The sequence below is a fragment of the Podarcis vaucheri genome, assembly GCF_965113315.1.
Source record: "Podarcis vaucheri genome assembly, chromosome: 4".
NCBI lineage: Eukaryota > Metazoa > Chordata > Lepidosauria > Squamata > Lacertidae > Podarcis > Podarcis vaucheri.
In genome coordinates, this window is record NC_138762.1 from 73724121 (window position 1) to 73785068 (window position 60948).

Genomic DNA, 60948 nt, shown 5'->3' on the forward strand with positions numbered 1-60948 from the left:
GAGATTCTGTTAAACCAACTGATCTACTCAGATAGTTTGGAAAGGTACCAAACTGACAGATGGGTTCCAAAACAACAGTTTTTAATTTGATTAATTGGATCACTTTTGAAAAGAAAGGAGGGGAAAGGCTGCTCAAGTTAATTTCCTGATTTCCATAATCTCCTCTCGAATAAAGGAGGACAGCTAAGGAAATAGCCTAGATGAATAGAACAACTATGATGCACTATTGTAGCAGAAGAAAGAGAGGTTAGATTTGTGGTGCATTCAGACTTTATTAGTTTTTGTTTTTTAAAGCGGTGAGCACTTAACGTTTCAGAAGAGGTGCAAATACATGTATGCATGGAAAAATTTCAGTAATATCTGAATGGCCAGGGGTTCGCCATCCCTGCTGTCATGGAAATCAAAGCATCTTTAAGAAGTTATGTCAACTAGAGGAAAAGAGTGTTTAAGTATATCCTAAGAAGGTGTGTGTGGCCAGCTAGCTTGGGGAGTAGGAAGCTGAATAAAGCTAGTTTGTTGAAAATATTGACAAGAAAATGGGACTTGAGCCAACTCACCAAATCACAACTTATTTCTCTTGATGCTGTCAAAGCTGTCTCTCAGTCTTGCCTGCAAGCAGTTGTTCAGAAGACTTAATTTGTGACCTGCGCTCTCCAGTTATAGAACTGTAATAGTCAGGAGGAAATATTCCATGTTGATAGCAGCATTTTGAGATGTTATACTCCAGGGAATTGCTGGCAAGTTCCTGTCCATGGGCGCTCCCAAGTCACACAGCTAGGGATGATTCAGTTGGCATTTTAAGGGGAACCCACTTAATTCGCACTTTGCGAAACAATAAGTGAACGAAAAAAAGTGATCTATCAAATCTGAATTTTGCAGTGCAGCTCTCCGGTCAAGCAATGTGCACAAACCAAAAGTCCAGGTTGACAAACAAAGCCAAACCATGGCTTAGCACAGAAGAGGAAGAATTACAGAAAGAATGGAGAGTCCATGAGCCTTTTCAGGAACCCTCATGCTGATCTGTTTGTCCTAAGCTAAGTGTTACATGCAAACCAGTTCTATGTATTGATGTCATTATTCATGGCATAATTGACTCAGCTGCCATTGTCAACATTTGTGATTTTTATCTGAAATCCATTCATTTCACTTCTTCTGGAGATTCAGCACTGGCTATCTTTGCTGTTAACAACTCAGCTAGAACATTTCTGTTTGAACCAGGGAGCACATATAAAACAATAACTGCATTTTCTGATGGCTCTTTAGTGGGTAAGTTTAAATGAGAAATGTGTTTGGGCTGAACCCATATTACATTTTTAAAAAATGAGTTTCTAGTAGACCCTTTTCTTTTGTGAAACATTGTTCACTAGTTGTTTCAGTATTTCAAAATTGTAGCAGTGGTTGGAATCAACATGCCTATTGGTTGGGTATACCCACTGGGATTTTTGGGTCTCCGCCTTTGAACAGCTGACTTCCCTGGCTGCCATGCCACAAACTGCTTTTCAAAGTCCCCTCATATTCAAAGGTGGTATGAGGTTGGTATTTGGGGCTGGAGTTGATATTTAAGACACAGAAACTCAAAGCCCCCTTGGCTTTGAATAACTGCCTTTCGCTCTCTCGTTCCTGCCCAGTGGCTTTTTATTTTTTTATTATTATTATTATTTAGAAATGGGAGAGTACAAATAAGGCAGGAATTTCTTTGAGGAACTAAATGAACAAAATTGAGGCTGTGCCGTAGCACCATGGGCATGAATAGAAGATATTACAGGTGAACCAGAAGCCTAATGTCAATATTTAAAAGAGGCAAACAAATCACTCCTACTCATTCAACAGCACAATTAATTCAGAAATCTGTCAACAGAGGTATAAAAGGAATGCCATTCTACATGGTTCAGGGGGCAGTTTGCCGATTAAATATTTGTTTTCCACAGAATATGGACAATAATATTTGTACAGGATTTCGCATATTAGAATCCTTAATGTTATGTTGAAATCGCCATCATAATCCAAATAGCTTAACAAACAAAAATGGGGAAATGGAGTAACTAGGGGATTCTATTGATAAAATCCACTTCGATTCACCAACAATGTTCTCACACTAGAGCATGTAAAAAATGGGATATCCTGATGGGGACAGGATCTCTCTTTCCTCCCCAGGAACCCAAAGGGTGGCAATAAAGGGAGAGAGAAAATAAATACGGTCCTTCATGAGCAATCCTTTAGTTTACACATACGAAAATAGTTTCTACAGTATTGTTAAATACAGGACATCTAATTCTTTCCCCTGTTTTATTTGTCTTCACCTCTTATGAGTTGATCTAGGAGTACTGAAATTTGCAGGCGAAGAAGTCCGCATTCATTTAAATAGGACCTAGTGTTGTACAGTTAACAACCCTACAGTTTATGAGATCATTGCTGGCGTGAAAAGTAAGGTAAATATGATTACTGGATTTGTGTATATATATCTCCTGTCTCTTTCCTTGTATTTCATAATTCCTTAGGGTCTTGTTATCCTATGATAGCTACACATGTCCTGGGGTTACTAGCACCATAAATTATCTATTTTCATTCTAACATCTGCCCTGTGGGCTTGGTTGCTGTGTTTAATACCTTCCTCAGTGCCAGATGGCTGGCCTTACTTTTTCACCATGCCACTATAAACCATCCTAAATGCAGAGATGGTTTTAGGGTAGTGTGACAGGTTTGCCTGCACTAGGCCAAGCTGAGAGGAAGTGCTGCAGGAGGTGCCACAACAATGATGAACAATAGAAGGCGAGAGGCAAGAAACTCTGGATTTTTGTGTCACACAGGGTGCCAAAGTCTGCCCCTGCTCCAAGGATCTGTGCTCCTGACTTATCTAATGCAGCAGTCTTGAAGACAATCCATGAAACTGTTTTGCTGGAATAGAAGCATGATGGAACTACTTCAGTGGTCTGTTATTTACAGCCAGGTTCAGCCCAAGTGACTTTGAACAAGTTGTTCTCTCTCAGACTCAATTACCTACATGTAAAATACATCCAATGTGAACACTAAGCTCCCATCGTATAGAGGTTTGTTAGGCTACAGGGCAGAAAGACACCAATAACTTCCATGATGAATGTGTGCTAACATAAACAACAAGCCAAATAAACGTTCTTCATGATATAGCCTCTGTGCACCACAACCCTCAATCATAGAAAGAAGCTACTGTAAGCCCTGCAGTTTTACCTTTATTGCACCTTAATTTTTAGTCTTCAATGAAGATGCTCATTACATCATTTTTACATGCTTAACTGATCCTGAATCAGTTGCCTAGATATACAATGCTGGATGGTTTAAGATTCAACGTATGTTGCATTACTTTGAAATATTCTAATGACTTGATCTTAATTTTTATTCTGTTGGCATGCATTGCCTTGCCATAATTGAGTATAAATGGAAATTAATATGCAGGCAATTATTAAAATGAGGTCTGTGTCTATTCACTTAAAGGTAAGCAAAATACAGATTGACAAGTTAAAATACAGATGGAACATTGTTTTCTTCTACTATAAATTCTCAGGTGTTAAATGGTTTGAAAAGTAGGAAAACGAATTTGTAAGGTGGGAGCTGGGGAGACGGGGATCTGGCCTTTGGAGGTGGGGACTATAAGAATTGGCTTACTGATGCTGATTCTTGCAAGTAGTGAAATAAATCCAGGAAGTGGGTTTCTCAACTTACTAGTAGTTGTCAATTCCAAATATATCAGACTGTTTTGTTTTTCTTTGTTTACCCTCTCTGCATTTCTTTTGCCATCCTTTTCATAAACAGAAAACATACATGTCAGCTCCAATTACTGCTGCTGTCGAAAAATCTCCAGTTACAGCCAGTTGTAGATTACTTTCTTATGGCTGTGGGATCAAATTGTAGATTAATAGTAATGGTGTGATATCCCAAGTCGCATGATTCCAAGGTATGTATAACAAAAGCCATCATCACACACAGTGTCCCTGTCTTTATATTCTGCTGCAAAGTTTTAGCTCCCAGTAGTAATGGCACTACCAGTAATGATGTATGGAAGTGAGAGCTGGACCATAAAGAAGGCTGATCGCCGAAGAATTAATGCTTTTGAATTATGGTGCTGGAGGAGACTCTTGAGAGTCCCATGGACTGCAAGAAGATCAAACGTATCCATTCTTAAGGAAATCAGCCCTGAGTGCTCACTGGAAGGACACATTGTGAAGCTGAGGCTCCAATACTTTGGCCACCTCATGAGAAGAGAAGACTCCCTGGAAAAGACCCAGATGTTGGGAAAGATGGAGGGCACAAGGAGACGGGGACGACAGAGGACGAGATGGTTGGATAGTGTTCTCAAAGCTACCAGCGTGAATTTGACCAAAATGCAAGAGGCAGTGGAAGACAGGAGTACCTGGCGTGCTCTGGTCCACGGGGTCACGAAGAGTCAGACACGGCTAAACAACTAAAGAACAGCAACAACAAGTAATGGTACTGCATTTCATTCAAGCATTTGTATCCTAAATGTCACAAATCTCTCTCTCTCTCTCTCTCTCTCTCTCTCTCAAGCCTGTTTCAAATTGTGATCCTTTGAAATTTGCACGTGAGTCTGAATGGACCCCAAAATGCCCGGCTCCTACCACGAGCCCTCATCATCCTGACTATCCTCTTCCTTCGACATTTATTTAGTGGTAAAGGCTAGCAAAAGATACAGTGGTGCCCCGCAAGACGAACGCCTCGGAAGATGAAAAACTCGCTAGACGAAGGAGTTTTTTGTTTTCTTAGCCGCTTCGCAAGACGCATTTCCCTATGGGCTTGCTTCGCAAAACGAAGCTTGCCCCGCAAGCTCCGGGGATAGCGGGGAAGTGCAGCGCGTCTTCCCCGCTGTCCCCGGACCTCTTTTGAAGCAAGGGGTGGCGGGGAGAAGATCGCTTCTCCCCGTTGCCAGCCCCGCAATCTCTGGGGACAGAGGGGAAGGCGTGCGCACCTTCCCCTCTCTCCCCGGACCCCTTTTGAACCAAGGGGCGGCAACGGGGAGAAGCGATTCTCCCCGCTGCCCCTTCCCTTGCTTTAAAACAGGTCCGAGGACAGAGGGGAAGGCGCGCGCGCCTTTCCCTCTGTCCCCGGAGATTGCGGGGCAGGCAACGGGGAGAAGCAATCTTCTCCCCACCGCCCCTTGCTTTAAACAGGTCCGGGGACAGAGGGGAAGGCGTGCGGCGCTTCCCCTCTGTCCCTGGACGGTCTCCATAGGAACGCATTGATTGATTTTCAATGCATTCCTATGGGAAACCGTGCTTCGCAAGACGAAAAACTCACAAGAAGAAAAAACTTGCAGAACGAATTAATTTCATCTTGCGAGGCACCACTGTACTGCTGTAGGGTCTCTGTAGAACAGCAAGTGCACAACAGCATTCAGGGGCCACTGAGAACAATGTGAAATATTGTTGGTATTGGATGCAGAGGTCTCTAGGTCACATTGCACTGCCTGTAACATCAGAAGCATGATGGGACCTTTGCTTAAAATGCAGCCAATTAAAATGACTCATAATCTGAAGATCAGTTACAAAATAAATCTTTTTAACTTTCTTCACTCCTAACCAGGCTTGGAGGGAGTCGTCAGGAGAGTTCTAGAGTTACTGCAGAATTCTGCCTTTTAAAATCAATAAAGGCTTTAAAATGCCTGAGAAACCCTACAACTTGTTAACTTGACAGTTTAACCTGAAAGTGGTCAACTGAATCTTCACACAAGTCTGCTTTCAAATTCTTCAAACGTAAATGAAGACAGAACAGTTCTATAACAGGACTATACCACCTCCAAAAAGGTTTGGCTCGCTCAGTTTCCAAATAGATAGTATTGTGATCCATGAAACAGAAATGAGACAGATCTGGTTTTCGTAACCCCCAATCCAATTCAAAGGCATCTAGCACAACACCTTTTGCACCTACCCATCTGAAATTTGACAGTATCCCTCTACATGTAAAAGGCTACTGTGCCTACAAAATCCATCAAATTATGACAAAATATTTATAATAGCATTTACTTAAAAAAAAAACAACCCTTCAAAATTCAAGGGCTACTTGCACATACACAAACAACCCCCTCTGCACCTATTTGTCTGACATTTGACATGCATCATCCACTTGGAAGGGGATATTAAGCATGCAAATTTCAGTCAGTTTTGCCACAAAGCAAAAAGTCCAAAACTATGTGCTGATTTCCTCTAATAGTCAATGGGGAGACAAGTGAGGTTCTGATTCAGACCCAATGTGAAGCTATAGTCCTCCGTATGGGTCTGAGAAGAATCAACCCACTTTTTGGAGCCCTCTAGTTTTTATTTACTTTTATTTATATATTTTAGACAGCTTTTAGAAATGTTCATGGTAACAAAGATACTTAACAAGCTGTTAAGTATCTTTGCAATATGTGGCTATTCCGTGCACAACATGGAAGGGTTTAACCTATCCAGGCTTCAAGGTGGCAACCTTAAGAACCAGCTATAGATTTCTATCTATTCAGAGAATGCATTTAGCTAGTGAAGCTGAATTCACACCAGCCCGTCATGAAGACAGATGAAAATGCTAACAGCTGTTTGAAAATTCAGGGAAGCACATGTTCAAGCTCTGAACCACAACTTGGTTTTTTTGCCCACTGTGTCCCTTTTAATTGATGAAGTGACACATTTAGAATTTAATTCCAACATCATTTCTGTAGCGAGTGTGTAAAAGTAAGAACAAGTTGTTCCATAGACGTCTGTGACATTAATAATAATGTGTTAATTCAGGAAATAGCAGAGGCAACATTACATTTCTCCAGAGGGAAACAACTTGAAAGAAAGGCATGAAGGTAGAAGAGAAGCGAAAAATCAACATTATGAATAATATGAGTTTTCTAGACTTTGAGACTCTCTTCCTCAGGATCAGGCTGCATGCACAGATCTAAGCACAACTTTCATGCTAGAGAGAAAATACTGATCATGTGTTGGAGAAGAAGGAGAGAAAGGGAAACATTTCCTCATTCCTGTATCATTGACACTGGATTAGCTCCAGAGTTGCATTTCCAAAAATGGATGGACTCATTGGATTCATGGAACGGATTGAAATCATGTAGAGGAAATTCTGGCAGATTCCCCCTCCTGGCTGCAGCATCATGCAATTCTCCAGAGCATATTTTCATGGGACTGCAAGGAGGATAGAGGAATCAATATCAGCTCCTTCCTTCTTTCCTAGCGAGAGTGCCCATGAGTTCAGCTTCACTCACAGGAATTCTGGATCCAAGCCACTGTCCCTAATACTGCCAACCATTTGTTTGGCAGAGTGTATGGTGTGCAGAAGTGTCCAATGTGTACCCCTTTGCATGCGTGGATCTAATTTAGAACAGTGGCCCATATGCAGAAGCCAGTTTCCATGCACAGATCTCTTTTGCTGCACTGAAATCTGACTCGGAAATATTTTTTTTGAAAGACAAAAATACAATTTCATCGTGATTTAAGTTAATTCAATAAGGTCCAGGATCAACATATTCAATACTTTTACACTTTGTTTCTCCTCCCCTGCCCCCAACTTCTTAAATCCAACAGTAACCATTACTTGGGAATACTATAAAATTGATCGTAAGGAAAAAATGGATTTTATTTTATTTTATTTACAAGCAAATTGAAGCTTCTTGAGTTGGCACTATAGGAAGCTGTGTAATTCCTTTGGTAGGATCAAACAAAGACAATTGCCTGCAAAATGTGTTGGTGTTGAGTGTTGTCTCTCAGCCTTTCATATGTAGTCTAAGTGGTTTGTGACAACCATAGTACCTGATTTGCCAGCCTCTTTGAGTAAAATATGAGAAGTGTGGGTGGCATGAAGTCTTCCAGGGATTTGGATAGTAGTGTCACAGAGGGGCAGCTTTTATCAGTCTCGGATCCTCATATAAATGTGAAGCATCACTTAGTATTTTATATTCCTTATCTAATCAGGACTCCAAAGTTGCTGTCTTTCAGAATATCCCGTCTGGCAGGACATCTGTACATGCTCTGAAATCTAAGACTCTGCTTAAGCAAGGAAATTGTAAGTTGCTAATTTAAAGTTACAGATACAGTGTATCTGAAGAAGTGTGCATGCACACGAAAGCTCATACCAAGAACTAACTTAGTTGGTCTTTAAGGTGCTACTGGAAGGGGGGGGAAAGTATGTTGCTAATTTAAACTGAGCTTTGTTTCTCCTTTGCAAGTCTATGCAAGTGCAATTTTGATGCCTTTCCATTTCCTTCCTTTCCCCCCTCCCTTTCTTATTCTCTAGTAAAATTCCATATGTTTTTACATTTTCCTTTATTGGTTTTTAAAAGGCTATTTTCTGGAACTTCTCACTAAAATCATCCCCACATGCTAGATTGCATGCTTGCAAATCTACCTCTTTGCATTCTAAGGATAGTTCACAAGCTTTTCTTAAATTCTGGCTTTGAGAAACTAAAGCTCTTCTCTTCTTTCTCTTCCTGCCCCCACCCCAAGCTGGACTGAGGCAAGTTATTGGCAGTAAAGACACTCTCCGAGCAACTGGATCCCTTAACTGGAAGCTGCCTATCATAATTTTGGGGGAGGGGAAACCCTTGCAACAATCTGCCCGCATAAAAAGAACCAGATCCGTCACAAATGGAGGTCCATTTGGAACAGATTTTCACTTGCAAGGAGGGAAAAAAACCCTCCTTTGCCAATGGTGATGGCATGTGTATGTGCAGAACAGTTATTTTAATCCTGTCCTCCAGATCAGTACGATAAAGTAGCCAAGCACCAACCTGAAAATATAGTTGCAGATCAAGTGACGCTTCTGCAGGAAACCGGGGGGGGGGGACATTTTGGGAGCAGACAGGAGCCTCAAAATGTGGATACCATCCAGCATTCAGAAGGACAACTCACAACTTGGATTGCAAATATGAGGCACCCCTATTATTATCTTCCAGACATTTTAATAGGATTTATTCACATTTTAAAATTAAGATTGGCTACTCTTTGTCGTGACATTTCCTGAATCAATGAGACTCCCCTTCATAAGTTTCTGTAGCTCAGCTTCTACATTTCAATGACTTTATCCTGTGCTCCTTATGTTGAAAACCACATGCTAGGTGAAACATGTGTAGATCCTTCTTATCTGATCACTACTCCCCCTTCTTAGCTGATCAACAGTTGGGTGAGAAGAACTGGACCCACCTTTCAAACTACACTGCAGCTATGTGCTGGCTGCCAGGATAGTGCTAAATGTCATTTTTTCCAGAACTACAGACTTCCCCAATATTGACCTCAGAAGAAAGCATTACAAGCTGTTACAATGTATGTATCGGAACCCATTAAAAAAGTCACCAGAATGTGTACTTCCAAACCAAGGAATATTTTTTTCTGGCAACCACTGGTGGTTCTATATTAGTGCTTTTCAAAGTGTGTTCTAGAAAACTCCGGGTTCCTTGGACATTACCGTTTACCTGGTGCTCCAGAGAAGCAGTGTTTGTTGCCTTGGTGCAGCCATGGCCCAGCTCCAAGAAGCATATTTTCTTCTCCTCACAACTGTTGGGGGCCATGCTGGCTTGATGCCAAAGGCCCTTTGGAACAGGCCAACCAGGGCACAGCTGGGGTGGGTCTGACCCAGCCGAAGCTGACTCCACCTTCATGGTATAAAAAGATGGCCACACCTGGAGGTTCTCTCCCTTACAGCAGAAATTGTTGTGGGATCTCTACTTACATCTGTAGTCAATAAAGCTGTAGCCAATTTTGACCGAATACAAATGTCCTGTGTCTTATTTCTATGGTTGGCGCCTCACCAGGCTGCAGGTATCATGCACCTGGGCATGCAGTTTACCATGGGGTGCTCAATGAGAAGACCAGAAATATAAGGCAAATCCTGATCTCCCTATCAATGTAGAGCCACAGAGCTTGCTGGGTCTATTCCAGAGTGTGTTCCCTGTTCACATGGTGTGACGATAAACCCATATGCTTTGCCAGTGCTTCATGTGATTTCTCTGCATCTTAGAAGATGTCCTAGGATCTTCTAGGAGACGCTAATGTTCCATGGTCAGCCAATGTGAACAGAGTTAATGGAAAATTGAAAAGCACTGTTCTAAGTGAATCACAATACTTTTGATTCCGTAAAAGTGAGGTTTTATACTTCTTTGAAACTTTTATTGTTTTGGGGGGGGGGGGAAGTAGATAATTCTAAGATGTCTCTCTCTCTTTTTTTTTACTTTCTTGTCTAAACAGAAATATTGGATAGTGGATTAAATCTATGAAAAATGAGACAACATTTCATTTCTTCATTCCTAGATACCTGGGGATATCTAAATATGATATAACAATGATAATGATAATTTGTTGGCTGGGTGATATATCAATCATCCTGGTAGGTGAGAGAAAGATGAGTAAAAGCTGGCAAGGGTTCGTTGATTGCATTCTTCCAATATTAAAGCACTCCAGCTACACAAAACACGAAGGAGTAAACCCTAAGAGGATAAGCAGACATGCACATCAAAAACATTGATATGCTGACAAGCTTGAACCTGTCTGTCATATCTGAGCTTTACTCCTTCCTGAGAAGCACTGTGATACAAAGCAGGGTCCGGAAGTTATTAGCACTGCTGAAGAAACCCCATGGGGAAAAGTCAGTCTACCTTCTCTGGAGACACAGGACATGCTTGCCCATATATACAGTGATACCTCAGTTTAAGTACTTAATTCGTTCTGGAGGTCCGTTCTTAACCTGAAACTGTTCTTAACCTGAAGCACTACTTTAGCTAATGGGGCCTCCTGCTGCCACCGTGCCACTGGAGCATGATTTCTGTTCTCATCCTGAAGCAAAGTTCTTAACCTGAAGCACTATTTCTGGATTAGCGGAGTCTGTAACCTGAAGCATATGTAACCTGAATCATATGTAACCCGAGGTACCGCTGTGTGTGTGTATGTATATACATATATTCTTGTGGAGAAACAACATAATGCAGACTTATAGCTGATGTACAGCACGGGATTAAATAATTAGATTCAGGCATATCCCTTGTTTCCTTGATCTGTCAGATGTGTGTTTCTCCACCCACAGCATCCAGTGATATGGAGCAGGGAAATGTTCAACACAAGGATATCTAGAAAGCAGGGCAAGTATTACTGCATGCTCCAGAGGGAAATAATATAGGAATATGGGGAGCTTCTTTTATACCGATCCAGAGACCATTGGTTTATCTCACCAGCTATCATATACAATGCGACTTTTTTGATGCATCTGCTTTATGATGTCCCAGAGCAAAGACAGCTGGCCTCCACACAAAGGGACTATACTACTCGTGTGAGCGAGAAGCCACAGCCCCCTACGGATGCAGTCTGTTCACTAGTGACGATAAACATTCATAATTCCTGTGCTCCTGTTAAGTGGATGTAGATTTTGCCCTGAATCATGATCCCTGTCCTTTACATTTTTCTAACATATTCGTTCATGCATTGGAATATTTAGTCATAGAACTGAATGTCATGGACTGGCTCGATGCAGAGGAGTGATGGAAGACACCAGCCAGGGAACCCCTAGGGAACCCCCAGGGGAAGAAGGCTCAGAGCCAGGGAATTGGTGGTAGGATGACAAAGAATTATTAGCAACATCCTCCCAGGGTTTCAGGCAGAGAGAGATTCCTAGCCCTACCTGGAGATGCTGGGGATTATTATTATTATTATTATTATTATTATTATTATTATTATTATTATTATTCCCCACTCATCTGACTGGGTTCCCCCACTCTGGGTGGCTTCCAGCACATATAAAAACATAATAAAACATCAAACATTAAAAACTTCCCAATATGGATGTCGTCCCAATAGAGTTGCCTTCAGATGCCTTTGGAATGTTGTTTAGGTTTTTTTAAAAAAATCTGTTTGACATCTGACGGAAGGGCATTCTGCAGGAAGGGTGCCACTGCTGAGAAGGCCCTCTGCTTGGTTCCCTGTAACTTCACTTCTCACAGTGAGGGAACCACCAGAAGGCCCTTGGAAGTGGACCTCAGTGTCGGGGCTCGACAATCGAGGTGGAGATTGCACACACTCACTGAGCCGCAGCTGCTCCCATAGCTTGGCATGGGAAATGCTGTCTTTAGTAGCAGTTTCACATTCATTGTGACAGGGATTTCCATTTAATTTTCTTCTAATGGGGGGGGGAGAGATGGGGATGACATTTAAAAATAAACAAAACAGCAGTGTCTCCTGTTCTTGCTTGACAGACCTATAAAAAAGCATCTTGCCATTTAACTGAGCCACAAAAGCCTACTTCGAAATTAAAACATTATGAAACAGACTCACCATAATTTCGTATTAATAAGCACATCTTCGAAGAATTAACTGTGCTATCACTTACATACACACAGAGAAAGGGGGGGCAGGCAATTCAGCACAGTGAAATGGTATGAGGACGGAAAGAATTCTTCAGTCGTGAATGGCTCATGCCATGACCCCGGGTGCAATTTTGAGAGGGGGCACAAATAGGTGCCCCCACAGCAGACTCCTTCATCGGAGCCTGCACCAGAGGGAGCTGTGCCTTGGCGGCGGCACTTGTGCCTGCCGTAACTCTGTCCCAGGTCAAGCCTGACCCTGGGGGAAAGAGCAGGCAAGTGGGAGGTAATGCTGTTGCCCATCCTCCTTGCCTGTGAAGCGTCTTACACTCGGCTACAGTAGCTCTGCCACCGGTCAGGCCTGACCCAAAGAGCAGGAGGTGAGTGGGCAGAAGCTTCCTCACCCCTCTCCTACCCTGAACTGTAGTGCACGGGAGAATGCCTCCACGCCCCTTCCCGGGCATTGCAGGCATAAGCTTCACTCTTGCCAGTCATAAAATGATTCCAGATACTATTTACCATATTTTTCGCTCTATAAGATGCACCCGACCATAAGACACACCTAGTTTTTAGAGGAGGAAAACAAGAAAAAAAAATATTCTGAATCAAATGTTGTTGAAGAGGAAGGAGGAGGGAGAATCAGCCTAAGGCATCACAACAAGGGGCAGATTTCCCTCTTGCTGTACTGGGTTCAGCGGAGCAGCGCAAAGCCTCTTCAGCGAAGCAGGAGGAACGCTCCCCCTTCACTGAAGAGGCTTTGTGTGGCTATCCCTGAAGCCAGAACAGCAAGAGGGAGAGCTGTGCAGCCTGCATTCGCTCCTGTGCTGGTCCCGGAGGAGGGGGTTACCGTGAGGCGTGGTCAGAGTCCGGTCTTGGGTCGAGGGTCTGGAGTCTGTCCACCAAGGGCAAAGCGGGGTCCAAAGCAAGAAGCCGGGCGTGGTCAGGAACTCCGGAAGAACAGGTCTGGGTGCTGGCAGAAACAGGTTTCCAACAACGTTGCTCCCACAACCCGGGACTGGGCTGACTGACCTTTATCTTCTCTGAGGCCAGGGGCGGCCCCAGCCCCCAGGAGACCTGCCTCTCCTGGCCTTAAGGCAAGCACTCCTCCTGAGAGAACCCAGTTCCCTCCGCCTCTCTGCCCTGAGCCTCTGCAGCTCAGGAGAGGCTGGAGGGTTACTGGACCCAGGGGAAGGCTCACCTTCCCCTGACAGGGCTGGGAGAGGCACACCTGCAGGCAATGGGTCCTCAACCACCTCCAGAGCCAGAGTGGATTCATCTGGTGTCTGCTCCTGAGGATCCGGCACAGGTGCAGACCCTTCAGATTCAAGCCCCTGCCCCGGCTCAGCCAGCCCTGGAGACGGGGACTCCTGTGCAGGCTGGGACTCCTCAGGTTCAGCTTCTGAATCAGATTCCCAGGCCATCACAGCTCCATAAGACGCACACACATTTCCCCTTATTTTTTAGGAGGGAAAAAAGTGTGTCTTATAGAGCAAAAAATACGGTAACAATTTGCAATGACAAAATGTGAGATTAAAAAGCTGACGGGTGGTTTTGCGCTGAGCTTTAAACATCAACACCAGTTTTGACAATACCAGTCATTTGTTCCTATTCTATACTTATTCCGTCTTTTATTCAGTGTTGAAGATAGGACTGCCAACAGCTGGGGTGAAACCTTATACTGCCCTGCTCACTATAGAGCCAAAGATTGTTCGTTATTAGATGTGTGGTTCATTGTAGAGCCGTCGCACCATGAAATATCAGCAGTGGTGGCTGATGCCCTCTGGAAATTGTGGGACAGAAGGGAAGAAGGTAAGTGGAGTCAGAGCCAATGACAGCAAGAACCAATGAATTTTCGCTTTGTCCCCATCCTCCCTCCTGCCGAGTTCTACAAGGCCAAAACTGAGACTAATGAGGAGGAAGCTGACAAGCAGTGCCACCCCCTGGACAGGAAGCAGCAAGGCAGATAGGTGGAGGCTGGCTGATGGCAGACTGAGGTAGTTGGAGCAGTGCCCCATTCGCCCAAATGACCCAGCCTCCACTGAGTATTGGAGCCCTTCAGTACTCACTCACAGCTAACGTGAATTGCTGGGCAAGACAGTTCTTTGAAAGAGGATTTAGAATACCCCTGTGGGTAGGGGAGGAGATCACCTGACATCATTGGGCAACTCCCTGTCATACTTGGCCTGCAAGGGATGGGGAAATTAATGTCCTGGCCCACCAGCCAGATTCCATTTCCTGCTTTAAACTTTAAAAACAGGTAATCCTGTTGCCTATAGTCTGGTGGAGCTAGAACATATCACACAGTTTGACCAAAATACGGAACATTTCCCCCTGGGAGCAACAGGACTTGATGTTCTCTCAAACTCAGGGGGAATTGTACAGAAAATAAAATAAAAGCATGTCTAGCCCCAGGTTTGTTTGTTTGCTTGCTTGCTTGTTTACATGGGGGAGCCATGTTTTCTTGTGGTTGCCTGTTTTCAAAAGGAAAGAAATATCTTAGGAGGACCAAAAGTAGTGCTGCAAACTTCAGACCACTTCAAAAGTACATTTATTTGTTCATTTTTACCTTAGCGCATCAGCATAGATTTTTAATAGATTTCCTCTTTAAAATCCACAGGATGGATTTGGTGCCATCCTTATGTTTAGCTAATGGTACATGATGCTGAATCTCTTTATAGTTCAATCTAACTCTGAGGGAAGCAAGGGACTGAACTTTGGGAGTGTGTAAAACTCTCCACTGACCTCACCTGTGTTGCCATAACTCCTAACAGCCACAAACAGGCTGTTGTCATTTTTCTCCCCAAAGCTCTTGTTACAAGGTATGAGTCTGAGTCCCTACATATGTGTCCAGCACTCTCCTATGCACACTCCCAAGAGGTTTAGGATCTTTTGCTGGAGTTAATACGTGTTATGCTCCACAAAGTTCACATGCAAGAGGAATAAAGCAGGCTTGGTTTATTACATGAACAGAAAGAGACAGTGTACCGGGATGCTATTTTCAATAGCAAGGTTAGAATCTAAGGGAGAAGGAAATCATACAGCATAAACACACCTTAATATGAAGAGTTAAAAAAAAAAGACCCCTAACTATCCCCAGAGCCTGGAGAGTGACAATTTGCCAAAGTACCCATGCTCACAAGAAGAAAAGAAAGGGCTCAACTCAACTTCGAAGCCTCATGGAACAAAGTGAGGGATGCAAAATCTGGACCTCCTGCAAGAGTTAAATTATTCCCTTAAAATCCCATACAAACCAGGCAACAGAGATCTCTCACCCATTCTTTTGGTCCAGGTCCTGTGGGGTATGAAGCTGGTCCTTTTTTTGCAGAGCAAACAGGGGGGCCCATTGCTGTTTTGAGCTACCTAGCCATTGAAAATCTAGGGTTTTGGTAGTCTTTTAAATCAATGCAACCTTACGGAGAAGAGAGGGGTCTTTTGGGGTGAGTGCCAAAATATATTTATTCCTTTCTTCCATTATTTCGTACAAATTCCTGTTTCCTATTTTGCTACCTCTACCTAGTTACCTTGTATGTTTCTTGAATCGTGTGTTTTACTTACAGGAGATGGTAATTAAAGTTGGCTGGTAGCGCAGGATTGCTGATCTTTCCTTTAGGCATTAGCTCAGGATATTTACTCATAACTGCCAGGACATGCAGAAGATAAGGACTAGTAGCAGATAATAGGCTCCTTATTTTATATCAGGTTATGCCAACTGCTCTATCATGATCTATGACAATAAACCATGGGGGGAAATCGTATTTGTGAACACCCTTAGACTATCTGGTTCAATGATACAGAGTTGCTTTGGCAGGGCCTTCTGTGGAGAGGGGAAATGGTGGCGGACAGCCAGGAGCACCAAGACGAGTTCTGGTGGCACATGGCAGGGGGTTGGACTAGATGACCCCCACGGTTCCCTTCCAGCTGTACCATTCTGCGATTCTATGCCCCTTGCAGGCGGCGTGGCCCACGTGGGCGCATGAATCGCAGAAAGGCGGGCGCGCTGGGAAAGGGACGGCAAGTTAAGTTGCGCTTTTGCGCGAAAGGGGATCTCCCCACGCCGCTCGCGCGCTCAGCCAATGGGCAACCGAGGGGCGCCCCTTCGACGTCTCCTCCCGCGAAGCTCAGTCCGCCGCGCGCTCCCCTCCGCCTCCCAGAGCCGCCCACCAGGCAAAGGAGAGCCGCCGCTCGCTCCTGCTTGCAAACGCGCCGCGCAAGACGCAGGAAGCAGAGAGCCAGCGCGGGGCATGCTTGGCGCGGGGCGCGCTCCTCTTGCTCGTCCCGAGACGCAGCAGCTGCGGAGGGAGCCGGAGGGGCAGAGTCCGTCCCCGGGGCAAGAGTTTGGCTGCGGAAGCGCCTCGGTGGGGAAGTAGGGGGGGGAAAAGAAAGAAAGCCCCAAGCTCGCTGGTGCTGGTGCTCTTGTTTCGAAGTGTTCAAAGAGAGAAGCGCCGAAAGGACAGAAGCGCTCCAAGTTCCCTGTTCTGTTACCCTGCTTTCCATTTCTTCGCTTTTCACTTGGCTCTTCAATAAGAGTTCCTGGATTTACTGCCTAACAGGGGTGAGGAAAACAGAGAATAGATCTTGGGAAGGATTCCTCAGCTCCCGTTTTGTTTTGTTTCCCTCCCCATATTTTTTTTTTAAATCTTAAGATGTGTATCTATTTCCCGCCCCTTCTTCTCCTCACATCCCCACTTTCCCCGGATCTCAGAACTGGGAGTTGCAGAACCAGGAAGGAAGACTGCTGAGCTCGGCTCAAAGCGCGCACCTTCGGGGTGGGGTGTGAACTACGTTTGCGCGCAGCTCTGGAGTCCACGGAAGAGGAGACCCAGAAAGGCGCTCGAGGCGGGGGCGTCGGCGGGGGTGGGGTGTTGCTCGGGCAGGCAGGCGAAGCGCCCGCCCGTGGCACTAGCTGTTCTTTGCTATTCGTCGACAGGATGGATCCTGCAAGCAACAGTGTCTGACACTCTTGGCCAACAGTAGGTAATCTCTCTCGCGCTCTCCACCTCTTGCATGGCTTGCTGCGCCTCCCGAAGGCAATCTTGCTGAAGGAGACTCCTCCTGCCCCGTAGTCAAACAGCCTCAACTGCTTTTGTCATTATATTTTGTTTGAAAGAGAGAGAATAAATTGCACAAGCTAGTGGACTTGCAGTTGTTGCTTTGGAACGATTAGAAAGGATTGGAACTTTGTCTGGCTTAGTTTGAATTTCACAATCCGCCCCTTTGTTGTTGTTGTGTTTGAAAGGTAGGGATGAAATGTGGAATAGAAACTCACTTTCTAGAGATGGAAGTGGGGCTTTCTCCCTCCCCCCTCTCTTTTTCTTTCTCTCTCTTTTTCTTTCCTCTCTCTTTCTTTCCCCAAGGGATATATCGCTGTAATGACTCAGTGAATTAAGGACATTCTTCTCTAATGAGAAGCATGTGCCCTCCAAATGAAGCTAGGAGTGGAAAGCACATCCAGCTCAGGTATCCCTTAAACAGTGTAGCTCTCAGGCACATCACCTTCAGCTGCCCTGAGAAGGGCTGGGGAAATAATCAGCCTTCCTTCCTTCACCACCTACTCGTTCTCCCGCCTCCAGGAGGAAACCTGAGGCCACCTTGGGGGATAAATCCTTGGACTTGATCCCACCACAGCCCCTGCCCAGACAAAAGGCACATGCAGGGTGGAGTGTCATGTCATGAAATCATCTGCAGAGGGATCGACACAAGACGGTCCTTTGCCCATCCAGAAGTTAAGCTCTCTCTGACTTCACCCTGTCTGGCCGCCCAGATTCAATGTGTCTTCCTCTTCATCATCAGAACTGTGTTTATATATAGCCCTTTGGAGTATTCAGAGCCTTCCTAGCACCTCATACATTATCTCAATAATCCTGCTTTCTTGACCCTTAAGGTCTCTGCCTAGGTAATAACTCTAAACAATCCCTAGGGGGCGGTGGGAAACAGTATGAATGCTGAGATGGAATGGGGCAAGCAGGATTTCAAAGCAATTTCAAAGTAGTAATTTCCCGTCCTGTGTTACGTTTCCCCTTTTTCTCACCCTTTTCCCCAACTTCTCTGTTCTAGAGAGCAAGGGAGATGTTTGGAGTTGCAGAATGTCCCCTGCAGATGCAGGGATGCTTCTAATAATCCAATTCAAGCACATCACCCACCAGTTTGTACCACTTTGCCAAAGTTTTCTACCCTCAGGGGCACACATCTAGGGCAGTGTTTACATGTGGCCCTCAGAGGGGTGGCTGTCAGTGTGGCCCTCAAGCTGAAAATGGAGGGTCGCCCCAATTTAAGCCAAGAACTCTTTATCCCTGTCACATGTTAGTGCCTTTGCACATCACCATCAATTATAGGCCACTTTTCAATAGGAGAGCTTTGGTAATTAGATCCAAGTATTATATTCATTCTGTTACTTTGGTACCCTTGGAATTGCTTGTTCATTGCTTCACTAGTTTTATAGAGTTACAGGCTTGGAAGAGATCAAAAGTCATCTAGTTCAAACCACTTTCCCTCTCCACAGAGCCTACCTCCACAGAGCTTAAATTAATATTTCAGTTATTTCATTTATTACAGTTGCCTCCCACGCTTCTGCTGACGAGCTCAGAGTAATGTATATAGATCACCAGCTTGCGAGGGCGATTGGGGGTCCAACATGATGAGGGTGACATCACATGTGATGCAACATCCTGATGTAACACATGTGACGTCGGGAGGAGCTGGGAGCAGAGCCAAATGTGGCTGCTGTGAGGCTTCAGTGGCCAGTCACTCCACCTCCTCCTGGCTCCACCACCGACAGAAGGCTCCTTCCAACCTCCTTCTCTTCCATGGCAGGAGGAGGAAGAGTTTGCCACTGGAGCTGTGCCACACTCAGCTCATCACTGGGCAGCCCTGATCCCCTCCCAAAAGATATTAGGGGGGACAAAACAGCTCAGCCCCCAGGAGCCAGCATCCCTGAGCCTCTGAGTTCCAGTGACTTGCCCACTAATTAATCTTTATAGGTCGGAGGCAAGTGTACAGTCGTACCTTGGATCCCAAATGCCATGGAACTCAGACTTTTTGGCTTCCAAACACCACAAACGCGGAAATGTTTGTTCCGGTTTGCAAATGTTCTTTTGGAACCTGAATGTCCAGCGGAGCTTCCACAGCTTCTGATTGGCTGCAAGAGCTTCCTGCAGCCAATCAGAAGCTGCGATTTGGTTTTTGAATGTTTTGGAAGTCGAAAGGACTTCCGGAATGGATTCCATTCAACTTCCAAGGTACGAATTTAAAGCTTTCTATCTAGAATGGTGGTTATTCACCGTTGATTGTATTTTACTACTTGTTTGTGCCCTTCTAACCACAACACCTCCTCTGATGTAGACTGGATCTCTGCTTGTAATGTGGTCTGCTGCTCAACCTCTCTTTACACATCCTCTGTTTTTTGCTCTCCTGTGCACCAAGCCCAGATTCCTAGACTTGACTCTATCTAGCAGGCTACTTGGCTTCCTTCTATTGATCACCACTTTTCAAAGTCAACATCAAGTTGGCTAGAAACAAAGGGGAAACGGGCTCCTGTAACTCTTAAAACAGAGCTTTCCAAATTTTTCATGTTGGTGACACATTTTTTGGACATGCCTCATTTCGCTATACAGTAATCCAGCTTTACTAGCAAACCGGAGGCTAAGCTAACCCCTTTCCAACCCTGGGAGGAGTGTGGGGAGCATTCGCGTGACACACCTACACACTGTAGCTGACACACTAACATGTCACGGCACACATTATGGAAATCTCTGCTCTAAATGCTACATAAGCTTGCAGATTTTGGCAGGGGCTCCTTTTCTTACTCATGTAACATAATAGCATGACATGCTGCCTTTGCTGAAATTCCTTCTTCTGTATGAGGGTTAAGCACCCTAGCAGTCACCAACCACCAAACTGCTAATAAAACAAGGTCCTTGGCCCTTTCAATGCTGTTTATATCCATTACAAGCTAGAGAAATTTAGGAGAAGTGTTTTTTCCTGTTAAGCACAGTGCAGGTACAGGACAGGACACAGTGCAGGTACATTCTTTCTGCCCTGTGATTATTAAAAAGTGCAAATTCACCTTCAACCTTACTAGAAACTCAATAGCAGCCTCACTGGTCACTCACATCCATGAAGCAGGTTTCACTGTATTTCCCAACTACTGAGTAGCAGATTCCCGTAGCAAATGATATCAAGTGCTGCTGTTTATTGTGGACCTGGTGGTGCTCATGAATGCATGTTTTGTGCAACGTTCACTTGGCATTGTTCCCCTCAAATTCCACCCTACATTATTTTTTTCATTTAAATCAGATTTTCCACAGAAAACTCAATGAAGTTAAAAAAAAACCCCAAACAAACCACTAAACTGGTAAATTCACATTAAATGGGGAGGGGAAGCTGAGATGGCATTTTGATGAGGACCCTGCAAAGTCTTCCATGCCTGAGCATCACCAAATCCTCAATAAACTGCTGTATGGAAGTGTCCTGTCATTTGGCTCATTTGAAGCATTTACATGTCCATTATTGGCTTTGACCCAACTTCCAGTGGACTATTCATATCCATCATCAAGGTATGTTTAAGAGGCACGGTGTTGTCTCTGCTGACCCTACACCTAACATGCACATCCCCTCCTGCTCAGTCCCCAACCTTGTTCTGTTGAGCCGTCTGAATGAGACTTGAACTAGAGTTTGCTTGAAAGTGAGTAGAAACCTCTGTGTGATTGGGCACTCTGCTTCATCAGGATCCCTGATAGCTCAAGCAAATATGAGTAAAAGAAACACCTTCAGACCTCTCCTGCTCAACAAAGGGAAGGATCACGGAATGAGCAGGTGCGTCAGAACTCACCTGGACATTGGGTCCAGGCATTGTGTGTGCATCCCTCACCACCACCACTACCAGACCCCAACTTGAGCATCTGTGTCCCTCCATGCCAATCTCTGCCATCAGAGACTGGAGTGCCACTCTTCTGGCATGGAGCTCCCCATTCTGCCTCCCAAATGTGCAGTCAGAAGAAAGTACCACCTGTGGGATCCCCACCTGCAGAAAGTCTCTAAATGAGGCATTCTGGGGGAAGGAGTGAACTGGTCTCACTGCTTTCACTCATCAGCATTGAGCCTGATCTCTGTGCAAGCTCCGGGTTGGCACAGCAGTACTCCGCCTTCCAGCCTGACTGGTGAAAGCAACAGGGGTGCAGAGGTGATGATGTCTCTGCTGCCCACCTGGGATTTGGATTGTTCTGTCTACTGGTAATTGTGTTTTTGAATGTTTGAATAAGTTGCTTCTTTTTTTTATCACACATCTTCTCGAGGAAAAGACATAGATAAGCAGCATATTATAAAGAATATTAAGAGAAGGCACCAATTAAGGAACAGAAATACCTATATGTAGTCCCTGTGTGATTCAACAATTATTCTCATTGCAATCATCTTCTAAACCCAGAACCAGTGCAAATGCCAGCATTTATACTGTGATGGGGTTAGATAACATCACACAGAACTCTCTGGTTAAATTAGTAGTTGATATCCTGCTACAATTGTTGCTCTTCATATATAGCTTCTCCATCATTCATATTTTAAATGTTCATTTCTGTGTAATAAGAAATTGTGAACTTTAAAAAGCCATTATTTCTAGTCAGTGCGTGTTTGCCATTGTGCCAAATGTAGGAAGCATAGGAACCTGCCTAATACCAGGTCAGACTATTGGTCCATCTAGCTTAGTCGTGTCTGTACTGTTTGGCAGCTGCTCTTCACGGGTTCAGACAGGAGTCTGAAGATGCCAGGGATGGAACCTGGGATATTTTTGCATACAAAGCATGTGCTCTGTCACAGAGCTACAGCTTTTCCCTAGGGTCTTCCATCTGTAGGGGTGGAAGGCATTGTGACGGCATAATGCATTTTCCATTGTTATGGATCTTCTTATTTAAAAGGAAGAAAGAAACCTTGCGGTACATCATTTTCCACTTAGAGGCCTGAGCCCAGGATTTTGAGTAGGAAGTCATCTTTTGATGTTGTAACTTCTGTCTGACTCTAAGCAGGAATTATATGAATAGAAGTAGATGTTTATTAGTCCTCTAAAGAAAAGAAAATATGTAAAATATTGATATGCATTAAAGAAACACCGTGTTAAGTACAAAGTTCTTTGACGTGCCATGGAGTTATTTTTTAAAGAAGGGGCAACTATTGTGTTAACCTGACCACAGACATTTGAGAAGCCCCTTCAGCCTCTTGAACCGCTGCTTTAGAGTTATAATGGCTTGCATATGATGCTGATAGGAAAGGAATGACAGCCTTATTGCTTGCAGATCTAAGAACTTCGGAGTATACACAAAGAAATAGCTTTTTAGAGGCTAATGGCTCAATCCCATGAGCCATTTTTCTGAGGAAGCAGCTTGTAGGGATCAGGAATGAGAATTCCAGCATGGATGTGAGACTGTAACTCACCAGTTGCTCCAGAGACTATAACTCGCCAGTTGCTCCAGAGCTTCAAACAAGCTTATGGCAAAGCCGCTCTTGTGCTACTCCTTGACTCACACACAGCCATGTAAGGATGTCTGTTGACGGAAAACAAACCAGGTCATGGATGGCATAGCAGAATCAAGGGAAGGGCAAACAGGAAGGGAACAAGTAAACAGAAACAGGCAAGAGTCATGGAGAATTAGATCAAAATGGCCTGGGGGGAGCTTACATCCAAAGAGCGGGTGGGGCTAAGTGGTGAATAGGAGGAATTTAAGAGGCACATAGGGGGTTGAGCTCTGATTTAACTCAGATTGGCTCAGAGTAAGCAAAGCCGTTGGCTTATTGTTTGAGGAAATAGGTCAGATTATTCTAAGGAAGTTCAAGGAGAATGGGGAAGATCCCCTTCCTTGCTTGACATGTCATCAGTCTTTTTCATACTTTGCACCAGCCACGGGTAGTATTAGGAGTTATCCATCCATACAGCCATGCTTCACCTGCAGCAGAGCAAGTAAATGCTTGCAGTACTTTATCTAAACCTCATTCATTGGCTCTAAATGTTTAAGATCTGCCTTTTGGTTATTTAATGGGTGTGAACTTGTGTTAAGTCTTAAGTATATGGGTGTGTTCTGCTCCCACTTGTTACTTCCTTTGTGTATGTTTATGAGAAGAGTGCTTGTGGGTGTTTTCTTCCACGTTGGGGTCAATTTGGTAGCACTGTTTTGTGATGGATCTGGGTTCTTCCTTAGCCGCCTTCACATGTTACTCCATGAAGGGATTGCACACACTTAAGGAAGTAGTGAGGTCATCAACCTGGCCACATGCAATGCAGAGTATCTAAATAGTCATGTTTGACATCTATTTAAAAATTAAACTAGTTCTCTCTCTTTTGAATTAAACAGGTATAGTGAGATGAATAAATTGGTGAAGATGCTAAAGCAAACATATTTGGGGGCACTATCCGTGGTGCTGATTCTCTCTCTCGGGCTTCCGGAAACTACACTTGCGTGTCCTCATCCATGCGCCTGTTATGTTCCCACTGAAGTTCACTGCACATTTCGGTCCTTAGCAGCTGTGCCAACGAGAATCTCTAAACATGTGGAACGAATCAATTTGGGGTTTGTATTGCAATTTTACTGCGGCATTTTACATTCTTTGAGAGTTCATCCCACTAGTTTGAAGCATTGTGCATCACATGAACTGCAATGTGATACCATTACTGTACAGATTAAAAGCCTTCCATATAGAGGAGCATTTATGGGAATTGATCTAAAACTACTGTGATCTACCTACATTTATATTTAACATTTTTGTGAGACCCAGATAAATCCTACTGATTGTCTTCAGTATATGACCAACACAATGAGCCAATGGTGAATGTGCATTAGCATTTGCTGTCTTGCTACAAACCTTTCTCCTGCCCACATCACGATCACTTCATTTTCAGAGAGGAGATAACAATTGTTGAAGCACTAATAATCACTTCTTATCCTTTTTGGAAAATAGATCTCCAGCTTCAGTTGAACTTGCTTTCTTGCTCACGTCTTACGTGCCAACCCTACCAGTCTTGTTTCTTCTAAGCTCTTAAACAAAGACCTTACCCAGCTAATTTTATATTTACCACACCTGCCTTGGTCATGGACTATTTGATAAGCTGTTCTCTCTCTGTGTCCATGTCCCAGCAATTTCCTTCCCTTGCTTTGCTCCAGAATTTCCTACTTCCTCTAGACTCTAGAGCATCTGCTCTTACTACCACCATTACTATTGCTTTTATCCTTTCTTCTGCCTCTGTTTACCTGGGTTGTGACTCTCCTCCTGCCCACATTGGGGTTCTCCCCAAATCAATTGCTTAATGTGTGCATAGACCACTTAGACAGGCAGCATCCCATTTTGCCTACAAGACTCAAAATATACAGAAATAATTGCTGTACTACTGTCTCTGATGCTGCTTCCCTAAATGATGCCATATTGTACTGGTAGCCTACAAAAACCAAGAGAATAACCACAACCCTCCACAGTGGCTGCTGTGTAGCATTCAAGGAGAGGAGCCATAGAAGTCATGAGAGCATTTTCATGTTTCTCTTCATTAGTTGTTCTGCTGTGCTACTGTGATTGGGACAGAGGTTAAAAGATCGCCTTCTAATAATGAACCATGGCTTTCTTTATTTAATATGCTCCCTTCAGTAGTTGAGACAACTGCAGTGAAACTTTAGTAAAATGCAAATGTACTGAGAGTTAATTGATTGGCCTGTCAAAGGGCAAGCAATTAATCAACTCAGCATTTTTTAATCAGTTTGCAGCCTGAGTTTCTAGATTCACAGTTTTGCAATTTCAAAACCACATATTTATCTTAGCAGTTAAATACCTAATTACATGCTATATGTGCAAATCTAGCAGTTTAGCTAGTAGCTGTGGTTTTCTGGTTCCAGAAACTGTTTGGCAGGCATCCATGTTTAAATGTCCTCTGCACAAAACTTTATTCATTTATTGTTACATGTTCTGCTGGCATCCTTGCGCGCCTACTGGTTGCCAGTCTCCATATCATCATAGGTTGGATACCTGCCACTGACAAATATATACAGCACATGGAGAACACTGTCCAGAAAAGCCTTTTCTAATTAATTGATAATTCCATTAATTTAAGCTCCAACTGAATTGTGCATATATGTGTGTGTGTATAGCAAAAGAAGCATAAAACTGACTTTTAACACATGAAATACCAGGTCTTGTTAAAATGCTTCATTAACTTTGTCAGGTTAAGTATATGATTTATGAATAACCCAAAGGTGCCTAAAAATGTCTGGTTTACTCAATGCAAAATGATGATTCAACACAGATTATATTTAAATGTGGTTCTCCCCCCTCCCCCCCTCCAGGTTTAACAGCATACAGGCAATATCTGGAAACTCATTTGCAGGCCTTGCAAAACTGGAACTGCTCATGCTTCATGGGAATGACATCCAAAACATACCTAACGGAGCCTTAAAAGATCTGACATCACTACAGGTTGAGTCAAAATGTTTCTTCTTAAAATAACAACAGTTTCAGTCTATTAGCTGTGTTCCCTCAAAGCCCAGATGTGCATACATGGGGAAGGAGTAGAGCATCTGTGTTGCATGCAGACGGCCCACAGGTTCAGTCTGTGACATCTCCACACAGGGCTGGGGGGGTCCATTGCCCGAAACCCTAGAGAGCTGCTGACTGGCAATACTGAGTTGGGTTAACTGATGGTCCAAAGGCAGCTTTGTATGCTTCTATGGAATTAGTATAAACAGTGACTGCCTGGTTGTTGGTGGCATTGGAGAAAGCTATATAAGATACATGATCTGAAGCTCCTGCATACACCCACAAACACACCCACACCCACACCTGTAGTCTATATTATTGAACTATGTTTGTTAGTGGGTACACACACACACACACACACACACACACACAGCAGCAGCAGCACACAGAGCAGACACTTTCATTCCACACATATGTAGAAGTTCCTGAATCAGACTTTCAGTTGTGTGGCTCCAATCCACATAAAGTCAATCATACTGTATGTACATCCTACTGAAATCCAGTTTGTTGTGTCTGAAGTAAATCCTGCTTATTTTGATGGGACTGAAGTGTGGCTACATTTGTCTAGTCTGGACCACTATATTCTTCTGTATTGCTTTATGTGTGCCTCTTCTGCAGTGCCATGTTACTACTAAAAAGTATTAACCTATTCATTTTACCTGGCCATTTAGGTATTCAAAATAAGCTACAACAAGCTGCAGGTTATAACTGGTCAAACCCTCCAAGGGCTTTCCAGCCTTATGAGATTGCACATGGACCACAACCGAATTGAATTCATCCACCCAAATGCTTTTAATGGATTAACTTCTCTCAGACTTCTCCATTTGGAAGGAAACTTGCTCCAACAGCTTCACCCCAACACGTTTTCTACATTTTTGGTCCTTGATTATTTCAGGCTGTCGACAATAAAGCACCTCTACTTGTCTGAAAATGCCATTAGAACACTGCCTATGGGTATTTTTCAAAAAATGCCACTCCTAGAGAATGTTTATCTTCATGGGAACCCCTGGTCTTGTGACTGCAGGTTGAAATGGTTCCTTGAATGGAATCAGAAGTTTCCAGGTAAGGGAAGATCATAGTTGTTGTTTTACTACATTAGAAATAGACTCCAGCAGAAATTATCACAGAAATATTGCCTTCCTTTGTATGCCTATACTCAGGGGCTGGGTTATTTATTTATTTATTTATTTCTAAACCTTAAAAACTGCCTTTCCATAATTCATAAGAACATAAGAAGACCCTGCAATTTCATGCCAATGGCACACATAGTCTAGGACCTGACCAACCAACCAAACCAATGGAAAGTATTAAAAATATATAAGTGAATACACCTGAACTGGTCCTAAGATATTTCTCCAAGCCAGTTGGGCACTATCTGAATAGCAAAGTACACTATAAGGGCCAAACTACACATTATGCTAAATACATAGCATGCTGTTCTGTCTTCCCTTCTGTGGGTCCCAGTTCTGCTGGTATCCCTCCCCAGATGCAGTCTAGACAAACCACATAGTTACAAGGCTTAGGGGGGAAAGTGCCAAAATTGAAGACACAGCTGCAGGCTACATACTGGGCCTTAAATGCATGATTTGGGTGTGGGGAGGCTGATTCTTTCATGTATTTCTGATGTTGTAGAGCAGTTACCTCAACAGAACCAACTTAATTGGGGAACTTTCCATTCTAAAGAAAAGGGTATTTTCTATCTCTTCTCTTTGGACAATGATAGCAGTCAGGCATACACATGTTTCAGAATGTGGTGGCCCAGTTCAGAAATGGCAGAGGGGACTGTACCATTTCAGGTGCTCAGGGAGTTCAACCCTCCTCGGAGCAGCCATATCTCTACCTGTCCCATACTGAATATCACATATGATGTCAGATGTGGGGAAAGTGGCCACAGCATGAGAAAAATGGCATCTTGGATCAAATGGAGGTGACTGGTAGGCCAAGTTTGACCCATAAACTGGAGGCTCCCTATTCCTCATTTAAATGTTTTAAACAGCATGTATCAAGCTCCCAAAGCTGCAGAATTAATGCTTGTGAAACCAATAGCTATTGCTGTTGGGCCGAATTTCTGGAAGATAGTAGTATGATAGGGCAGAAGGATATGAATAGTCAGAAGGAAAGTTCTTGCATTTCTTATTCCATATGATGATACCTTCAGTTAGAATTCTCTTCCTAGTTCTATCCTCTAAACCAAGGCATCTGAAAAAATATATATCAATAGGCTGTACAGGCCAATTGATAGAGTGTTGTATAGGCAAAACTTTCAGATAAAATATTTCTCTGTCAAAATTCCATCTGACTTTTAGATTATTATTATTTTTTGTCTTCCAGCTGTTTTAAAGTGTAAAAAAGACAAAGCCTATGAAGAAGGCCAGCTTTGCCCTAAATGCACCTTCCCTAAGCAATTTCAGAAACAAGACATTCAAAATGTAAAAAATGTTTCCTGCACAAAGCCTATCATACAGTCTCCACTGAAACAGAGCATTGGCCTCGAGGAGGTGGAGGAGATAGAGGAAGATGATGTCTCTGAGCTTCCCATGGAAGAATTTCAGCTGTCTCCATGGAACATTACTCTGAACCTGACAGATGAGCATGGCAACATAGTGAATCTGAAGTGTGAAATCAAGAAGCCAACAAACACCACCCAAATTCAGTGGAGCCAGAACTCGCCTCAAGAAATTGAAATCAACGCAACTATTTCCTTGGATCTGGAATGCCCAATGAACCGAGAAAACTATGAAAAATTGTGGAAGCTTATTGCTTATTATAGTGAAGTGCCTGTCAAGTTAGAAAGGGAGCATGTGCTCACCCATGAACCCAAATTAAGCTATCATTACAAGCAAGGTTCTGATTATGATGCTCTTTACTACACAGGTGTCAAAGGGAGAATCCTTGCTGAGCCTTCCTGGGTGATGCAGCCACTGATACATATCCAATTGAACAGGCGCCAGAGCACAGGGAATAAAGTAGTGCTCTCTTTTTCTACCCAAATTTCTCAAACAATTCAGATTCAAGAAAACAGACAGCAGAGAAGCAGCTGGGTTATGATAGAGCAAGACCAGCACACAAAGGCAGCTCAGAGTGTAGTGGAAGGTTCGGATGCTCAGCTAAGTTGCAATGTGAAAGCATCAGAAAGTCCCTCCATCGTGTGGATGCTTCCAGATGGAACTAAACTAAAAGCTCCATTCAGAATGGAAGACAGCAGGTTTTCTGTCCTCAGCAGCGGTCAGTTAGTCATCAAATCCGTGGCCTATGCTGATTCTGGTGTGTACCACTGTGTTGCTCAAGTGAGGAGTGATGCAGACACAATGGCCTACAGACTTCTGGTACAACCCGCAGTCATCCAGCCAGCTGACTCTGAGACGATGAAAATTGAAAAAAATGTGGGGGATTCCATACTTCTGCCCTGCAGTGCAGTGGCTGTACCAGAAGCGCACATAAGCTGGGTACTCCCAAGCAGCCATGTCCTTCATGATTTATCAAACTCATCCAACCAGTACCTGTTAGACAATGGCACCCTCTTAATTCCACGCAGCCATGTCAGTGACAGTGGGTACTACAGGTGTGTGGCTATAAACCAGCAAGGATCAGATCAATTTGCTGTTAAAGTCACAGTAAATAAAATGGTCTCTGACAGATCCTCAAAAAGGGTGAAACTAAAAAAACGCCTTGGTTCAAGAACCTCTGTAAAAGCAAAGGGGCGGGTCATAGGAGATGATGAGGGATCAGGTGCTGAAGAGGCTGATGATACTCGGAGCAAAAAATTACACCTGAAGGACCGTGAAGTGCCCCTTAAAGAAAAGAATGACAATGTTCCTCAGGTTCAGGTTAAGAAGAACAAAAAAGGAAGGCACAAAATGAAATTATGGAAAGGCATGGACAGGACTGAAGAGATCAATGTTGCAGAGGGCCGTAGGGTATTTGAATCCCGAAGGAGAATAAATATGGCCAACAAACAAATTAATCCGCAGCACTGGGCCAACATTTTGGCAAAAGTCCGTGGGAAAAATTTCCCTAGAACAACAATGGTACCAGGCACTTCCTTCAGGACTACAACAGAGACGCCGTCCATGCACCAAACCACCAACGCTCCGCCCATTATCAGCCCTCCACCAAACACTGCTGTTGAAGTCAGTGGAGAGGAGTCTTCTGCAGATTCATTGCAGCTGGGTGAGGGAGAAATGTTCTCAGTCACAATTCTTCCCACTGTCAACGCTCAGAATAATAACCAAGATCACACACCGTCTACACCAATGAGTACTGAGTCTTCCATAGCAAGTGGATTGTCAAACACGGGAGAAACACCTACTGGGGGAGATGCTCTGATTTCTCCAACTGTACAGACACAGGTGTGGGATCATAGTGATTTGAGGGAAAATGATCTATCAGGGGGACGAAAAGGCATCGATAGCTTCACCCAAGACTCTTCAAATGAAGAAGTAACGAGCAATTTGCCATTATCCTCTGTGGAACTATCACCTAAAGCACCTGTCCCTGCAAAAACTGAAGGTTCAGGAACAAATTTACAACACAAAAGTATGAATAAACTACATCATGCTGTAAAACATCCCACACATTCTCAAACTGAAAATTATATTAATTCAATAGCCTCTACTACTATTTTTGCTTCTGTAGCTACAGAGAGTGGTAGTATAGAGCACCAGCAAGGAATAATTTATTCTGACCTTTTCAGGGGTTCTGAAGGTATAATACTTGAAAAAACAGATGCTCAAAAACCCAAAGCCACTTTTATTGTAGAAAGTACCACTGTTCCACTTAACAAGAAAACCCAAACAATGACTGCTGCTCCCAGTAACAAATTTACCACAGCGACCATGATTACAAGCAAAACAACTACCTCTAACTCACAGGTCATCCATCATCCTAGAAGACGACCATATGGGAGAAGGAGATTAAGACCAAATAGGTTCAGAAGACCAAAACTTATCCCTCCTACTGCCTTCACCATAGAAGAGACACCTTTTATTAGAAAAATATCTAAATCGGAAGCTGCTACCCAAAGTTTGCAGGGTTCCATTTTTAAAGGTCATCATAAATCAGATGCTGAAACACAACATGGAAATGAATATAAGCCTCCTGAAGTAAGTTCTCCACTAGCTACAAGTACTGCTGCCTTAAGGAAGCCTACTGGGGCCCAAGACACAGAAGAAGCTTCATTTCTTCATCTTTCTACTTTACCACCTAAAATACCTGTAACTCTTTCCAATGCTGCCAAGGACTGGAAAAGTCACATGGTGACAACACCAACACCAGATTCTCTAACTACAGCCCCTGGTAGACAACCACATTTGCCTCAAAGCTCAGGACATATGCTTGCAACATCTGCAGGCAATGAATTCATCAAAGTCTTGGAAGATAATACTGTTTCAGCAAATAACCAAGTTAGAAACACTCATACAACAAGCATGTCAGTATCTATAGAAAGTATCACTAGACCAGTGTCACTTTCTGGGCTTAGTTTCTCAAAGATTCCAGAATTCAAAGAAGAAGCTTTTCTTACTGGCTCATCAGCTTCAAGGAATGAAGTTGACTTAAGGGTAGCTCAGTCAAGACCTTCCCAGGTACAGCGTTTAAGTACTGCTGATGGCATGGGGGAACGCTTTAAGGATCCTCCAACTGTAGATGAACAGGAGAAATTTTCAGACTCTCTAAAGATAAGTACAGTGGCAACATCTCCTCATCAAAGAGAAATACTGACTTCATCTCACCATGGTACATTGGGTGATCACATTTTCACACCTGCAAAAACTAAACAAGTGATTACTCTTTGGCATAATAAAACACTTATACCACCATCTTCAAGGCACACAAAGGAAAGTATTACTCAGTTACATGATCAGACTAATGCATACAGAACTGAAAAAAACTATCCCCCAGTATTACCCATTCCATCTGCACCATTAGCCACCACTCTTCCTCCATCAAAGCCTAGCACTCTTAATTTGTCTACAAAAGAAAATTACACATCTGGTCAAGTAGCAGTTCCAGACATCAAAAGATTCAGTCTCAGCCCACGACAGAATGAACTTTCCACTTCCCATTCAAACTACAACAGAATAACCTCACAACAAAAGCAACTGAAAGAACCATATGGTGGTAGGAGATACAATACACTGAATCCAAATATTCCCAACCAGCCAATTGGAATTATACCCATTTTTAATCAGGCACCTGCTTTTGCACCTCCAAAACAGATCCCTGCAAGAGGGACCATGAGGCCTCCATATCTCATTGCACCAGGTCTGTATCACCATTTTGTAACTCACCAAGCCCCCCTTCACTATACCAACAAGCCAGAAATTACAGCTTACGCAGCACATACCACACAGGACAAAAGAACCTCTTCTCCTCATACAGAGACCTTTCCCACCACAACTGTTGCTCCATTATACAGACCTAAGTTGCAGACCCCCAGCAGATTTGGCAACCAGGGAGAAAACAGACTCAACAGTCACTCCAGAGTTTTTGCCAATAACTACCTTCCTGACACCAGAGACAAGCCTGGAAGAACAATAAATCAAGCTGTACCCTACCTCCCCAATTCCAGAATACCATTCCTGTTGAACAGAACTAGGGTATTCCAACAATTGGGAGTAAACTCTAAACCTATAGTGCCTAATCCAGTTAGCACAACAGAGAAGAAATTTGTCTCTCCAACCAGGGTGATCACACAAAGCACTCCTCTAAGGGCTGCTGCTACCCCAGTGCCTCCTGTGCCCCTTGATACTACACTGCCATCTGAGAGTACTACTCCTAGTATTAAGCCACAAGGGACTTCCACATTGCAGTCCTCCAGAAACATCCACTACAATAATCCGAATGTGCTATTTGTGCCTAAAATTGGAGGAGAGAAGGCACTAAATTCCAGCATAATCCAGCCTTCAACACATTTCAAGATACAAGGAGAGAGGCCTAAGATTATAACAAAAGGATCTAACAGTCTATCCATCCTTGCTGAATCAGATGCTGTTATCCCATGTGACGCCACGGGAGAACCCAAGCCTTTCCTTTCTTGGACAAAAGTATCCACCGGTAAGATATTTAAACTAGTTAGATTTACTCAGAATACTTTTCTTTCTTAAAAAAACAACAACCCTGATGTTTTTCTTCTTCCCCTGCCCTTAGAAAAGGCACATTTATAGAATTTTCTTTAAATATTATGAACTATTGTTTAACTTTTTTGAGGCTGCTACTTTCCCCCCCTAAAAATGTGTTTAGGGCTACTCTCATTTTCCTACTCATATTGAAATACTGCCCCTCATTGAGGCCAAACTTAGATTCACAAAATGTTTAGGGGTCTGTGTATCCCTGTGTTCCCCCCAGAAAAAAGCACTGCTGCTACTACCCTTTCTCTTGGAATGATGCTAGAATCAGAGAATTGTGGAGGATGCAAAATGGTGACCAGGCTGCACAGTAGTTACTGCTGCTGCCACTTGTTATAGAAACAAAAAGAAATAAATAAGGAACATAAAATTTGCCCTACTCACACCCCTAATGGTGAGTCCTGCCCCTGAGAAATTGGTGAAGAATTTATCTTCCCCTCTGGAGAAATTCAGTCCCCCCCCCCACACACCCAGTTTCTCTGCCCTTAAATAGACCAGATAATTTTTAGAGGCCATTTTCCCACAGCTTGTATTAAAGCATTCAATTTTGATCCAGTCACAATAAGGCAGAGGCCACCAACCATTTTTAATTTTGAGAGCTGGGGGTGCCACTCACAATATGATTGTCATGAGGGTGTGGCAGAACACAAAATGAGCAAAGGTACATGGTGAAAAGTACAACCGTGGGGAAAAAGACTTATCCTATTGAACATCTGCCTAGAAGATTAGACGGAAACAGGAAAAGTGCATTAATGGGGAGAGAGGCGTTAGTTATTCAGGATCCCAGGGATTCCAAACAACTCACTTATCCACTGCAGCTTTGATGTCCGCCATTGGCTAAAAAACATTGACAGGAAGAAGAAGCCAGGCTTGCTCATCTCAGAGAAATCACATAGAAGAGTACCTGCATATTTTGCTTCTTAACCTTTCTTTGTAGGAGGGCTAGAGACTTACTTTTTAAATGCAAATTCAGAGTTTGGGGCTGCTGCCCACAGGTGCCAGGTTGGCAACCTCTTCAGTAAAGCATTCTCTATACTCCCCCCCATGAACAGTATGTTTTATGTACAATAAACATACATTTTCATTCCCTTTAGGAACCTATTTGGAGGGTACAGTGTCCATTTCCCCATTAATTTAGGTGTGCGCTGATTCGTTTTTTTACCTAATAATAGGGTTTGACGGTACCTGTTTTGGCACAACTGTTGCACCCATCCGGTTATACCCTCTGTGCGTCTGGCTGCCCATTCTCATCTGCACTGTGATGAATGTCTGTTGGTAGGGCCAGAAAATTCTTATGATGCAAATAAGGACATAAAACTGCATCTGGGACCATTGGGTGTTCTGACATGACTGACTAGATTGGATCTTCATACCTCTGCTTCTTATAAGGTCCTACCAGAGTACTATTGTGCAGCAAAAAAGGAATAAAGTGATGTGTCTTGGCCTTTTCTAATTTATTTAAATTAGAAATTTATTTATTTAAATTTTATCAAATATACAAGATATAATACTAATGCATAATAAAATAATAATAATCTTGAATATTGTAGTTTACTACAGTTTCTATGTTCCTTTTCAGAAAAAAAGGTATCCCCAAAAATGCTTTTCTTCTTTTTCCTTCCTGCTTTTCCTTTCAGGAGCTGTCATGACAGCCAATACAAGGATACAACGATTTGAAGTCTTGAAGAATGGTACGTTCCTCGTTCGCAATGTTCAGCTTCAGGACCGTGGACAGTATTTGTGCACTGCTCAGAACCTGCATGGTGTTGATAAAATGATAGTCTCGATGACCGTCTTAGCTCAGCAGCCCAAAATGCTGGGTTCTCGCTTCAGAGAAGTGACTGTTTATTTTGGAGAAAAAGTGATCATGGAGTGCCAAGCCAATGGTATTCCAAATCCCCATATTTCTTGGATTTTTCCCAACAGGAAAATATTACAAACTGTGAGCACTACAGAGGGAAGAGTGATGCTATATGAAAACCGAACCTTGTCCCTCAAGGACACTAACTTCTCAGATCGTGGAGTATATAAGTGTATAGCCAGCAACGCTGCAGGAACTGACAGTCTTGCCGTGAGGCTTCACATCGCTGCCTTGCCACCTATTATCCAGCAGGAGAAACAGGAAAACATTACCCTCAGCGTAGGGCAGAACATTAACATTCACTGTAGTGCCAAAGCAGCTCCTCTGCCTGGCATCCGCTGGGTGCTTTTTGATGGAACCCAGATCCGCACTTCCCAGTTTGTACGCGGCAATCTGTTTGTTTTTCCAAATGGAACTCTTTACATACGTAACGTCTCTCCCAAAGACAGTGGGAGCTACGAATGCATTGCAGCCAACATGGTTGGGGCTGCCAGGAGAACCATATGGTTGCATGTCAGAAAGCAGTCCACAAATGCCAAGATTACTGGGAGCTCTCCTCAGAGAACAGATGTGACCTATGGCAGCACCCTGAGACTGGACTGCAGCGCCTCTGGGGACCCCTGGCCACGGATACTCTGGAGGCTGCCTTCAAAAAGGATGGTGGATTCTCTACAAAGGTAAAAAAATTAAAATGACCATAGATATGTATTTAATTGTTTTTGATTAGTTTAAATATAACAACTCTTCAAATTAGCACTATAGCTGTAGTCATTTCAATGTTACTTCCTTTAGGCTGCAATCCTATACACATTTACACGGAAATAGCTCTCTCTGGGCTACTTCTGAGAAGAGTGCAGTTTAGCTCTGTATATTGCACATGGTTTCAGAATGTAAACTACCAGCAATAGTGTTATACCTTTCACAGCATTTCAATTATCTTGCATGCATAGAATCCTAAAATAGTAGAGTTGCATGGGACCCTGAGCGTCATCTAGTCCAATCCTCTGCAATGCAGGTATCTCAACTAAAGCATCCATGACAGTTGGCACTGTAATGACATGTTGGGCTTAAATGCTTGATTGTGCACCGTGGCCACTCAGAAACAAATTGCACCGAGTTCAATAACACTTCCTATGAAGGATGTATAGGATTCCAACCTAAGACCATTTGTTTAGAATACCTGTTTTATAAAGAATCCTAAGGTGGCGCTGTGGCTTAAACCACAGAGCCTAGGGCTTGCCGATCAGAAGGTCAGCAGTTTGAATCCCTGCGGTGAGGTGAGCTCCCGTTGTCCAGTCCCTGCTCCTGCCCACCTAGTAGTTCGAAAGCACATCAAGTGCAAGTAGATAAATAGGTACCGCTCTCGCAGGAAGGTAAATGGTGTTTCTGTGTGCTGCTCTGGTTCACCAGAAATGGCTTAGTCATGCTGGCCACATGACCTGGAAGCTATCTGCAGACAAACACTGGCTCCCTCGGTCTATAGAGCGAGATGAGCGCGCAACCCCAGAGTCGTCCGCAACTGGATCTAAGTCAGGGGTACCTTTACCTTTAAGGTTCCTTACAGTCTTATCAGAGTTTCCTCAATGGAAAAGTATCCCCGAAAGACAGGTGGCCCAACACTGTCAATCTTCCCTTGCCTTGCAAAGGAGTGGTAGGGTGTTTGGTGTGTTCTCAGGTACACTCTTGTTTATGCATAAAGGTAAAGGTAAAGGTACCCCTGCCCGAACGGGCCAGTCTTGACAGACTGTGGGGTTTGTGCGCCCATCTCACATCTATTGGCCGGGGGCCAGCGCTGTCCGGGGACACTTCCGGGTCACGTGGCCAGCGTGACATCGCTGCTCTGGCGAGCCAGAGCCGCACACGGAACGCCGTTTACCTTTCCCGCTGGTAAGCGGTACCTATTTATCTACTTGCCCCCGGTACCTATTTATCTACTTGCTTTCGAACTGCTAGGTGGGCAGGCGCTGGGACCGAGCAGCGGGAGCGCACCCCGCCGCGGGGATTCGAACCGCCGACCTTTCGATCGGCAAGCCCTAGGCGTTGAGGCTTTAGCCCACAGCGCCACCCGCGTCCCAGTGAAATTCAAAGTGCCATACTATGGAGCTAGATTATGCTTTTGAATGTCTTGCAGTGCACAGCATGCAGGATTCTGCAGGGAGCAAAACACTGTGGAAAAGGTATCTTAAAGGCAGAAATTTTCATTTAGACCAGTATAGGTCACAAATAAATTCCTCTGGATATGGATGGGTTAAATTAAGGTAGAATGCTTTGAAATAGTTCTAATGAAGAGGGTAGAGAAGCTAAAATTGGCCTGCATAGCTATCCACATTATTTGTCCAACTTTTCTCCATCTGAAAAAAAGGCTATAGTGTATCCAGAGTGAAGCATTCTTCAGTGCATTGACTTGAGGAGAGATAATTGTGTAGTGAACTCCTCACTTAAACCAGCAGGGCTTAATATATTTCATTTTGACCAGATTGTGGCCATGTTTGCTAGAACAGCAATATGAGATTTGATTTCGCTGTTCATGCTTGTGTATATCTAGTGAAATTCAGCGTTGATATTTATATTAAACATAAATACAATTATTTATGTTTTCCAAGAGGTTCAGGTATGGCGAAATGCTTGGGCTTGATTTATATTTATACTAATGCTACTTCACATTAGTTTGCGATTGCAATGTTGTTTTAAAATACAGTGGTACCTCTGGTTAAGTACTTAATTCGTTCTGGAGGTCCGTACTTAACCTGAAACTGTTCTTAACCTGAAGCACCACTTTAGCTAATGGGGCCTCCTGCTGCTGCCGCACCGCCGGAGCAAGATTTCTGTTCTCATCCTGAAGCAAAGTTCTTATCCTGAAGCACTATTTCTGGGTTAGCGGAGTCTGTAACCTGAAGCGTATGTAACCTGAAGCATATGTAACCTGAGGTACCACTGTACATAGTTGTGTGTGCGTATTTTTTGCATTGACCCTGCCTTACAAGAAGTTATGTAAAAATTGTTAGCCTTAAGAGAAGGGCATTAAGCATTTATGACTGTAAGGTAATTTGTTCAGGAATGTGAGTTTCATAAAGGACGCTTATTCACCCATCATATAAAATGCATTTATTATACCTGAGGTCATGGAACTATAATAGGATGAGTATGGCAAACTTTAACATTCAAAGTGTAGAACTCGTGAGGTGCCTGGTTTTTTAGATGGATTCTATAGGACTTTTCTATAAACGTACTGTGGAATTAGATATTACAGAAGACATGGGATCATCCGCCTATTCTTCCCCGTTCCCTGTAACATGTAAGGAAGTCACAATAGGACATCATACTGCGAATTTCCCCAACTTGGGCTCTACATCATGGGCTGCCACTCTCACTAGTGAGAGTGAAGACTGTCACAGTGCAATTGTATCACACCATGCACCGAATCTCATTAGTCTTTCCTAACAATAGATAAAAAGGTGTAGGGGTGTCATTTTTTATTTTTTTGCAGCAGCAGCCCTAGACCTTCCATAACATCTTGTTCCGCTTTTAGGCTCCTTGGTAGCAGGGATGAAAAAGATCCCTTAGTTTAAGAAAGTTTTGAGAGTGGTTTGCATCTGATTGGCAGTGCTGGTTTTAACATTTGAAGTGGAGCATGCATAGGATTTAGATACACCACCCACAAGTTTTCCTTTGAACTCTGCCTGAAGCTCCTTTGTTCAGTGAATGCAGAAAGGACTACACACAGTAATCGCCAAAGTAACTCAAAGAGAAAAGTTTGCAATTCTTCCATCTCTCTGATCTGAGAATAACGGGGGTAACTCCTGAATTGGTCATAGCTAGAAAGACTAGGTATTCCTGCAGAGCAGCATCCCAGGCAAACATCTTATTTATGGTATCACTGGATGTTTATAACCATTTAAAATAGATTGATCATACATTTTACTGTTGCAGAGAGGATAAATGCTCTTATGCATTAAGTAGTTAGGCTTTATAAACTTTTTAGATTGCTCCATGTAAATATTTTGTATCGTGTTAGTGAGACCCAAACAACCATTATCTTCTGCTCCCAGAGGCCCCATGGTAACTATTTGGGAATTGGCAGCACAATCCTATGCATGTCTGCTCAGCAGTAAGCCCCATTAAGTTCTGTGTGGTTGACTTCCAGGTAAATGTGCATAGGACTGCATTCTGAAGGTGGGCACTCGTATGTACAATATAATAGGTAATTTATCTATATAATAGCTATATAATAGCTAATAAATTCTCTGGTCTGTTTTATACCAAAGCAATATGGCTCTCTATGGAATAACAGTATGTATATCTTGCCATATGGAGTATATTGTCAATATCCTGTTCACTTTATAAACATATGTATCCATGCATATAAGCTTACATGGGATTTATCTGTGGTGTGTATATATACAGGAGATTCCCCCACCTCCTTTGTATTTCCATGTCTAAATGCAGCATAGAATACTGTAAATAAAATCTGGATCTTCAGAAGAAGCATAATGATGTAAAAACATCCTTCCACTAGAAGAAAGTCAGTTGCAGGGTAGAATTGTTTGATTGCAAATGAAGATAATTGTTCTTGTTTGTTTTCTGGCTCAAAATATGATGGTTTATGAACATAAACTTAAAACACATGTTTTGTTTTCTTTCCTTTTTCTAAATTAGTTTGGACAGCAGAATCAAGGTATTTGGCAATGGAACTTTGGTTGTTCATTCCATCACTGAAAGGGATGCAGGGGACTATCTGTGTGTGGCCCGCAACAAGATTGGAGATGATTACGTGGTTCTTAAAGTGAATGTGATGATGAAACCTGCCAAAATCGAACACAAGAATGAGAATAACCGCAAGGTGATGTATGGAGGGGACCTGAAAGTTGACTGTGTAGCTACAGGTCTGCCGAACCCTGAGATCTCCTGGGGCCTTCCAGATGGCAGCATGATCAATACTCTCATGCTAGCAGATGACAGTGGGAGCCGAACAAAGAGATATGTCGTATTCAACAATGGGACACTGTACTTCAATGATGTAGGGCTGAGAGAAGAGGGAGACTACACCTGCTACGCCGAAAACCAGATTGGTAAAGATGAGATGAAAGTGCGGGTCAAAGTAGTGGCTGAACCTGCAACAATTAGGAATAAAACCTACTTGGTTCTCAACATCCCATATGGAGATGTGGTATCTGTAGGATGTGAAGCAAAAGGAGAGCCCACACCCAGAGTGATGTGGTTGTCTCCAAGCAACAGACCTATCCCACTTTTGTCAGATAAATATCAGGTGTACAGGGATGGGACGCTTCTCATACAGAAGGCCCAAAGATCTGACAGTGGCAACTACACATGTGTAGCCCGGAATACTGCTGGGGAAGACCGGAAAGTTGTCTGGATCCATGTCAATGTTCAACCTCCAAAAATAAATGGGCACCCCAGTGCCATCACCTCAGTGAGAGAAATGGCCCTGAGAGACAGCCGGAAGCTCATTGACTGTAAAGCTGAAGGCATCCCAACTCCACGGGTCATGTGGGCTTTCCCAGAAGGAGTGATCCTGCCTGCTCCCTATTATGGGAATAGAATTACTGTGCACCGCAATGGCACACTAGACATCCGAGGAGTGAGACAGACAGACTCAGTGCAGTTGGTGTGCATTGGCAGGAATGAAGGGGGAGAGGGCAGGCTGATTGTGCAGCTGCAGGTCATGGACCATGTAGAAAAGCCAGCCTTTCGGGATCCAGTCACTGAAAGGATCACTGCAGCAGCAGGACACAGTATCAATCTGAACTGCTCAGTGTATGGGACTCCTCAACCTAGCACAGCCTGGATCCTTCCCAATGGCACTGAGCTGCAGAAGAGCAGCCATTTGCACCGATTCTACCACAAGAGGGATGGAATATTACACATCAGTGCCTTGTCTGCAGCAGATGCTGGGACTTACCGCTGCACAGCCAGGAACCCAGGTGGTTATGCAGAAAGGGTGGTCTTCCTCAAAGTGGGGTTGAAACCAGAAATCAGCAATCAGTATAACAACTTAGTGAGCATCATCAATGGGGAGACCCTGCAGCTTCACTGCATCACCCAGCCCAGCCAGCAAGCTCGCATAACTTGGACTCTACCCAACGGGATGGTGTTAGATGGTCCCCAGGCTGTTGGGCGATTTTCCCTGTTAGAGAATGGCTCTCTCACAGTGCGTGAAGCATCCGTGTTTGACAGAGGTACTTACCTGTGCAAGGTCACGACCGAGTATGGCTCTTCCCTTATGAATGTCCCAGTGATTGTGATAGCCTACCCACCCCGGATCACAAGCGAACCGGCTCCCATCATTTACGCAAGGCCAGGCAATACAGTGAAGCTGAACTGCATGGCCATTGGGATCCCTAAAGCAGAAATAACGTGGGATCTCCCAGACAAATCACATCTGACAACGGGAGCTCAATCCCGTCTGTATGGAAACAAATTCCTTCACCCTCAGGGCTCATTAATCATCCAGCAGGCTACACAAAAGGATGCAGGCTTCTATAAATGCACTGCTAAAAATATACTAGGCAGTGATTCAAAAGCAACCTACATACACATATTCTAAAGTTTTAAAAAAATGCCTTTGAATACACAAAAATATCTAAAGTCCCTGCCAAGTGAGCACAGCTAGGAAAATACAGTTGCTAAATGAAAACAGTTGTACTGAGAGAAGAACAGGGTTGTGCCAGAAATGGTGGATCACAGCTTTACCTTCATGAAAGGCCAAAATACTATTCAGGCAGGTAGCAGATCTGAGAAGCCGTCTACACGCTCTCTGTGATGTTAGAGGGCTTCTTGCCACTTGTCTTGAAATCTGACCTTGAGGGCTACAGATTTAATAGCCCACAATCTTTCATCTCAATGTGGTGAACTTTAAACATTTTTCAGTTTTGCTTTTGATTTAGAGGCGTGTGCTTTAATCCTGCCATATACCTATCTAGGGTATATAGTGCAATTCAGCCAAAGTTAAGTACTTTCAGGACTCACTGATTTCAGTGGAAGAGTTAACCACTGTGATCAGTGGAACCTAATAAGTGGCTGGATTGTGGAGCACAACCTTAAGGTCAGGAATGAGGAACCCCACTGTTGGACTCAACACTGCTCATTGGTCCCAGCCAACACAGTCAGAAATGATGAGAGGTGTAACTCAAGAACATCTAGGGGGCCACAAAGCAGGTGGGGAACCTGTAACACTCCACATGTTGATGGAGTGTAATTCCCATCATCCCTGACCACTGAATCCCCCTGTCAAGTTCTTCTCTCCTGGATAACTTCTCAGAACACTTACCCTAATGTGAGTTTCCTACTCAACATCATTGGGTGGTATTGGGGAAGAGGAGAATACTTGATCCAGGAATGCTATTCTCAGAAGCAGTCTTGTAGGGCATGTAACAAGTAATTCTGTCTTAAGTATAGCATTAGCTTGTCAAATTAATATTTTCACACCTTGTGCTATCTAAAAACTCCAGTGGAAGGAATGGGAAACCTCTAGCCAGTCAATCGTTGGACTCCAACTTCCATCAGCCCTGGGCAGCATGGCCAATAGTCAGGTTAATGGGAGTTGTAGTCCAGCAACACCTAAAGGGCCACATGTTCCCTTTCCATGCCCTATGGCTTTATTTTGAGGGAGAAAATAGGAACATAAATGTGCATCTTTCGCAAGAAAGCTCAGACTGAGAGAAACATGTTGATAATTCTCCTTACCCCAATCAATTTTGGTTCTGCCTATGATATAAAGTACTATGACCACTGATAGTGCAAATCTGTTCCTTTATGCAACATGCACCTTAAAGCGTACCAAAGTAGTATTAAATATAACAAAAGAGCTGATGCAAGAGAAGTTATTTCATTATTATTTTTGTTGGACACAAAATTATTTCCATAATCCCCTGCAATACTTTTGACATAGCCAAGCCTTTATAGAATATGATTACTAACTTACTCTCTAACCATTCTTCTATCAGCTCTCTGGGATCAACTCTTCAGTTAGCAACAACCCTGATTTTTTCCCACCACAGCACAGCAATAATTACTGTAACAATGCAAATGCCTCACAGCAGGGGAACCCCTAGCTGACTTCAGTCCTTCTGTATTTTGTATGGTGTTTGTTTCGGACTATGAGACTGGAAGAATACAGTGACCTGTGTCTCAGTGTATAAATTATTGGTCTTTACAAGACTCTGATACTTCTACTGTGTTTTATATAAATATTAAGATCAGTATACTGTATGTTTTATAATAAAAAAATATTTTCCACAAAGCTTTGTCACAGTGGTTTTTCCTGGTAATAAAACCACTCCATGGACCATGTCAAACAGAGTGTGGTTAAAGAGTAGACAATTCCAAAACCCCTAAAAAAGAAAATGTTTTCTTTAAGGACTCAGCCCAGGGCCAGCCCAAGGTAACGCTCTGCTGCTTGACATGAAGGAAAAGATGGCAGTTCTCCAGTCCATGTACTAAGCCTGACAGCACTGACTATCGAGTCCTCCTTCAATACTGGCAACAAAATAGCATTCAGTGAACCTGAGGGGACAGTTTAATGGGTGTATGACAACCCTGTGGCAGAAAGAGAGATGGGGGAGAAATTTGATTCAGTTTGCCTTTAAAGGCAAACTTAGTTCAATTGTACTAGCAGTGCAAGAAGAGAAATAGTCATCTTTTCTGATAATCTGATCCTGAATGTTGCAATGCAGCTCTCCAGCCAACTAGTGTGCCCCAAAGCACATCTGCTGGGGCAAAAAGTGCATTAAAATACATCTATTCATGACAGCATCATACAAATATGCATTGTATTAGGAGGGAAGTGATTTACAAAAATGTGTATTTCGGGCAAAATTGCATACAAAAAGTGCATATTGTAAGAAAGCTGTTCTAAAATGCTGGTGAATTTTCACAAGGACTTTTTAAAAAATCACAAGTTGATATGCAAATGTGGAGAACTGAGCTTAAAATTGGGAAACCGAAACAGAGTAACCAGGATTGACAGGTTCAACCATCCTTAGATACACATAGCTCTGCTCAAAGTTTGGGAATGGCTGGCGGCTCATGGAAAAATGGTTTGAAGGGACTGCTACTGTTCCCCCACTCACTCACTCACTCACCCACCCACAGTATTTGTTAGCTGAGGCCATTGACTTATTCTGTCTAATGGTAGGGCCAGCACTGACTTGTTCAAAGGTGCACAAAGCTGCCACAGCCTTAGTGTTGATGTGGTTTGGTAATCTATCCTCCTTCCCCAAGGTGCTTCAGTGATCAGGACTCGTGCCTTGTGACTTAGCAAATGCTATTAACTGCTATGGAAATGCTAGGTAAATGTGGCAGTTGTGAACTGTAGCAAGCTCCACAATGCTCACAATCCTTTTTTCATATACTGATCCTGTACAATGGGTCACTGATGATATACATCTCTTACAGATGGGGAAGAGAAGCTGAAAAATTGTGATGGTTGGTCAAAGTTACACAACGAGTCCATGTCAGGTGTACCAAAACTCCCGGGTACAATTCCATATCTGCTGTCTGATCAGCATCAGTTCAGGTGTGAAGGGTAGGGAGAGCAATGGACCTTTAATATGATATCCTGTCATGGGTTTTAAAGAACATAGCTCTCTTCCCCACCATTTGCAAGCTGGCCTAAAGTCTTCATCCATCAGCCAACTTGATTTTAAATCTCCAAAATGTATTGTTGCGGGGTCAGGGGGAACTCTCAGAAAACTTTTTGTCTGTCTAGGTCCTATTTATAACCAAATGAAGGGTATATGAAGTACTACTTTGTTCCACCACTGCTTAATTGCTTGCTCTTTGATAGCCACTTAAAGAAGATCATGCTAAAAGTTGACTCTGATTTAAAAGACATGTTTCTATTTTTAAATGATAGGGCACCAACATCTGTGAAGCATGATGCAACATCTTTTTAAAGAAAGAAAAGAAAAACAGTTTAAAGTGTCAAGCCCACTTCAGTTATTATACTGAGCAATGCATTATTTATTGTTGCTGTTGCTGCTATTATTATTATTATTATTATTATTATTATTATTAGAATTTCTATGTTGCCCTATACCCAGAGTTCTCAGGGTGGTTCACAGAACAAAATCAAAATATAAAACCACAAAATATATAATCAAAATAAAAACAAGAACCCAATAATCCCCTCCTCCAAAAAACCCCAACACATTTTAAAAGGGCAATTAGCTCTATATGGATTCTTATTCTGCAGGCTAAGAACAAAAGCATTTTAAAAGACTGCATGATGAAAGCTGGCTCGATACTTCAATACCATATTAAATTGGAGTCTCGGGTAATCTCTTACCAGAGAGTCAGGAAATCCATTAACACTGATCTTGCATTGCAAAGCAGATCTTTCAATTCAAACAGTTTTGCATAATGTGGCATCCAGAACTTGCAGTAGTCACCGGAGTACTCCACTATGTGGCATTTGCCCAATTCCACTCCCCCCACAACACAGAGATGCTAATTAATTATCATTTCAAAGTACTTGCAGAAAAATACTGCTAGGTTAGATACTGGCCTTCTTTGCACATAACAAGTTAAAAAACAACAAGAAGTTAATAAGTTGTCTCACAGAGCATCAGACAAACCACAGTTTCTTTTGCCAAAGCTTGGTTTGTTCTCCATCTGCTCTTGCCTCGTGCCTTTTTAATTTAGTGAGGATGCTCAAACAAGCCATAGTCAGGGAAGGATGATTGATTTGCAGGTAATGCCAAACCATAGTTAAACCATGGCTTATACACCAACTACAAAACACAGCTTCAGACTGGTTTGCTGGCAGTAAACAAGTCATAGTTAAGGCACTGGGCAAGGCTCACACTTAATACTAAGCCTTAGTGTAATCACTCAGCCATAGTTTAATAAAACAGTAATACCAACACGATGCCACATCCTATGATGCTACACAGGAGTTAATTTATTCATTTCAAAAACAAAGCTACCCACTTTTAATAGGAGAAACTGAAACATTTGTTGTTGTTTAGTCACTTAGTCATGTCCGACTCTTCATGACCCCATGGACCAGAGCACGCCAGGCACTCCTGTCTTCCACTGCCTCCTGCAGTTTGGTCAGACTCATGTTTGTAGCTTCGAGAACACTATCCAACCATCTCATCCTCTGTCGTCCCCTTCTCCTTGTGCCCTCAATCTTTCCCAACATCAGAGTCTTTTCCAGGGAATCTTCTCTTCTCATGAGGTGGCCAAAATATTGGAGCCTCAGCTTCAGGATCTGTCCTTCCAGTGAGCACTCAGGGCTGATTTCCTTCAGAATGGATAGGTTTGATCTTCTTGCAGTCCATGGGACTCTCAAGAGTCTCCTCCAGCACCATAATTCAAAAGCATCAATTCTTCGGCAATCAGCCTTCTTTATGGTCCAGCTCTCACTTCCATACATCACTACTGGGAAAACCACAGCTTTAACTATACGAACCTTTGTTGGCGAGGTGATCTCTCTGCTTTTTAAGATGCTGTCTAGGTTTGTCATTGCTTTTCTCCCAAAAAGCAGGTGTCTTTTAATTTCATGACTGCTGTCACCATCTGCATGATCAACTGAAACATTATGAAATAGTAAATATGTTTTGAGTACTCCATAACTCCATCAGGGCAGCTGTTTAGCAAAGCAGAAACGGCAGGGAAAACATATGCTTAATGTTGAAACATTTAGGGCTAATCTACACTTACTTTTTGCCCCGCACTTTCTAGGCACAGGCCTGCACTTTAAAGTTCCATGTGCCCCCCACCAGCCCACTCTTTAATGTTGAATCAGAGCAAATGGCAATTTGAGTTCTCTACAAATTGCCCCTTGATCCGATTCAGCAGTAAAGAATGGGTTTTTGTGGGGAAAGTGCTGGGGTGAAAAATAATAATAAATAAAAGCACTCAGATACAGAGCTTTAAAGCATGGACCTGTGCCTAGAAACACAGCATAAAAGGAAGTCTGGATGAGCCCTAAGTCATGGTCTTAAGATGGAGAGAGGACGCTTCAGTTAGGCTTTACTACATGCAACTGTTCTCTAAGAAGGTCTGGAAGATTGGAGGGGGGGGACCTCTGTCTTTCCCCACCCTCAATGAGAGGGATTCATAGAGCAGGCTTGTTCATACAGAGAAGCTGTTGTAAGTATGCAGGGACCCACCACATATAATATGAGACAATCATACAGCAAATAGCATAAATACCTGAGAGAAAGATATCTGTTTTCAATCATAAGGAACCGTTTCGCCTCCCACAGAACAAAATGGCATATCATATCTTCTTCAATCAATCGCAGTTAATTTGTAACACTTGAAGGTGAAAGCTGTCTTTGGGCTAAATTTACACAGAATTACTTGACTGCAACATGTGAGTTGCAAATCCCTGTGGAACTTGTCAAAGAGATTAATTATCTGGAGACATTGTGAAGACACAAGGTAACTTGCAGAAAGCGAAAGAAGAAAAATAAATGCCAATGTTAAGAAAAAAGGAGGGGGTTTCTTTTTCTGAAGTAGCAGGTTGAGGTTCAGTGTGACTTCAGGGTGGGGGTGGGAGGCCTTATTGAAAAGCATGAGAAACTGACCAGTTTGGGAGAAATAGTCATGCACATACATGGGAGCAAAGCAGGGAAGCATGAATCTGTGACCAGTGTACACAGATATAATTAGAAGATTTGTATAAAGGGTCATGGAGCTGTAAAGGCAAGACTTTGGGGCATAAGTCCAAGGACCCACTCAGCTGTCAGAGGGCCCCCAAACACAATAGGGCTGGCTCACCACATATTGAGGTGAAGTAATACACTTTACCATCTAAAGTGCAATGTGAGACCATAAAGTATCTGAAAATATCTAACTGCACCACTGGGATAAAGTATGTACTTGATACAATTATTGTCGTCAAAACTGCTGCTGTCAACATAACAGCTAAGAGGGGGAAAGAAAAGAAGATCAGAGCATGCAAATACAATTATGCAATTCCATACCAATATAGATCCCCTTAGAGTTTTGCTTAACGGATTCTCCAGAAATTCACAATAATGATCGGTTTCTATGGTTATAAAACAGATTTCCCTCCTGTCAGAAACTGTATGTCTATATTTAAAAAATATAAAATGAGCCTTTTCAACACAAGCAAATCTGACTTCCTATATTTTTGAGTACATGAAACATCAAAAAGGGATTATATGTTTTTAGTGTTTTTTAAACAACAACAACAAATTTGTACAGTGGTACCTCTAGTTACGAACTTAATTCATTCTGGAGGTCCGTTCTTAACTTGAAACTGTTCTTAACCTGAGGCGCACTTTCACTATTGGGGCCTCTTGCTGCCGCTGCGCTGCCGGCACACGATTTTCGTTGTCATCCTGGGGCAAAGTTCTTAACTTGAGGTAACTCTTCCAGGTTAGCGGAGTTTGTAACCTGAAGTGTTTGTAACCTGGAGCATTTATAACTCGAGGTACCACTGTATATTATTTGAATGACCCATATCAGAATACTAAATATTCTGAGTTTATGAAGATGTGAGAGACTCAGAACTACATACACAAATTCCCTCTGCAAAGAATGATTTATTTATTTTAATAGAAACCTCCAGATTTTAATTTACTAGCATTTCTGTTTCAAGAGAGAGAGAGAGATTTCTGTAAATTGAGCTGTCAACATTTTCGTACATCATTATGATTAAGACATCTCATGGGCTCTGAATGGGGAACCGTTTGAACTGCATGTTCTGCAGCTTTTGAATGGAATTATTAATCTTCTTTCCTTTGAATGGCCCGACCTCAAACCTACTGTATCCTCGTCAATTCTCATAAGCTTCCAAGACAAAAGAAACGTTAATCTAGATTCTGTACCCGGGTCATCTCGATACACTGAACACGCAATTGCATTAAATCACCACCGCAGAGCTAACAGCAATTGGAATGGCCAGCATGTAAATAAATGCTCATTTCCCTCATTACTGGAAGCACCGAGTGCCTTGGGAAGTACTGTAAAGTGCCACATACAACAAAGGAGCACTTGGCCTCGTGAACTTATGCTGTATGTCCTGCTGTTACATTACTCATTGTATTTTGATTCAGATAAAGCGGTTCTCGCTGAGCAGAGGGCTTGTGTACAATAAAAGGTTGAACCGTGAGGCAGGAATGCTCGCGTTGGCCTGTGCTTGTGTGTTGATCTGCCACCCATGTACCATCTGTAAGGTAATTGTACAGATTTAAGAGGCATAAGCGGTCTTGCAAAGCATTTAAAAGTTTCTATGTGACCTACAGCATGATTCATACATTAGCTTGAAAGGAAAATAGAAATTTAAGGGCTGTATAGTGAATTCAATTAAGAGCATTGCTATAAGGATGATGTATTCCTGGTGATTCACACATATATGCAGGAGGAGTGAGGCGCAAACAAGTAAGGTGATCCCTTGTTACATCCAGTTGTGGAAGAAAACCTTTCTTGTGGCTTGGTTTGTTGGAAAGGGTTGGAAAACTCCCACTTTGGTAGATGCTTTAAAAGTTGCTGTAATCTATTCCTTTTCCAGCCTCCTCATGACCTGTTTAGGAGCTTCCCAGAGGCATCCAGTTTCCACTGTGGGAAATGGGATGCTGAGCTAGATGAGTTGCGATGGGACTCTTGCCCCCAGATCCCTGAAGAAGACTCAACAGCCAGCAAACTGGTGGAATGATTACGTTTATTGAAGTGTAAGATCTGCAAATCAAGAACTAATTAATAAGTGTGGGCAGGTGAGTTAATTTATTGTAATTCAAAGGGCAAGCACACAAGACATTTCCCATGCACCTAAAAAGCTGTAATAGGCTGGTGAAATGTGGCCAGCAGATACCCTACAGATCCCTATCAGGGTGACAGGATTGGACACATGTTCACCTGTGTTTCTATGCCATGCTGGTGGAAGAAAGAGGCCATAGGTCTCTGAAAATCTGAACGGAATTTCCCACAGCTTTAAAAGGAAAGAGGGACTGTGAAATTATTAGTTTCATTTTGGATGATTTGCCCTCAGGCTAATGGTATAATCATAGCCTATTCTTATAATATCCAAGACCAAAGAAACATATCGAGTCCTTTCGTAAATTTGTGTTATTTATGCTATGTCCTCAACTAGCGCAGACTGTTTCAATAAACAGGTTGCCAAGACCTGCTCAAAGATTCTTCAGTTTTTGTTTCTTCTACTCATCGGTATTGACCTCCATTCCCAAACCCCCCCCCCCACTTAAATGTCTTTTAGGAACAAATAGTCCTTTTTAGGAGGAAGGAGGGGGAACAAACTGACAGGCCTGCCAAAACCAACAACTAGCCTAAGTCAGAGTGAGCCACCGATTGTCAAGCTCCCGCAGGCTTTGCTGACTTGGAATATTTGTACGGCATCCTTTCCTCCTGCTTTTAAAGTAATCTGAGCTATAGGACGGGAATCTTAACCACAAAGATGACAAGACAAGACATGCTTTGAAACCATCCGGAGAATTACGGCTGCCATAAGACTGCTTAATGGCAGACTCAGATGAGTGGCCAAGTTCTCTGCAGATCTGGAGTCAGTAAAATTATCCAGACATAAATTAGCACAGGATATGCCAAAAGGTAATATTTAATATGAAGTTGATAAACAGGACACCACACCTCAGGGAGGAACAATCTCAAACAAGGACAAACTTATGCTGTGAAAAACAGCTACCTGGAGAGGTGGGGGAGCCCTTTCAGACATCATGTTTGATTACTGCTACTGAGAAAACGTGATATTTACCCTTATCATTGCATCATCACTTTAACTCATGGGATACACCCTGTGCTCAACATAACCATGTGGCACACCTATCTCTTCTGTTGCTGAGCCTTCTGGCCTCATCTTGCAATGACATTCCACACACACTTTCTGTCGGTACCTGTGGTTGGGTGTGTAACTGTCAACTGAGGATAACTCTTTGTGTATCCTTGTTTCAGACTAACAAGCTGCATCTCTGGAATTTGTCGCCGTGCAAATGGTACTGGTGTTCAGTCATGTTTCTGCCTAATGTGTCATATACTTTGATCCCTATATATTTAGAAGGAGCCAATTCCTTCACCATTTCCTGATGTGACAATGAATAAAAAGTCTCTCTCATAGACCAAAAGCAAATACATAATAATACGCACTTTCAGTAAACCTGAGGGGACGGTCATTGAAAGGGTTTCTTCCTGAATGTCCAACAAGTTCCTTTGGAAGTTCATCATATCCAGAATGACATCTTTTTGCAGAGATAGTACAAATGCTTTTTATTTTCATTGGATGTCTACAACTATTCCCTCTTTCTCCCTCCTCTCTTTTCCCCCAATGTCTATGACGGTAGGGTCTCATACCAAATGTAAACAACCCTTGACCCTTGAAGAAAGACTCTATAAATTGAAAGTGGAGGTGCTATATGTACTTTTCCTTGTTTATTTGTTTGTTTTGCATTACAAAAAAACTTTAATAAAAACTAATTTTAAAAAACTAGCGAATGACCCAATAGGAAATTATTCTGCATATCTATTTTTAATATTCTAATTTTCTCTTTCTATTTTTTCCGCAAATAGGATACTGTTCTGAGTCTTCAAGACAGTCTGCTTCTATTATTATTATTATTATTATTATTATTATTATTATTATTATTATTATTATTAGCTTTCACTGTTGGTATCATGATACATTGTACACAATGTATGCAAAGAACAGAACACCTTCTAACATCATCTAACATACCATCTAATAAACATAATGCCTAGGGAAGGCATGTATTTCTACTACACATCCAAGCTTTCCTTCTAAAACTTGAATAAAGAAGATTAATGAGGCTGTGTCAGACACATGGAGAAGCATGGCTGAAATTACATGGTCTAAGCATAAGTAATAAATGGATGGTTTGATCATATGGATAGTGCAAATTATGTGGGTACTTCTGACACCAGTTGCAGTAACCCCAACAGACAGTAGGATGGAGACATGATGAGAAGTATTTGTCTGAATTAGGCTACTCACCCTGTCAAAATGTTCATATCTTCCGCACCATTTGAAAAACTTGTCTCTTTGCATAGGGGTTCCCAGATCACTGAGGTCAGCTTTTAATGGATCTGTATTCAACATTGTGGTTTTATATTTCATGATGTTGTTGCTTTGTTTTTTATCTTGCACTGTTGCCATTTGATTACTCTTTTTGTAAACTGCTTTAAGATTTTTTAATGCAAATGCCTTTTTAAAAAGTTAGCTGGTCAAGGGTAACAGAAGACTTTAACAATGTCAGTGTAGGCATTGGCCAAGTCTGCTTTTTATTACAATGCTTTTAGTGCCAGAGCAAGAGTCCAGCTCACAGTTAGAGCAAATGGGAAACATATGAATCATTCATTGCATTTGGCACTGCTTTATGAATTGCACTACTGTATATGGCAGAGCTTGGTGTGTGTGATGACTAAGAATCAACACTACAGTTGTCAGAGCATATATAAAGGAACAACCCCACCCCACCCCACCCCGGCAACAAAGCAATTCTGATACTCTCTGGGTATATTCACAAGTAACACTACAAAACCCTTTAGTGTGAATTAGGAACACAGTTAATGCAAGATAAAAAGCACAAGAGAGGGATTTTCCCATTTAAAAAAACTTAATAGTCAATGCCAGTTTTAGACGCAGGCAATGCAAACATTCATTTAAGCACCACTTCTGAAAACAACTTTGAACTTCAATGAATTTCTTTACGCTGACACTTCCCACAACCTCTGCCACCCTCCAAATCCCACCCTCCAACCCAATCTACTTATATGTAGTTTTTCTATCAATCTGTTATCAACCTGCCTTCAGTGACATGATACAAGTCATTTGTAGATCCGCATTTGTGTGTAATATTGCTTAATCCTCCCCTGTTGACCAGTTAACCACAATGCTAGTCAAGGAGACATGGCTGTCAATGATCTGTTATACAAGCCTCCAGCTTATCTCTCTGCTGGACATCTTCTGATGTTGATTCTAACCTCCAATGAATCTTCAGGGTGCTTCTTTTTAAGTTCCCCATGTATTTTCTATCAGTTACCTCTGAGATGCTCCCAGTCAAAGCAGAGAGAGATCGGAATGGGATGAGAGATTCTCAGGCTGAGGTCTCCCTGGGATGCTCAAAGCATTTTTAAGTTTATATTGTGGGCTTTCCTGTGTACTCACCATCCCCACAGAACAGCCCTGCTGTCAGCAGATTTGAAGTAGATGTTATTTTACTCCCTATGAAGTCCTTTGTGCTCACCATCTATTTATTCTCATCTGAAAATTTCACCAGAGGTTTTCTTTGAAACTTGTTTGGATTTCTTCTACAGTAGCCCCCTGGAACTGATATCTCTTTAGGTGGTCAGTGTTTCAATGACATTGTTTCAATATCGCTCGGGGGGTGGTAAAATGTCACATAACTTGCCTTCAGGATTTTATATTAGAGAAATCTACCAGCAATTACATGATTTTATCAGCATTTCCTTTTTATCAAACATATAACCAGTCAGTGTCCATATAGACTGAGGATCTATATTGAGCACCACGTTAGTGAGCCCCACTCTAGAATAGTGTTAAACTCTTTGTGAAACTTCATGAAACTTACAAATGATCACAGAGACAGAAAAGGAACCTGAACTCATAAAATGAATTTTTATATGGGTTTTATGTCACTTTCTTAAATTTTGTTAACCTCAAAGCATAAAAGTGTTATAACAGTACATAAATGGAAGCTTTTTGGAATGGGATGGTTTTGATATTAAAGTGTCAAAATATGTAATCCAAGATGAAAATCTAATTTAGCTGCATTTCAAAATTGGACAATATTGTGAAGTGGTGGAAATCATTTTAAATGCCAAGACATTCCAATATAGTACCATAATGGCCTTATTTTTACAACTGTTTATCATTCAGCTCATTTATTGATGAATTGTGTTGAGAAGTCAAAAGATTAGTAACATTTGTAAATAGTTAGTTTTCAATAAGTGAACTGCTTAAAAAGGGCTTCTTTTCACATGGATATCATATAGTGATAAGAAAAATATTATGCTTTCCTCCTAGCAAACAAATAGGGATACATTATTTTATCAGTTAGTTTATGTTTCTCTGCTGCCTGAAGACTTATTTTTATTAGGTATTTGTGATTAGCATCTCATGTAAAGAGTCACTCAGCTAATTACTTTCCATATATTGCAGGTGTTATGAAACTTCAATTTTTATGCCAAGTTGGATTCTTTTTCTTTTCTTTTGCAAGTCTTGTACTTGAATATGTCAGCCTTGTAACATAAAATAAAGTTTCCTGCCTGCAGTTCTGATAACATTTTTTTTCAGGACAAAACTATTTGTTAAGCATTTATTTTGTTTAAAATATTTCAGCCCACTCTTCATTATAAGTCATCCCAGGACACTTACAATAACTCAAATAGAATAACTGGACTATTGTAACACAAACTGTGTGGGGCTTCCCTTGAGACTAGTCTGGAAGCTGAAGCTGGTGCAGAACACTGTTGGATCTGTATATATTGCACCAGTGCTAAATGAATTGCATTGACTGCAAATTAGCTACTGGAACAAGTTCTTGTTATTAACATGTAAAAACCTGAAAGACCACTTCCCCATATACAGGCCTATTTGGCCACTTAGATGATCAGTGAGAACCTTCTTGTTGACACTGTCCTGCAATTTTTTCCAAGGTGTTTTTCCATTTTCCATGGTTACCCCTGTAGTCATGCTACAATTCATAAGACAGCATTAGTTATCTGTTTTAGTCACTCCTGAAATCATATATTTTTACCCAAATCTTTCCTGACCCTCCCCAGGTGCCTTCAAAGGAGCATGGACGGCAGCATAAATCGCTGCTGCTCCAGCCATGCGGCCTCACTCTTTGTCGTCCTGTTGCGAGTCACCCACTCTCCACTCGCTTAGAGCTCAGGGTTTCAGTTTTTCTCTTGGCCTTGCTATGGACCTTAGGTTGGTCACCCTGGTTGTCCGGGGGGCCTGGTAGGAATTTTTCCATTTGGCATTAGGCTTCGTGGTTTTTTTGCCTACCTGGTAGCAATCATCACAACTTTCGTGGTATTGGTGGGTAGGTTAGGCATTGGAATAATGTGTTGTGGTGTGTGGAAGGGCTAGGTGTGGCCATCGCCTACGCCTTCAATTTTTGGGTATTCCATTAAAGGAATCCAGCGGTCATGTATTCTGTCTGATGCCTGCGTGGCAGGAGGCCATGGTACGACCCTCGGTGACATCAGGGGAGAGCTTATAGTTGGATTAGCATCAACAGGCTCCACCTACTGGTGAATAAACCCCCCTTTTTGACTCATCCGTCTCCGAATGGGTGGAGTCAAGTGACGTGATCCAATGCCTAAGCCAATACCTTTTCACTTGCTGTAATCAAGAAAGTTGTGGCCTTTTCTTGCCCATTAACCTTATATCATGTGTCCGTGTGTCTTCATTCCACTATGTGGGGATCGGGTCCTCGAACCACAAAGCAATTTCCTCTCAAAGAATGCATCTTTGTATATTCTTTCCACCGATACATGCATTTCTGTAGACATTAGTCCAGTAAAATTCAGAGAAGTGTGCATTTTGAAGAATGCCTGTGGTCTGGCTGTATTTTGTTTCAGAAAGTGTAGATTAAGGAAGTTCTCATTACTGAACTGAATTTCTCCCCTGTGGGTGTTTTTCTTTCCATTCAACCTTTATCTAGTACAGTACAGCCTCCCCAGCTATCCTTACTTCCTGAAGTGAAAACAACACACGGGAGCAGTTTTCTCATGATGTTACATCTTGAGAAACCAGGAAGGCTGGCTACCAAGTGCTTGAGATGGGTGTGACCACTGATTTTGTTTTTTCAGGGAAGTTCTTCCTTTTACCTGTTTTCCTTTTCTTTCATTCATTAGTAAAAGGACTAATCATCATCATCATCATCATCATCATCATCTAGACAGCCTCCCCAGCTGCCACAAAAGGGATGCTCACTTGATCATCTTGAAAGAAAACATACATACAATGTGTAACCCACCTATTGACACAGACTTTCACCAAACGATTTTCCTCCTCTTTGAAAACTTTTCAATGCAATTTATTTTCTCATGACGTGATACAAGAGGGTCAACAAATGTTCAGTACAGCACTAGTATCCCAATTCAAAATACGGTAGATGCTGGAAACTGTGAGTCCCCAGCCAAAACCAATCCTTAAAAAAAACACCACCCTATATCCTTCTCATAAAAACATTAGTTTAATGATCAAAAGATCACCACAGAGGCACAAGTCACTTCAGCCCCATTGGTGATTGTGCCTTGAATACTATTTTGTTTTATCACACAACCACTGCATACAGATGCTTTTAAAAGCCTTTGATATAGTTCCAAACACAGATGTTATCTGCTTGCCTGGGAAAGGTTTTACCATGCCAGCTATAAAATAAAATGCAGTCACTATTTCTTTTTTTAAGCATAGCACTCAAAATATATGAAACAATCATCAATTCTGGCAGGCACTGCCGAAACAGGGTTTTTTTAAAAGATCTCTTTGATGTTGAAAACAAATAAGCATGTGCCCATTCTCTGTTGTTGTCATCTTCACCATTCCTTTCCAACCCATATTTGATGCTAGGGACAAGTCATGACACTGACAACACATGCAAGACTTTCTTAGCCATCTTTTAAAACTTCTTGCCTTCTCTTCAGGTTTCTTTTTTTCCTATAAGACATTGTAGTTTATAAAGAAGCATATTTCAAAAGTTTGTGATTCACTTCACTTGCAAACAGTTTAAAAAAGCAAAACAAAAACCTGTTGTTGCTTTCCTGGAGCTTTTTAGATGGCATCTAAGTTTCCTAAATAAGTAAAATGCTGAGGCTCAGTTCATGCATGCACCCTGCCTAAACCAAAGGCAGGGACTCTCCAGCCTGGAGGCCAAATGTAGCCACACAGGTCTCTCTATCTGGCCCAAGTCACACTCTTCTTCGGTGCTTTTGCATGGTTGGAATGTGTCCTAGAACTCTGGCCATGCCTCTCGCTTGCATGGATGGAAGGGTGTGACATAGATATGTGCAGGTGTGCAGACACTCGTGATACAAAGGTAAAATCATTGCTCAACCCACTTTTGCTTTTGCCCTGACCATCACTAGCATGTGGTCTCTAGAATGTGGCTCAGCAGGGAATGTGACCTATGGGCTAAAAAAAGGTGTTCACAAGGTCACTTAAATAACTCAGACGGAGTCCAGAGACAAAAGAATTGATAACACTTTACATAGCAAACAGAATAAAAACTGTGTAAAATTTGAGGGGAAAGGAACAGAGAAATTTCTCTTTCTTGCTTTACGCCTTTTACATAGTAGAGTGACATTAAACCATGCGTACAGAGGAGAAACTCCTTCCGAACTACACAACCAATCAGGACACATGCTGCTTCAGCAAACAACATGCCATTCTGCCTGGTTGCTAAGCAATGCCTCCATCATTGGTTAGCTGACTTACTGAAAGCAGAATGAACCTTTAATTAACCAACTGAATCATCCCTGGTATTGCACTTTGAAAAGGGGTTCCCCATCCCTAGCCTAAACTGAAATGCAGCAACGTAGAGTTCTACATATTAAGTTGTTTGTGTGATGTGGTGCCATATGCAGGCCAATGAACTATAAAGAGGTCTACACATTCTCCAAAAGAAGGGTTGCAGAAAGACCATCCTTGATACTTTATTTTACAATGGTTTTGTATTCTACAGCAATTTTCTGTATAGAAAAATGTCCTGGTCTCTCACTTCATAACAACCTTTCAAGGTAGGCATTGATGGATCTTCTGCCCCAAACACCAAAGGATTTTATGCTCTTTTAGGCTTTAATTTAAATTGTCATCATAAGTTATAATCTCTAAAGTGAAACGAGACCTTAGAGATTTTACTCTGTTATCTCTCTTTGCTCCTGCTTCAGGTTCTTCTTTCTTTTATCAGTGCCAAGATTACTTGTCAAAATAAATCTTCCACTAGACCAAAACAAATTTTTAAAAGAGCACGGAAAGTATTATTTAGAAGGATCCTCCTTGGCGAACATTCAAGTCCTATTGCACAACGAGAATTTTTATGCATTCGGTTGCTGCATAATTTATATTCATCAAGTTTCTATAACAAAAAGTGCAATATTTTCATTATGATGTATCGCTGGCCTGTAGCCCATAGATGCATTTTTATAGTCTTTAGCTGAAAATTTCAAACGTAGAAACCTCACAGTAAACAGACTTATAATGCAATCCTATCTCCTCCCAGCACAGCACTACCCTGGGGAGAAAAACCATCTCCTCTTCCCTTAGCACATCACTGCAGTGGGAGCGGAAATGCAACAGAGACTGCAATTTTGTCCCCATCACAATGCAGTGCTAGGGCACTACTAGCATTTGAAAATATCTTGAATGAGAGCCTGATTACTGATTGACTAATTCATCATAGGGATTTAGGTATTGCACATACGGTGACAGAGTTCCCAGGAGGCTTACAAATATAAAAATAAAACTACAACACCAGCAGGCTTTAGGAAAGCCAACAATTAGCTTCTCTCTCAGGTTGCAAAATTGGAATCGGCTTTTCCATTTTTGCTTATAGCTAATAGCGCTGGAGGTTACAGTTTTTTCTCCAAAAGCATTTACCTACACAGAACAGGCTGTGGAGATCCTTCTCACAACGTTACTCAGAATATAATCTCAGAGGGATCATACTCAGAGCATTGTGTTTTTACACAATTAGTTTCTGGCATAAGTTATATATTAACCCTTCTGCTATTTCATTCTATCTGACAATTTCTCCTCTAGTTGGGGTATTGCTCTAGACGTGCAACTATCATACTTTGGCTTCACCCCATCTCTACTACATTTGGAGCCCCTGAGAGCTAAAGACACAATGAAACTATGAATCTGGGATGTAGCCTTCCAAGAGGATAAAGCTCACACTGTGTGTTACTCAGCAGCTGGAAACTGTAGCAAAAACCTAGCTCCATCTTACTATTTCTATACCCCCCAAATCCCCAAATAGAGCAGCAGAACTTTTACTTTGGCCTACTTTAATGTCATACTATCTGTTCTATTGGAAGAGAGATATTCACACATCCTTTATAACTAGTGTGTCTGCTCTTGTCAATCAGGTATTGGAACAACGGAGCATGCACTACTGTACTGCTTGTTTTAGAAGGACATTCACGCCTTATATATAACACCTATTTTAAGTAAATTTCCAGGCAGATCTGACCATTTTTACAGCTCCCTCCTTTTGTCAGATTCCAATCACAAAAACAATATCTGGCTAGCAAAATTCTGTACTTCCTTCAGCATGCATTCCCAGGAGCCAGTTGATTACATCTCCTCACCAACCATACTAGCATTCAGCAACCTGTTCTAATGTGCAGCTAAACAAACAAACACACACACACACACACACACACACACACACACAGTAGCCTTTTGCTGTGCTGTTAATTCCTAATAGAATTCTGCTGCTCTGCAACTTGCAGATTTAAACTATTTGCAAGCTGCAACTATTCCCCCTGAAAATAGCGACATATATTTCATGCTTAGTCATTCTACTCTAGTTTCACATTCTATCCTCTCCAGAGAAGAACTAATCTTAGCTGTGCGAGAGGAGGGTAAATGCTTGAAAAAACTGGAAAGATCAGTAAATCCAAACTGTTGTTAAGCATGAAGGGCTGATTCTATGCATCCCGCCCTAAAAATGAAGAAAAAAAATGCTATGATTTGTGATATTTGCCAAGATATATACATATATCAAATTGCGTGGGTGCAAGGGCTTGACTCCAAAGGCCATAGAAAGACATCTGTTGCTTAAAAAAAGAAAGAAGAAGCTTTACTTTAGATTTTGAAATGCCTTTGGTCACAAGAAGGAATATACAGTAGAACAGAGTCAGCTAACGGACAATAAAGCAGGAGCTTCTCATGCAAACTTGAAAAGATAAATATTTGTGCTGTCCCTGCAATGAACACATGTGGTGATGTATAGGCAGCCCTTTGCGGGCTACACAAATAAAGCTTTAAGTGTGATTGAACTCTCTGGTGTACGGTTAGGACTTCCTGCCATTAAAACACAAGTATCTGAAAAGTTACCATTTCTCTCTCTGCTCATGAAAGGACCCATTTATAGCATTATCCTTTCCTATATGGGGAGGACAGATTGTGAGACCAGAGCAAGAAGTTTTTCTCTGTTTCCACAGTCTGATATATTATTTTTAAGGTTCATTCAAAACAACTGATGATTTCGGAACAAACCAAACAGTATTATTTACAAAATGGGGAGCACACCAGTTGGTTTAAGTGAGCTATTTACACACAGAGGTAACCCTCCAAAGGACTCGTGACCCAGCTAGAGCCTTTCACCCAGCTCAATCACAACTGTAACATAAAAGGAAGACCAATATAGTCCAGCCCACCACATGGTCTGAGGGGTGGTGGACTGGCCCACGGCTGAAAAAGGTTGCTGACCCCTGTTTAAGACTAACCAATTCAGGCTGCAATCCTGAACAGTACATATTTATCAGGATTTTAATCTTAATGGAAGTCACTGGGGTTTACCTCTGAGTAACATACAGTTTCTTTGGCATGAACCCACACTAGGAATTCTGACAGCAGGGACCCTTTCTGAACCAAGGCAGACACTTAAAAGCTAAACATTAACACAACTTAAAGGAGAAAGATGGGGAGAGAACCAGAACGGATGAGGCGCGCAGAACTTTTCTTCCAGCACAGAAGCAACTGTGAGGGCAGAGGCTCTTTCTGAACCGAAGTGAGACACCATTCATTTAAGTGATACCTATTTGTAAAACTGCAATGCTTAAGTATCCACAGCCATTTTGCAAAGGAGGAAGGTGGGGACAAAATCGGAACAACCCGGCCACACTCCTGTTACTGCTCATTCGCCATGACCCTGTGACCTTCTAGCAGTACCACTTGCTGTCACAGGCACCAGCCACCACTACAGCCATACCTCGGGTTACATATGCTTCAGGTTGCACGTTTTCGGGTTATGGGCGCACCAAAACCTGGAAGTACTGGAACGGGTTACTTCTGGGTTTTTGTGTTCGTGCATGTGCAGAAGCACTAAATCGTGCTTTGCACATGGGCAGAAGCACAGAATCGCAACCTGCATGTGAGCAGATGCGGTGCTGCGGGTTGCGAATACTGTGGGTTGCGA

General features: G+C 42.5%; 1 protein-coding gene and 1 long non-coding RNA gene across 5 annotated transcripts in view; both read left to right on the forward strand.

The window, feature by feature from the left end:
• Positions 1-9725, forward strand: part of LOC309530933 — a 13166-nt gene extending 3441 nt beyond the window's left edge. The window contains exons 2-4 of one of the 2 annotated variants that reach the window (XR_014218966.1): positions 2311-2429; positions 7945-8025; positions 8466-9725. This is a non-coding gene — a long non-coding RNA (uncharacterized lncRNA). The remainder of the gene's footprint in view (positions 1-2310; positions 2430-7944; positions 8026-8465) is intronic. The other variant, XR_014218967.1, reaches the window with a different exon arrangement.
• A 6809-nt stretch (positions 9726-16534) lies between these two features.
• Positions 16535-43049, forward strand: MXRA5 (matrix remodeling associated 5). 3 transcript variants are annotated; one of them, XM_082221646.1, is made up of 7 exons: positions 16535-16856; positions 23641-23856; positions 25615-25744; positions 26476-26866; positions 28136-32857; positions 34566-35466; positions 39446-43049. In XM_082221646.1, the coding sequence occupies exons 2-7, from the start codon at positions 23651-23653 to the stop codon at positions 41352-41354; spliced, it is 8259 nt and encodes a 2752-aa protein (XP_082077772.1). In that variant the 5' UTR covers positions 16535-16856; positions 23641-23650; the 3' UTR covers positions 41355-43049. The 3 variants fall into 3 exon arrangements, with proteins under 3 accessions (XP_082077772.1, XP_082077771.1, XP_082077770.1); XM_082221645.1 differs by lacking the exon at positions 16535-16856 and adding an exon at positions 17149-17278; XM_082221644.1 differs by lacking the exon at positions 16535-16856 and adding an exon at positions 17179-17274.
• The last annotated feature ends 17899 nt before the right edge of the window (positions 43050-60948 follow it).

Bases quoted from the DNA above. Each gene is read 5' to 3' on its own strand.
- MXRA5 (XM_082221646.1), top strand. From the start codon at position 23,651: ATGAATAAATTGGTGAAGATGCTAAAGCAAACATATTTGGGGGCACTA. The intron at 25,745-26,475 runs GTTGAGTCAAAA...CTGGCCATTTAG, and splicing joins AAGATCTGACATCACTACAG to GTATTCAAAATAAGCTACAA. The intron at 35,467-39,445 runs GTAAAAAAATTA...TTTCTAAATTAG, and splicing joins ATGGTGGATTCTCTACAAAG to TTTGGACAGCAGAATCAAGG.